Source organism: Perca flavescens, chromosome 6 (genome assembly GCF_004354835.1).
Source record: "Perca flavescens isolate YP-PL-M2 chromosome 6, PFLA_1.0, whole genome shotgun sequence".
Lineage (NCBI taxonomy): Eukaryota > Metazoa > Chordata > Actinopteri > Perciformes > Percidae > Perca > Perca flavescens.
The window spans coordinates 25,020,215-25,092,303 of NC_041336.1; the positions used below are offsets into that span (position 1 = coordinate 25,020,215).

At 40.2% G+C, this 72,089-nt stretch overlaps 1 protein-coding gene across 1 annotated transcript; it reads left to right on the forward strand.

The window, feature by feature from the left end:
- The first annotated feature begins 26,443 nt into the window (after window positions 1–26,443).
- LOC114557367 (uncharacterized) lies at window positions 26,444–51,369 on the forward strand. Its single transcript, XM_028580798.1, has 13 exons — window positions 26,444–26,523; window positions 32,763–32,972; window positions 33,059–33,200; window positions 33,330–33,614; window positions 33,772–33,955; window positions 46,308–46,590; window positions 46,816–46,979; window positions 47,161–47,443; window positions 48,064–48,227; window positions 48,406–48,688; window positions 49,309–49,472; window positions 49,654–49,936; window positions 50,814–51,369. Exons 1-13 carry the CDS (start codon window positions 26,444–26,446, stop codon window positions 50,986–50,988), a joined length of 2,700 nt encoding a protein of 899 aa, XP_028436599.1. The 3' UTR covers window positions 50,989–51,369.
- The last annotated feature ends 20,720 nt before the right edge of the window (window positions 51,370–72,089 follow it).

A 72,089-nucleotide genomic window follows, 5' to 3' on the forward strand; every position in this document is an offset into this window, starting at 1 on the left:
TGGAACATTGTAAAGCCCGCTCACCTTGTACTCAGGTATGAGAGCCCATCACAGGGGACGTATAGTATGGTGTCTTGTAGAATATATTGGGATGTACTACGGGACTATAGGAACTAAATTGAGAATTCAATAAACATAACATTACGGATTACAGGTAACAGGTCTTACAGTGCTAGTTATGAGCTTGGCTTTTCAAAAACTAGTTTCACAAAGGAAGGGTTTGTAACAAATGAAAAAGGAGATGTAAACATCAACATAGCATGTGCAGTGTATGTAATTCAAGATGAAACTGGTGGGAACTCTAAATGGTTGTGTTGATCTGAGCCTCGGCAGTAATCATGAAAAGAATGCAATAGAGTAAATGGGCAAAAGCATTCAAAACACTGGTGCAGTCCTTTCAATATGGATAAGAACTTGTAGCAGGTGATTCTGACAGGCTTGTCTAAAGGATAACTCAAACAAAGGGAAAAATCAGTGCAGGCTTTTGACTTAATGCTAAAGTATGACAAAACGTATAGCAAAAAGAAGGTTCTGTTTTAAAGTGATGTGTACACTATTGTTTATTGTTATATCACGTGACATCGTCTGATGTGTAAAGGAAAGCACTGATGTTCTCACTATGCATCTCCCTCATCATCCAGCCCTCTCGTCATCCTTCACTCTTTGCATTCATCTCCACATCCTCCTCTTTCATCTTTCTCTCATAAACACACTTCAGTCACACGCCATATGCACCAGCAAAAGTTCCTGCCATATTGTATACAGTCATAAATCTCCTCACAGCAGGAGGGACAACTGTACTGTATGTTTATTAGTGAGCGCACCTCAATAATAAATTCAGTATTTACTCAGTGCTTTCTAAACTATTTGCTCCAGCAGTGCCACTTTCAGGGTTTTGAGAAACTCTTTGTACAATGTTGTGCAGAAAGTATGTATAATTAGTAGTAATCGTTTTTTTCTTCTCTCACCTTGCTGATTGTGATCACTGACAGAAAGCATCAGCTTTTTGGGTATGCACATGTGCTGGAGACCACCTGCCGAGAGAGCTGCTGCTGACAGCTTCACACACATCTTAGAATGCCTGTGATGTAACCTCTACCCCTTCCTTGTCAAGGGAAAGTATTTTATATAAATGTTTATGCAGGACAGAGAGGGTTACCGCCAGCTCCTGTTTTCTCTTCTCTTTCAACAGAAAACAAAATCCAGGACATTTAGGGTAAATCAAACTGCTTCAGATGTTTATTTCGGTCCTCCGTGCTCTCATGGGTATTTGGTAGACTTTCAAAATTGTCTTTGATTAATTTAAATTAAAAAGGCTACATTTGTCACAATTGACAGATTCACTTATTATTATTTAAAAAATGTAACCTAATTGCATTCCTAATAGGGTTAGCTAGTGGTTTATCACACAAGCTTGTGTCATAGTTGTCCAAGACTATCGTGACATCTTGGCAGGTTTACAGTTGCCTACACTGCAGTTCACTCAACCCAACAAGAGGCACCTGCAGGCTGCATGAGGAGCTTGTCCTGACAGCTGGTCATGCCTAAGACAATCTGAAACTCCATGGACACTTCCAAACTACCCTCCAGTTTGATCATACCAAGCAACTGGAGCTCAACAATGGGGCCTTCAACCTTCAGCATACTGTAGGGTTCAAAGGGTGTTGAGTATGACTTTCAAATACTTCTTTTCTGTTTCTCCAGAAGCGTCATACTTTGTTGAGAATATAGGCAGTACAATAGTTATTACAATTGAATTGTATGGAAATTAAGAAATGTTCACTTTTCTGTCTCTGTATAGTCTTGCACTGCCAGACCTATCTCCACATCACTGTGGAATATAGTCTTGCTACACCACAGATACATTCTGGGATAGGAGAAGAAAACGTTCTGGGTTGTTTGCATTTCTTTAAACCAATCACAATTGTCTTGGGTGGCTCTAAATTCCGGCCACAGCGACGGTTCCCCAGCAAAAAAGCCTAGGGAAGGAACTTGTTTTAGTGGAACATGTGCACCCTGCAAGAGAAACCTCCACTCAATACAGTAACATGAGTTATTTAAATTAGCTGGAAACATGGTTAAACATAATGCCAGCTGTTGACTGCTTGAGTGACATGCGAGCGTGCGCTCCAAACCTCTTTCAAATAATCTACTCCACCCCTGCACCACTTACTGTATGCAATAAGAAGCTTCTCTTTTTATGTCTGTGTCCTAATCAGATGCATTTTTTCATACAAAAGAGCTTCACACACAACCTTATCACAGCAGAATATTTCATCACTGTAATCAGCCCCCCCACATGATTTGATGATCAGTCGTCGATAGGCAAGACTTGACGATTCTGATTTGACGACACCCCTACTTCCTAGCATCTTCCATGACTACCTGCTCTATCCAGTAGGGTGCTATCCTGAGTGCATCCAAATTTGCAGAGGGACACTGTGTGGCAGGGCTGGACTAGGGTAAAAAAATCAGCCCTGGACTTTTGAGACCCAGAATGGCCCACCACAATCAGCCGGACTCCACCTGTCCTTGCTCTCCCCTTCAACACATATACATACCAACAGGATTCAAAATTAGCACCATTTATCATCCAAATACTGGTAAAATATGTAAGTGGCTGGTAGATTTGCTTGACTCACCAGCCAAAAAAAAGGTACAATTTTAACAGTCACTACCCAATAAGCTGGTGGACAAAAAGTTAATTTTGAACCCTGCATAACAGCCCCGACTACTGTCACATAGCTGAGTGGTAAGTAAGAGCATGATAATGTACTCACTGAGTCAAAAAGGCTGCCTGGCTCTTGATGGCAGGTTGAGGGTGGAGCATGGCTAGTTAACAAGTGGTAAGTCTGTAAGTTGAGCTAAAGCTGCATTTTGTACACAGTATATAACTTGTGTTATTGTGGAATGTGGATAAATCAGAAAGCTATAGTACTATGTTTGCAAATGCCTTAGCTTGCTAATACATCACTAACATTAACTTACTAACAGCTAGCATGTCCTCTCTGGTAGACAAGGGTGCTAAAATAATCGTTTGACATGCTTAAATCTTGTGTTTTTAGCTAGCTACCGGCACATTGTGGAGTTTGCCCTAGGCGGGGGCGGGACTTAAATGCGCTCTCTCTATGGTAGGATGGAAGTGGGCCATAGTAAGATGTGACTGGCCAGGGTTCAGATGAGAGACAAACCACTGGGACAATCATGTGATCTCTCTTCTCTCTATGGGCCGATAAAAATATAAAATAAAGTTTTCGACCGGAGTGCAATAAGTGCAGCCCATTCAGCCAACACAAATAGACCGGCCCACCGGGAAATCTCCCGGTACTCCCGATGGCCAATCCATGCCTGCTGTGTGGGCATGTAGCCTGTGAGAAGATGAACATATAAACTAGAGATGGCCCGATACCATTTTTTGCTTCCCGATATCGATACCTGAACTTGCGTATCGGCCGATACCGAGTACCGATCCGATACCAGTGTCATATATTTTATTATGTTTTAACACAAAATTGTATACTACTATCCCTGTATGGATGTGATATTATTTCTATCTTTGTTGTCAGTCTGGCTCAGGTTAAACTCTTTGTGAAACATGAACAAATACAAACAATGAATGCCACAGAACTTTCTGTTATTATGAAGTTTGACAGTCAGTTATAACAGAAAAAGAACAAAAATAAACTACTTAAACGTAGATTTTCTTTAGGGCTTTATTAAGTGGTATCAGATCGGTGCATAAACTCCAGTACTTCCCGATAGGTATAGGAACATCTCTAATAGACACTATGGGTCTGTCACCAAGAGTCATCCATTGCAGCAGGATTCTCTCAGGAGACTCACTGTAAATTATGATGAAAAAGACTGTGAGAGCGTTCTTCCGCGTTACACTCTGAGAAGTTATGATTTCATCAGAGAACGGGTAACCTAATGTTGGCCAAGAGTATATACTGTATGTATTATTTTTAAGTTTTTCTCAATAAGCCTAACCATTTCTATCACCATTTAAACATTGTCAAAGCGAGCCTGATGCCCACATCTGACAGCAACACATTACGGTCAATTAAAAGTCACACCCAATAACATTACAAATTTCAGCCTTATACAAGAGAGTACTTGCTTGAAATCCAACCATGAATGCAACCATGATTCTATGAACCATATTCTGTTCAACCTCTTCAGAAAGAAGCAGTTGAACACAATCACTCTGTCAATGTGTTTGTTGTAAAACTATTTTACCTAAAGTTTTTATTTGTATTACAACAAAGAAATTGCCGGATTCAGTACAGGGAAAGGCATGCATTTTCTTTTAAGCCATGGTACCCACGTTTGTTAAAGACATGTGGCCCGTGATGAAAATGAGGCAAAAATTAATAAATGAATGAATCAAGATAAAACATCCCTCTTTGCTCTGGGCATATTTTAAATAAGTAATCCTTAATTGTGTACAGTACATGTCTTTCATTTTCTTGACATTTAGCCAACCTTCTCAAGCTTGATGGGGCATGAAGACAGAGTAACAAGCACAATAATGTCCCTATTTTCCTTCTCTCCCCCCCCCTCCTTCCTCTTTCTTTCTCATTCTTTATTTGTGGCGTACATTTTCACTGTTAAATGGAATAATGATCAAAGAGTTTGTGGCTGCGTATTGTGTGTCCTAACGTTAGTCACACATCAGTGAGTTGAATTTTGATCTGCCTGGAGCGCAGCAGACTAAAAAGCAAGGCAGACGGAGGGAGCAGCGAGGACGTGGAGGAGGAGGGGGTTGGGTGTAAAGAAAGCGAAAATAGGAAACATGGCAAAGAGCAAAAACAATGTACTCTGGTGCCAGGATCTTTTTTTGTATATCACTGCCTTGCTCTACCTCTCTCTCTTTCTCTCTCTCTTACCATCTATTTTTCTCTGTCTCCCTTGAAGCTTGTCAGTTAAAGCCTTGGCTGCCACCAAGGGAATTGAAGGGTCTAGGATGTGTGTGGAGCATTGGAGGGAGGGTAACAGACACAGGGAAATTGAGATGAAGAGAAAGACAGAGCAGAAGAGTCACGGGTGGGTGAATAATGAGGTAATGTAATAATGCTTGTCTTCGCTTTGTGATGACACTACTAAAACATCTCCCTACAAATGCTAAAATTTGCAAATTATCTTACATGTGAAAATATCACAAAAAAATGCCATTTTGTCTACCTTAAGTAAATTCATAAATACAGTATAATACTGTATATGCAGCCTTAGATGCAGTCCTGAAAATGTGTTCACAAAATGCAAAAGCTTGACATAATTATATATCTTCCTACCCTGTTATTGCTATACACAAAATGCTATATTCAGTTTCATAAGCACCCAATATTTAAGAATTTTCAATGTATCGTTTTCTAGTTAATTGACAAATTGCATTGTCTCCCACACTCTCATAGTGATATGGAGATGATGACAAACAACACATCCACTAAATGCAAAGATGGGAAACTGAAGCTATTTTTTCCTGAATTTCCATCAAGCTCACTCTTTTGAAGATATGAGATTTCTGCAGGGGCACTGACGATATTCAAATCAACAGTTTCTATGTGTGTTCGATGAAAGAAAAAAAAAACATGGCGTGTTTTCTGTACACAAAAGTTACACTTTTAGTGGAGTCACAAACGATCCTGTCACTGGCCCTTTGGCCCTCCAGTCTAATTATTATTAGCCTTGCCTCTGGTTTTGAAGCCACAGTGCTGCTGCTCGGTGCTCAGTTTATAAAGTGAGCAAGATATACTGTATCCATTAAACTGCCGTATATTAATATTGCTACTGTATTGAATATGAGGTTCCATTCTGTAAAGCAAGTCTTTTTGATCCATTGCCTGTTTCGTGATTTGTTTCTGTTGTCTTTACTCTTGACAACTTTCCTTACTCACTGACACAGCAGATACTCCAAGTGCTCAGTTCCTCTCAAGCTCTTGTCTTTTGAGAGACTCAAGGGCTGATGTGTTACATCAGAAAGCCCACAGCTGTCAGAGAGCTTGTGCTTGTAGAATAAAGGCTTACTTAAAAAAAGAAGTTATTTGCAGTAGTTGTGATGAACAACAATAACCATTTGTTTTCATATCAGATTACTGTAACAAATGCACATACCTTGCATACGCAAGTTCTCACGCACACTCACACACACTCACACACACACACACACACACACACAACCTCTGCTTAACTCCCCTGAGGTTTACAGGTAGCCCCCAAAGGTTTGATGTTGAACCCCATGTGAACTCATTAGTTTGCAAATGCCTGTGCAGTACGCCTGTGTTTGTGCATGAATTTGCATGTGTGTGTGTGTGTGTGTGTGTCTGTGTGTGTGGACATAACTCGGCTGAGTGATGGAAATATTTTTGATGGATGGGAATGATGACAGGCTGTGTGTGCTTGCTTGTGTGTGTGTGTGTGTGTGTGTTTTTTTTATTTCAGTAAAAGCATCTTTGCTATGGCAAGTACATCTTGCAAAGACCATGACCCTCCCCAGGACCAGAGGTGTATAAAGTACTAGAGACCCATACTTGAGTAAAAGTACAAGTACTCTATCAAAAAAGTGACTTGAGTAGAAGTAGAAGTGCTCTTTAAGTGGAAGTACTAAAGTATTCAACATTTTTTGTACTTTAGTATTGCAAGTAGTTTATTTTAACATTTACTACTCAAGTACTAAAAGTAAAAGTACAAGTTGTGTTATGTAGTTATTAAAGAAAGCAGTCAAATTTTGAATATTATATTGTTGGAGTTCAACTATTTACTTTACAAGCTGTACATTGCTGGATATGAAGGAAGTCTAATCTGAAATAAACCCCAAAAGGTACATTAATGTCACAGCTGTTATAACTATTATTATCTGAAATAACGGTGGGTTATTAATCACTTATTAACAAATACTGAAATAAAATGTGTGATGTAGTGGAAAGTTAGCAAGCTAGCAAAATACAGATAAACTAGCAGCTTCACATCACAGGGTGAAACGGTTAACACTCAGGACTCACTGCAGACTGAAACAACTCAGGAATAGATTAATCTGTTGCAACAATAGATAAATAGAAAGAGTACAAACTTACATCGTCTCTGACTTCTGAACAGGCGATCGCTGTAATGAAAAGAAACACGACGCGATCTCCGGGATTTCTTACGTAACTTACGTAGCCGTGACTACACAGTCTCCGTAGAGTGAGGAATTCACAACAGTAACGAGTAACTATGCAGCACATAAAAAATGTATTGGAGTAAAAGTATTAAACTCATCGAAAATATGTACTCAAGTAAAAGTGGTTTTTAGTACTTAAGTACAGTAGTGAAGTAGTTCTACTTCGTTACTATACAGCTCTGCCCAGGACCACTCCTCCATCTCTCTTCTCAAGAGGGTCTTGGCCTGGGGAAGATAATTGGGAGCCGTAAGACGCAGGCAGGCAAAGACAGAAATACCAAGGCAGTTAGCTGTAGTTTATCATGGCTCACAAAGGCCATATCACACACTCACAGCAAACCCCAACAAAAAAATAAATAAGCATGGATTAAATCAATTCCCGGTCAGTTCACATCATCAAACATGTACAAAAATGTCCTTCTCTTCCAGGTGGGGTAAGCTACCAACCATAGGCATACAATAATGTTTCTGCTGTAGATGGCTATTCATACAACTCTTTTGAACAGCCCAACCTAGCCACAAGCAGGCAGATATTTCCTGCCTCATTGAAGCAGTACTGACCGGGACAACCTTCAGTGACACAACTACAGCACACATGGGATCTACACGTCTGTCCTAGAAGAAGAGAGTTCAGGGGTCTTGGCTCGGGAAAAATAATTGGGTAGCAGACAGACAGGCCACAGTCAAGCCAGGCCACATTTATCCAAGTAGCAGACAGACATAAACTAGGCAGTTAGTGAGTCCAGTGAGGCCAGAGCAGCACTGACCAGGGCAACCAATATGTTGACATGTTTTCACACCCAGAACACACCAGGGGATATAGGGCTTCTGCTGCGAGCTAGAGATGTGGAAGCGCTCTGAGGAGAGATGGTCTTTCAATCTGCGGGCTGTCACTGATCAAAAGGGATGCTTTTTATAAAAACAAATTAATTAAACCTTTTTACTTTTGTATTCTTGATGACTGAAAATCACAACAATTTGTTTGTTTGAAAGGCCATCACATACTTTCATTATGTCAGCTTCCAGTTCAGTGAAATAAACTATCATCTTGTATGGCAAAAATAAAGGGAAGCCTGCTCTTCTGTCCTGAGCAGACTGAGGAATACGACTCAGAAGAAAATACATTTTCAACAAAATTGTGAGGCAATTTTTAATAATGGCCACGAGACATACCGGCAGTGTTTTCATGGAAATAAGTGCAGCAGTATTTATGAATAGCTTAAAGAAACCCTATAAAGTTGGAAGACAGTATTAAATTGAATTCTCAGGCAGGTAATGGTTTGCAAGATATTTTAATTTCATCAAATCTTTTTTTTCTTCTTTTGGCACAAAAAGGGGTAATATATTTGAAACTGCCTATTGCCCTTTTTAAAAATAGTCAGCCAGAGGATTAATGAAAGTCATTACGAGTCCCCTTATTTAGATTCTGTGGCCCAAAGTCAATGTGCATGCATCCTGGCCAAAGCTGCAGTAACTGACCAAGCCAGCCTGCCAGATGACATGCCCTCACAATGCCTTCACATCCACCACAACACACTGGGGATCTATGGGGACAGCCAGGGCAGACAAGGTGAGAGCCTCATTTCTCAGTGCTGAGAGAGATACAGTAATTGGCCAACGGACAGAGACAGACTGTATTCTCACTGCAGTCACAAAGCTCTAAAAATACAATAACTTTTGTTATTATTATTTTAATTGTGTGTCAAATGTGTGATATTAAAACCCAAGGCAGATATACAGTATATTACCTCACCTAGTCACGTTAAGCTGGATAATAGAAGATCATTTTAAGGGCGTTTTCACACCTATACTGTAGTTTGTTTGCTTTGGTTCGAATCAGTTAAGTTCATAAACTTGGAGCAATTTCCCCTTGGTTCGGTTTCGTTTCACACCTGGAAAAATCCAAGCATACCAAAATGCGTCATTACAAATCAAATTCACTCCTCTTATTGGTCCAATGTGTCTGGGGCGGGAGCAAGAGAGTAAATACAGGAAAAAGCTCCTGTGTTCTGGACTAGTGTATATTTCTTGCATGTCCATGGTCAAACCATCTCATTTCATTTAAATAATAATCAGACATTGTTTCGCGAGCGACCTTACTACGTCTGCTCTGGTCACCGAGTCTTCGCACTGCTCTGACGGTGTCTGTCACCAACCACGGAGATGCGATTGAAACACTGCAAGCTTGACCTCTTTCTATTACTGGGAGAGAAACACTGCATGATGCTACAGTTTGCATGTTGTGCCGCATCGCAGATTGCATAGCACACCTGATTACAGGAGACATTAGCTCAGAGGTCGGCTCACGTTCTCACCACAAACGAACCGAGAACACCTCATCCAGCAGGTCTTGGTACGTGTGTTTGGTCCGCTTTTGGTGCGCACCCGAGTGCGATTGACGCATTCTCACCCGTCCAAATGAATTGCCCCAGCGGGGCAAACAAATTCTAGTTCAATCGATCTAAACGAGGCACCCTAAGGACGTTTTCACACCTGTAGTTTGTTTGCTTTGGTCCGAATCAGTTGGTGAGTTAGTAAACTTGGAGCGATTTGCCCTCGGTCGGTTTGGTTTGGTTTCACACCTGGAAAAATCCAAGCGTACCAAAATGCGTCATTACAAATCAGGCAAGAGCGTCCAGCCCTCTTATTGGTCGGATATTTCTGGGGGAGGGAGCAAGAAAGTAAATACAGGAAGAAGGTCCTGACTCCTCCTTCGCTCTGCTCTGCTGGCGTCTGTCTCCAACTTTAGCTGCAGCTGGTTTGACCACGGAGATACGAGTGACGGACGGCAAGCTTGACCGCAGTTTATTTCTGTGATAGAAACACTGCAAGCTGCTACAGTTTGCTGCTCTGCTCTGCTCATCGCAGATTGCTAAACACACCTGACTACAGGAGACATTAGCTCAGATTTGCGGAGTACATATTAGTTGGTGCGGTTCGAGTACGGATCACGTTCTCACCACAAACGAACCACTCCAGAGTGTGATTGAAAGCGTACCGAGACCACCTCTTCAAGCAGGTCTCGGTACGCTTGTTTGGTCCGCTTTTGGTGCGCACCCGAGTTCGACTCCCGCGTTCTCACCTGCCCAAACGAACCGCACCAGCGGGGCAAACAAACTCTAGTTCGATTCAAACGAACTAAAGGCTGTTGGTGTGAAAACGAAGAAAAAGAGTGTGTTGTTTTCAACTGACAAATGCATGAAGTGCCGGAAATGTGTTCCACTGAACCTTTCAAATAGTTTTTTTTTTCTTCAGATTTGGACCCCTTGCTCTGTTGTAAGAACACTTGACACTGTTGCATGTGTTTCTTCTTAATGTCCTTTTGAAGAGCATGTCCAAATATAGAGTAGCTAAGGGGATTTGGGCCAGGTTTGAGACAGTGCATGTGCATGTGAGTGCGTACAAACGTGTGAGTGTGTGTATGTGTGTGTTGGGTTAGTGTACAGTATGTGTGTTGTTGGCCCCAGGGAGTCCGACTCAGACCAAATTACCTGTCAGGGGTTGACATCACCTACCCCACAGCCAACCATACACAGAGGACAACTGGGCCCTGCTCCAAGGCTCCTGCAATCTGTCAGCTCAACTAGCCTCTCCTTCTTTCTCTTCTCATCTATCTGAATATATGTTCTTTCTTTCCTTTAACTGTTTTCAGTATAATAGTATAGGTCAGAAAAGTCAGGATGGCCTCTAAAAAAAGTGCCCAATGTCTCCCTCTGGTGCTGGTTATTACTGCAGCCTATTGGCACTACAGCATAAGCACATGCCCCCATACACACACCACATAGGGCTGCTAGACACATATAAATGCTGGTGTCTCTCTCTGTCACACACACCTGGAGGTAGATGTGTCAGGGGTCTTTGCATCCTTGGGTCCTAAGGCCCCTGGCTGTTTCTCATCATGACACTATCACCACTTGTGAATGGATGTCCCCAACACACAGATACTCCTTCCGACACTGAGACACACCACAAATTGCCCCCAAACGAGCCCACACACATACATACACGTAATTGAAAATGAATGTCCCCTATAAGCAAAATACCCACACAGGACAATATGCAGTTCCCCCCAGTTCTTATATATATATATATATTCATGTCTGTATCTTTTTCTAACACATACGCACAAACACACATACGCACAAACACACATACACACGCACACAAGCGCACGCACACGCACACACACACACACACCCTATGACCCCCCACAGTCACCAGAGAGTGAGAAAATGGAGCCTGAACTAACATGTCTGATTGGGCTGCACTTGTCAAAACAGCAGTAGGAGGCAGTGAATGAAGCTGAATGTTCTCAGAACTGTTCTCTCAAGGTCACCGATTTTTCAACTAGATTTCCTAAAGGGAAAAAACTTGACTACTGATTGCGCACATACAATATGTGATATGTATAATGTATTTTTAACACTACGGGCCAAAGCTAATGGTGGTGAATGCAACAGTGTTTTGCAGTAGATGCATCCCTGAGCCATGGGTGCCCAAGAGTTGAATATATTCACCCCAACCACAAACTACAGAAACTCATTTCAAGCACTACTAGTAAAACTAATTACTGTATGGTTGCTATAAATGTAAGCTACATGGAGTGTCTCTATGGTTCCTTAAGAAATGTACTGTAAGCATGGTTACTGGCCACGTGTGCCACTCGTTGGCATTTTATTTGGACGTTAACCATCCTTGTGGCCCTGTGGTCTAAGATGCATTCAAACAAGTTCTGCGTTTATGTCTGGCTGGAGACCACCCGACTGTGTCACATTCCTCCTTCTCTATGTATTTCATATCACTCTCTCTAAACCAAAATGATTTAAAATAGCAAAAGGTTGTGTCATTACATGTTTTAAATGAAGGCTAGGAAATCTTCAATGATATTTTTGACAAATTGAAGCCAACTGCAAAGTACTGAAATATCACCAAATGAGTTTGTATGTAAAAGTAATAACTATGCAGAACATATATGAAAACAGAAAATCACATATTTGTGAAATGCTAAAATTGTTCACACTCACAATAAACATTGCATATGATGCACATGAGCACAATACAACAAGTCTGCAAGGAAGAGCATAATAAAGGCATTTGCTACAGTAATTATATATATTTTTTTATCAAACCTTTTTTTATAAAATAAAACTCTGCCAGAAGTTAAACACATGAAACTTGTTATGTGAAACCGTTTAAAAGGGAGGGAGATACCTTTTCAAGGCAGTAGACCAAAGGATAACAAACACCTAAGCTTAATAGGGGATTTGTTGCAACCCCACTGATATTGCCTGATAAATCAACTCCTGCATGCACACAGAAATGCATCATCTGATTTATCCAACCACCGTGAAAGACTGAAATTGCTTTTTTCCTGTGTAACAACACTCCTGCTACATGCAGAAGGGCTTCTTTTAAGACCTAGGATCTTCAAGCAGTTTTTCGATGTATCAGGATTTCTATTCATTTGGCGTCCAGGCATGTAAAACCACCACAGACTCACCCACATGCAAATGCTCTCAAGTACAAGTCGACGTAAACCCATTTCCTGTAAGGGACAGCTGGACTTAAAGTTATGTAGTGATGCTGTCAGGCGATTTATTCCTACTTGGTCCAATTTACATGGAGCTTTCACCGTCTTGAGCTATGCAGCTTTCTTGTTGAGATTGAATGTGTGTGAGGAAGATCCGTCCTTTTAAGCAGACTGGAGTTTCAACATTGAGTCTAAGATTGACTAGCTGTCACCAGATATTGATTTCTTCTCGCCTACTTAGTTCATAGCAATAAGCGAAGGGTAAATCCCGGGGTACCACACAATTCCTGCATGGACAGGAGCCTGCAATTCACTAATGCAGTGTTTTGGTGTTATTTGTATCCTGTGATGTAAAATCCATGTTACACTAAGTAACTTTGAAACATTGTCCCAGCACTCATAACACTCAAAACACCATCATTCTGCTTTTTATCGACATGCATTCTGTTCAACTCAGGAAGTTATCAGGATAAAACTAAGTTAGAAAACAACAAAGTTAGAAAACAATATGCATGTTTTTTTTTTTTCAAACATGCCAGCCAGAGACATAAAGAAGCTTTATAGCTCAAAGCAGGTTATACATTAACAATTAAAGGTTTACTATTAAAATGCCATCAAGACAAACGAGACTTACAAGTTCCTGAATTACGATGTTGTGGTTATTCACCAGCTGATTAGAGATCATGATTGTTACGATCGCAGTGGTTAATCAGCTCGCTAAAAGAATAATGAGAGGATGCCTGTTAGCAAGCCAAACACCTGCAAGGGGAAACACACTATAGATGTGTGTGTGTGTGTGTGTGTGTGTGTGTGTGTGTGTGTGTGTGTGTGTGTGTGTGTGTGTGTGTGTGTGTGTTTGGTTGGACGTTGTCCAAGTGGAGTACTTATACCTGCACTTGTTGCCACTCTAATAAGAGAATCTGGCACAGACACCGCTCCACAGCATCCCCCACAGAAAACAGTAGAATAACATATCTCTGGTGCTTTTTCTGCTACTTTGTTTGTACCGCTGCAACTTTCTCACATACTCACTCCACTCACTTTCTCTTCTAAGAAAACCAAAACAAAACTTTCTTCACTAAAATCAATACTACAGAACAGAAAGGTAAATGGGCAAGAAAGGAGTGTGATAACACTTATCTAACAGGCAAATCCATGAAGCTGCTATATATATATATTATAGTATATTATATATATATATATATATATATATATATATATATATATATATATATATATATATAGTATATTATATATATATATATATATATATATATATATATATATATATATATATATATATATAATATATTATATTATATTATATTATATATATATATATATACTATTATATCATTTTATTTCTAAAATGTTTCAGTATATGGCGCCACAAACTACAGCCTCCAAAACAAAAAAGAATCACATAGAAAGAGGGCGATAGGTACAGTAGATAGAAAAAATTGCAAACAGTGTTTCACTGTTGTGGCAGTTCTGCAGGGGGGTTCTGCTAGTGTGAGCCAAGATAACTAAATGCTACAAACAGTAGAGTGCGTGTGTGTGTGTGTGCAGCAGAGGGTGATTTGTGTGTTTGTGTGGTGGGGTGATAGTTATGTATGCAGGACCACTAAGTCATATCCAATAGATGTCTAGCCGCCTCCAGAGCTCCTCGGCCTAAGCGGAGTAGCCTCTATCTATGAATACCAGCCGCAGCCTATATGCATTGCCCAAGGAGAGACGCACAAGTCCCTCTTCACTTACAATTACATCTCGGCAACCGGGAATTCCCAAGATTTGCCACAACACACAGTCCACCCCAGTTAACCTTATTTTTTTTCCATCCGCACAGACAGGACAGAATGGAAAGGTTCACAGGAAGGCAGCACTGCAAAAATGGTAAAGTTAGGAAAAATATATATTCATCACTTTTGTAAGGTTTGCTAAGCTTCTGTCATAAAATAAGCCTATGTCCGATCAGACTTGCTAGCAAGAAGGGAATTAAATAAATAAATAATAAATTTTTGTCCATTTTTAGATGTTTTTCTTTCCCCCTCTGAATATGATTTCATCAAATGTTTTAAGATGACTACTTGAAATTACCTGCTTGAGGATGATTTAAATGAAAAGGAAATATTAAAAACTCAATTTAGTCAAACCTCCAACCTCCTATTTAACCACTTGCTATGTGTTTTCAATGTTGGTCATTAGATTGGAGCAGTGTTGGCAAAAAGATTCCTAAGGAAAACCCCTTTTCTGCATTGTTTCCCAGTGGATGTCACACCAGATTAGGGGCAATGCAGAAGGACAGTGGAGGGTGAAGGGGTGCGTTTGACGTGCATCATGGGCCGGGGCAGGCAGACCCCCTGCCGGGTGGCCTCGGCTGTCGTAACCTTTAATTATAGCTACATTGACAGGGTTGCAGATGGTCCAGCTGGAAATGGATTACAGACACAGGATATTACACAGTCTCTGTGCATCTATCTCTAGTTTTTTTTCTTCATGTGTGTGTGTGTGTGTGTGTCTCTCTGTCTCACTATCCTTTATCCTTGAATATAAGGGTATGTCGCCTTGCACAACATGCATTGGCAATTATAAGATAGCGTGTGATGTTCATATAGTGATTTTAAAAGCAAGGTGGCTTGGTGTTGCTTTCAACACTGACATTATGGTTTTGCATGGCATCTTATACTTGTTAATGTTAATTTTAACCCAATAATTCTCAAACTACTTCACCTGATAAAATAAGGGTTCAAAAAATCATATCCTTAATGAAGACACTTAAAGCTAAGATAAATAATGACCACAAGCTGAATGGATGTTGATTTCTTTATTCTCTAGTGTGTCATTTTTCTTCTTCCTGTAGTAATACAAACCCTTGCATCCATGCTCCTGAAAGCCCATCTTCCCTTTTTCATACAGACATTAGTTGTGCTTTTATTTTTGTGGGATGTTCGAAGAAAATGCTCTCAGTAATTGATGTCATTACTATGCATTGCAGACATTCACTTAAATGGCAGTGAGCAACAGTCTGGCTCAGTGAAGGTGGAACTAGAGTGCACTTGGATAATGGTATGCATTTGTGCCTTTGAGTCTCACAGACGAAAGAATGAATTACAGAAGGAAATAAAAGGGGAAAGAGAAAGACACAGGACAGAAATAGAGAGGAAATGCTAATGAGAGAGAAGAGAGCAATCATTTCTTCAAGTGATTGCATAGATGAGGTATAATTTATTATGAATGTGTGCCTAGCTTCCTTTGACTTAGATGCATTAGCTTTGCCCCACAAATGATTCTAAATAGATCTCTGGAATCGCAATTTAGTCCCCCAGTATCATGCAAATGGGTGACTGTTGGCCAGCTCCTAATTCATAGATTGCACTCAGCGGCCTCTCGCCAAACCATTGTCTCATAATTAATGACTCATTCCCAGTTCTTTTCTCTAGTAAGGTTATTGCTATTTACAGCTTAAACCTCTGAGGGGGGAAGAGAAGCGAAGGCATACACAAAGTGGATTTACAAGATCAATAAAACATTAAATAAGTAATCCAAAACTTTTTAACCTGTAAATAATATATAATAAAAAAGTAACATACAATGTACAGACTGTTATAGCAATTAGTAGTGTTATGTCACTTATCATCTACATATAATAAACACAGGATTCATTCAACACAAATGAATAAGCAGTTTATGAAATTATGCATCCAAGCAAATTGAATTATACCATCTGTGGTTTATGTGGTTTTAAGCCTCAAGGGACAGCTTAGATGGCTATTGCCATGTAGCCATTAGGGTAGCTACAGTATGTCTATATTGCTTTGTATTCATACATTTAAACACATTAACACATACAAGTCTGGCTTTAAATGATGGAAACGAGAATTTAGGGATTTGTTTTCATCGGTGTGATTCAACTTCATAAACATACAGGCACACATGTAGTGTAGGTCTACAATATGTACTTACAGTGCACTGCACACCCACGTATTGGTTGGCATATTGGTAAACCAGTATTTATGTATGCCACTACAAGTGTGACATGAAAGTCTCCCTTTTGCCATGTTTAAAACTTCACATTTTATTTTTTCCCCTATAAAAACACACCTTCTATATGCCTGTATGCATCACGTCTCACAAATTTGCAGAATCTCATGGGATGAGATTAAACAACATGGAGCCTACAGTAGGAAATGGTCCAGGCGGAAATCAAATCTGACCCTCTGAATTAATATCATCTTGCCATCTGAGGCACATCCCTGCAAGATAACCTGTCCGCTGAACGCAGCTGCTTGACACACGTAAAAACAAAAGTTGTTGCCTTTATAAAACACACACACACACACACACACACACACACACACACACACACACACACACACACACACACACACACACACACACACACACACACACACTGGGTGAGCTGGGTGAATCAGTTTTGGACATGACAGGAATGCAGACAGCCATGTGTTAAAATGCCCATCCATCCATCCATCCATTCCCCCATCCACTTATCCAACCATCCATTTGTTCATCCGTCCATCTGTCTGCCAATTCGGTCCATCGATCCCCCCATCCATCTGTCTGCTCATCCATCCATAAAATGTGGTTTAGACTTAAGGTCTGAGGCAGCAGCTCCAACCAAGAGGCCAGGATGACATGGAGGGCTTTTGAAATGATTTAAGAGATGTGAATAAGGTAAAGGTATTGACGATTTACAAGTATACTGTCATGTCAACTTAATTGTTGTAATAAATCTGGCTTGCTATGTTAATTCCACATTGTTAGCATCGGATGGCTCAGATGTTAAAAGGTGTGCCTTAGTAGAGAGCTGAATTACTATCAGCGCAGTCAAGGAAAGAGGAAGGAAAGCGAAGGAGAATACAAACAAATATTTTTGTTATTAGGGCCAGAGCCATGTTCCTTTTTGTACAACGTTATGAACCAGGGTCACCCATTAGGGGACCTAAAAAACCTGGACTGATGACCCTCCAGTTGCAGTGTTCAGATACAATGTGAAGTAATTTTTAACAGCCGCAGCAGCAATGCTGGTATTGTTTTTAACCTTGCAAGTCTTTGTGTGTGTCATCACGGCAACATGTGGTCCTGGAGACACCTACTGTAGCGGGAACTACCACAGAGATGGTTTTTAGTACTTTGCCAGTTGTTTAAATGTCTGTCTGTCTGAAGCCAGATCTGTTTACTGCGTAAGCGTCATAACTGTGCAAGATTCAGTCACAAAACTGTACAGGCGTTGAGGCTGAAGTAAGGCGGTAGGAAACTTTATGCACCTGACCCAATTTGCCATTAGAGATGGTGTGATCCTATCGCAAGATGGGTCTCTAAGTATGTTTTTTTTTTTTTTGCTGAAGTAATTTGGCAATCTTTATTTTTCAGCCACAAACAGTCAATGGACAAGTTGTCTATGACAGTATGGATATTTTATGTAATAACAACCGCCGATTGAGTGCACAGACATACTGATTTAAATGAATTTATCAGGAACTCATGCATCTCTGATTTTCCTCAAATTGTTTCTGTTGCCAGTCTTAAAATCACCACAATGTTTTGCACAGCCTAAAACATATTTAACTCAATAGGACACAGTTTCACCTCAGATATGTGTTTGTTCTCCTACAGTATTTTTGCATCTGAAAGAACAGATTTTGTCCTCCAACCAGCTAAATCACTGGACAACTTGATACAAAGTCAAAAACAGAGTGACACAATCAAACACACTCACACAGACAGCTGCAGACAAAACAAATAAAATATATCGATAGGCTACATATTTAAAAGTAGCGTTGGGTCCCGAGACCAGGTGCTAATACGGCACCAGTACCTTACGCCGCCTTCACACTGGCACTTGACCCTTGCACCCCCAGTGGACGTTGTACTACACTGCTGAAAGTGTTGGAAGTGAAACAAAATGGCGGAGAGACTAGAACGACTCATTCTGTCAGTGGCCCAATGTCCAATTCTCTATGACCGCTCATCTGAGGGCTATAGAGATATAAACAGAAAGGCTGCTGCGTGGTGAAAAGTTGCCCAGGATGTTGATAGGTCAGGTCGGTTAAATGTGATATAGTGGTATAATGTCAATAGTTAGATGGAACGGAAGAACTTTTCTCATACACCAAAATGAATGGATCTTCTACCCCTTTCTATAATTACACACTGATGTTGTTGAAAAAAAAAGTTAAGAATTCAGATCTGTTTATCAGTACCATAGCAACGCTAACTTCCACTCGGATTGTCGGATAGGAACTGCTCGTTGCCTGTCATACGAGTTCAACTGTTTTAACGCATCCGAATGACCAACAGACCCACATCGGTTTGGACCCATTCCCACGGTCTGCGAATCTTCATAGGAAATGTCTGAAAACGACCAGAATGAATTACTTCTGGTCGTTTCGCAGCCGTATCTACTGTGCCAACGTGAAGGTGGCGTTACCGACCGGTATCTACTGGACCGAATTGTAACGCGGATCTCAGTGCCTCAATACGGTGCCACTTAAATGCCTGCACTGCTCTCTGATGCTCCGAAACAGACGTGGCAATGGAAGCATTGCCGCATGGGATGCTAGTTAACATTACACTTGACAGCAGGTAACGTTAGCTTACCATTAGCTAGTAGCTGGATTAAACACGGTTAAATGCTGACAGCTAAACGGTGTAATGTGTGACTATATGTCACTGTAGAGGATTCCAAGAAAAAAAACACAGACGGTATGTTTACTTGCAACTCGCCTCGCCAGCCTCGTGGTGCATTTCTTCTTATTGTAAAATACCCTTTTCCCATCTAGTGGTTGTTTTTGTCGTTTAACAGTAATTTACTGGTGAAATAAGTTATCGTTATTACATTTTTAATAAATCACTAAATTTTGACCATACGGTCTTAGCAATAAACAAACCGTTCTTAAATGTTGCTGACTGTCGTTTTGTGCTCTTTTTTAAACTAAATATATACTGTATAGATTTTTAAAAGTATCGGTTCAGGCACCGTTTAGGCACCGGCACCATTTTAAAAAGGTATCGTTTTAGCACCGGTATCGGAAAAAATCAAAACAATACCCAACTCTATTTAAAAGCCCAATCATGCCAGATCACAGTCAGGGCGAGGGCAATGTCCTCGCTTATTCTGACAAGTCAATTTGGGCTATGCCACTAATGACCAAAGGCCACCTCAGAATATATTTTTTCTCCATTTATCTCAATTGAAAATGTTACTATGATTTATACACATTTCTGTTTATAGGCCTCTCTACATCATTAACCAAACTCTTTTGATAATTAATTTGGTGCCATCTCAGTTCCTTAGTGTGGCAATTTAGTTGTCCAGACAGTTTTGATTTGATTCCACAGAAGCCTAAATGCATGTCATAGCCACTTTAACAGCCCCAAACCAAAAACTGCACACCAACACAAAGGTTATAGCATTTCTGCTGAGACCGGACATTATTATTCTGTCTGATTTATTATACTGTAGGTCTCCTGTTAAGATAGCAAACACCTCCATGTGGATGGAGCCCAACACCTGCAGGTAAGCACCCAGGTACCATTAAGCGGGTAGCTAAGACTTGATGCATCTATTGCCAATATTATTAATCACTGATATTGAAAATGTGTCAGCGTTAACTAAACAGCCAATTCCACAACGTTTTTATTCACTCATATTTTTACAGGCCAGTGACTAAAATGACTGGGCACACATAATTGTTGTGTGTGTGTGTGTGTGTGTGTGTGTGTGTGTGTGTGTGTGTGTGTGTGTGTATGTATATATATATATATATATATATATATATATATATTATAATTATTAAGTTTACATCATCTGATACACATTTTTTAAATATTGACTAAAAAATATACACTCTTTAGCTAGAAAAGCATGTTTGTTTAACATCGAAGCGAGCTGCTGCAGTCAATCTCCATGGTAACCAAAACTATGATTATTTTGTGTTATGTTATTGATTGCAGTTTTTGAATGTAATGGCCTATTTGTAACCAATTATATTTGGAATGTGACCTCCCCAATTCAGTTTGCAGCATGTTGACAGTTTGAAAGACTATATTTATGCTGACATTAACTATGCCTGTGGTGCCTACACCATTCATAGACAGACCAGCATTTTCACCGATGACAGGAGCTATTAAGAATCAGACAAGTTCAGCCATGGCCCACCTACACACACCCACAAATACTAATTTATTCAGCACACATGGAATATGTTCATAATCATTGTGTATACATGTATGTGTCTGCAATAAAACATTTGTACACTTGAACATCTTGTATACTCACTCACACACATCGACACAGACACAGACACAGACACAAACACACACACACACACACACACACACTAACCTGCCCACAGCCAAGGTCAAAGGACTGTAATATAGATGAGCATATTTGATCAAACTAGGAGAGGTTATGCAAATCGGATCCCCACAATTAAACCAAATTCATGAATAATAGATAAAGCCTCTGCACTGGTCTGTGTATATGTGTGTGTGTGTGTGTGTGTGTGTGTGTGTGTGTGTGTGTGTGTGTGTGTGTGTGTGTGTAAAAATGTCTGCCTGCCTGTAGTTTTATATCCTTGGGCAACATGACATCATGACTTCGCGCAAACATACACGCCCACTTTTTTAAGCCAAGTGGTGTGTTATCTGTACGCATTTTGAGCTATCCACGTGTACGTCTACGCTGTACACAGCAGACGCAAAATACACGCCACTTTCTAAAGCCAAGTGACGTGTTATCGCGTAAACATACACGCCACTTTCTAAAGCCAAGTGGCATGTTATCTGTACGCATTTTGAGCGCCATATACAGCGGACGGGTTGGGTTTAAGAAAAGAAGAAAAACTAAATTGAAAATATTTACTGTAGCAATTTTTTCCATCAGTTCATCCACTTCTTTTTATACATTTACCTTTATCTTATCATCATAATCATCAAGCATAAACCCAAATATTCTGAACATTCAGAAAATCTTGCAATTAATTTTTGTTTATGTACCCTTTTAAAGTACACTATTATTTCTTCTATTACTATTTCTTCATTGCTTTTTGAAATAGATTTTGTATTAATTATAAACCTTAAACAGACAATAATAAGAGTAACTATAATCATATTAATAATGTCAGCAGCCTTTAATTTTTTAATAATATTTATTAACATAAACCAAAGGGGGATTAATTAACATCAGGGTCAAAATATTCCCATGGCCAGCATAGTACAATATCACAAAAAGATGTAGAAAGTGATTTACCACTTACAACTGGGGTCTCATTTATAAAACTGTGCGTAGGATCCTTACTGAAAGTGTATGTACGCCAAAAATGGCGTATGCCAAAAAACATGTGAAACATAAAGCCTATGTAAATCATGGTGGGATTTTATATTTGAAATGATTGTCAGAGTTTAATAAATAAGAAATATTTGTCAGCCACTGTAACAAGATTGCCAAGCAGGATTTTACTATGGTTTTATAAAACTCAAAAGCACAAACAGCCAGTACCCTGAACAACCACAGTTTGTAACATTATATAACAGACATGATACCCAAAACCTGATTCAGGAGGAAGAATAACTGCAGTGAAATAAGTCTTCACTTGAAAGGGAGTAAAAGGGAGTCATCAAGGCTCAACGCTAACTTTTTAAAGTGGTTGCCGGCTTGGCATCCAACCAGGCATCAGCTTTTGGTTGCCGAAATTGAAAATACGGTTGCGATATTTTAGGAGCAATTAATTTCTCATGTAACCACACCACACATTTTAATAATGAAACAATGAGATAATGGCTTACAATATGATTCCCCATCCCTCTCAAATAGGGGTGCAACTAGAGATGTTCCGATACCGATACCAGTATCGGTATCGGCTCCGATACTTCCTAAAACGCTGGTATCGGTATCGGGAAGTACTGGAGTTTATGCACCGATCCGATACCACGTAATAAAGCCCTAAAGAAAATCTACATTAAAGTAGTTTATTTATGTTCTTTTTCCGTTATAACTGACTGTCAAACTGGAGAATAAAAGAAAGTTCTACGGCATTCATTGTTTGTGTTTGTTCATGTTTCACAAAGAGTTTAACTTGAGCCAGACCGACAACAGAGATAGAAATAATATCACATCCATACAAGGATAGTAGTATACAGCTGTTAAAACATAATAAAATATATGACACACTGGTATCGGATCGGTACTCGGTATCGGCCGATACGCAAGTTCAAGTATCGGAATCGGTATCGGGAAGCAAAAAAGTGGTATCGGGCCATCTCTAGGTGCAACAGATCACAAAACTCACAGTTCGGATCACGGTTTTGAGTCACAGATCAGGTCAATTTTTTGATCAGCACAAAAAAGGGGGGAATTTAAATGATTATTCAAAATGTTATAACCATAATTTAATAATAATTACTTATTTCACCAGTAAATTGCTGTTAAAAGACAAAAACAAATATTGAACAGGTGGTTGCCAAAGGGGGGCAACCGGGCAACCGTTACTGTCGAGCCCTGGTCATATGCTTGTCAGAACAAGTTGAGGCAGCCAAAATAAAGCTTTGACTTCCCAGACAAAATAGACAATCTGAGACAGTGAGACTGCTGCTCTAGGTGCTGACTGCAAAATCAGGCAGAGCTTGGGGGGCATGAGCAGGTCAGGTGATGAGACCAAGGGGGTAAGCGAGCATCTGCAAAAGCGTACCTCCTATGGAGACATTTTGATGATAACAAGCCATCACCTATCGTTAGCTTTCCATTGACTGCCATTCATTTTGGCGTCACTTTGACAGCGAATAACTTTACGTCTGAAGCGTTTAAAGAATCTATTTTTCCATTGTTTATTTCTAAAGAAACACGACAATGTATAAAAGGCTTTATTACCTTGTATCCTACGTTATGGTTTTTGTAAAACTAGGCTAACGATTGTGTCATAACCACGCAACTTTCTGTCACATAGTAGACAAATTACCGTATAGTCAGGAGAAGCTCGCAGGTCGTTTTGACTTAAATTAGTTGTTTAAGTTTAATTACTAATGTTAACAAGCATTTTAGCTTGCAATAATTAGCCTGTGCCTATGTTATCTCCTTACATATACCTACGCTCTCCGTCTCTGTAAGATTGGGAATGATTGAGATTTCTCTTGGCACAGCTACCAGAAGACTTACAACTTTCAGATTGCTCACATCACATCTTCGTCGTCAAGCTCAGTTTGAGGGTGCGTAGTAACACCGGAAAAGTGCTTCTAATATTCTTCACTGGTCTCCATGGAAGTTTACGGCGTCGCTTTGTCCATTAATTTTACGGTCTATGGATGATGCAAGATGGATACCCCACCAGTGACGGCTAGTGGACAGGTGCGAAACAGCAGGTCTGGAAAGACGAGAAGTTGTATTCATCAGGTCGACTACATGTAGAGGAGGGCAGATGGAGTGACAATGATAGAAACTGTGATGATGACAGAAATCATTTTTATTTGGATTATTATTATTTAGGTAATTTTGGGTAAGGAATGCCCCCTTCAATGTCCTGCCTGTGTACAGATACAGAGATTAATTAGATCAGGGAAAAAAAGACAAGTGTGCATTCCAGAGGGATGATTTCGAGCATTTCATGGTTTTGATTAGGTAGATTTATAAACACACAGTATGATTCTGATATTAATGCTCAATTATTTCATTCCCTTTTGTTTACAAGGATAAATAATGTAAAGAGACATGGGTGTAGCGTGTTTTTCTACTGAAAACCAATTCCAAATCAAACAGATGGGATGGACAAAGATGGTTAGGTTATTTCAACAGAAAAGTAATCGGTTATCATTGTCTTATATGCATTTTGTTTTAAAATACTCAAACATATATTCTACCTTGGGTGAGTGCTCACAGCAGGCCATATGCTGCGCTTAATCAGCTGAAAATCCATTTTATTGCACTGAACACAGCACAAGACGAAAACACTTTTTAGCTCTTTTTTTGCAGGTCTTTTTAACCTTGATAGATACAGTAGATAGATAGATAGATAGATAGATAGATAGATAGATAGATAGATAGATAGATAGATACTTTATTCATCCAGAGGGAAACTGTAGGCATCCAGTAGCTTAGACAACCATAACACAACAAACACACATATGCACATATATCTGACATACATAAAAATCACTCACAGAAATTTAAAGAGTTATAGAAAGTTATACAAATCTAAAAGTTTTTGTAAAATATGTGAACCCAGTGACAACTTTGGATGCCACACTGAAAAAAAACAGTTAACATATGACTAAAATATGACTAAAATACAGGAATTTTAGAAAAATGTTTCCTAGATTACATATATAAAATATAGTTCATAACATGCTATACAACAAAAAATAGATTTTCAGTGGGTATAAACTATGTTTCAGGCATTAAATTCTAGACAGACTGTTAACAGTATCTGTCTGGCTGGGACACTTGCTTACAGACCTCACCATTCCCTGCCTGTCTATCTCACTGTAATTATGCTTATCCTCTTTTGGGGTGACCCCCACTCTCCCAAACCCATTTGCCCCTGAAATCTTTATAGATCCTGAGGCGGTAGTCATGGAAACAAGGAGTACACCAGGCACATGCCCCCCCACACTCTTTTGAATACAATTAATACGCAGCCTGATTTATTCCTCTTTCTTAGGAGGGGTGCAGGAACGGGGTCTGGTAATTGGGGTAAGAAAAAAAAGGAGGGACAAGGGAAATGAAATTAGCAGTTTTTAAATGCATCTGAATTTTAGGGTGTGAGGCAGTATGAGGACGGGAGGATGGATGGACTGATGGGTAGGGATAAAAGAGGATAAGGAAGTGGAATGAGATGATTTAAAATCAATCTTTAGCTTAGCTGCAAAACAGTTTTTTCCCCTTTCATTTTGGAATTGTGACAGTTGGGACAATGTAAGGATGGGTGGGCCGATGTGTTGTCAACCATCTGTATAGCTTCTGCAAAATGTGATATTTTATCCATGGCTTGAAATCTTTATGTGTAGCCACAGAAATAACAAGACACATGCAAATTAAGGAGGATAAAAAGATTCGTCAGTCAGCTTTTTAAGAAGGCAGAGAGAGAAAATGAGGTATGCTCATCTTTGCTATGGTTAGGTTGAAATAGGGCATATGGGAATTGTAACCTTGAAATCATTTTTGTTATGTACAGTATGTGTCTACGTATGTATTGTATGTAAGTATTTCTATTTTTCTGTCCATCTATGTCTCTCCTCTGTCTCCTCTTATAGGCTATATCCATCAACTACAACAGCACACATTATCCTCCCTCATTAGACACAATGTGAGTCCTTCAGCTGCAGCAGAGGGCTTGATCTTACAAGGGGGCCACGACACAGAGAGAGAGAGAAAGAGACAGTGGAAGGAGAAGAAAAAGGGAACATAAGGATGAGTGTGAATGAGTGAAAAGGAGAGATGGGGAGAGAGAGGAGGGAGGGGTAAAAGAAAGACAGAGAGAGATAGAGGAGGGAGGGTTGAGAGAGAGAGAGAGAGAGAGAAGCGGGAGCGAGATCCAGGTGACAGGCACACAGAAGCAGTCGGGTGGAAAGGGCCAAATGCTGGAGCCAATTAATTCCCTCCACATGTTTTGAGACAAAAGCCTGTGCACTTGACCCTCCTGTGAGCTGAGAGAAGAGAGGGATGGGTGTAGACATTGGGGGACACAGAGGGGTTACAAACTGAAGAAGGAGTAAGAGGATCAAGGGGCTAGAAGAGAACGATGGAAGAGGGGGACAAACAAATGGAGAAGGGAGTAAAAAAGAGGCAGTGTGGTGGTGAAGTGGGTAGGGGTGAGAGAAGGTGAGGGAGAGGGGGAGAAAACATGAGCATGGAAGAAGATAAGAAAGGCAGAAATAAAATAGGGTATAGAGTGAGCGAGACAGAGGACAGCAATAGATAAAGTTAGGAAATCAGGTGCAAATTGTACCAGGATTTAGAAAATGTCTTTGTAATAAATAAATAAATCTTTTTTTTTTCTTTTGTTGTAAATGTTAAAGCTTGGTACGGTATTTGACACACTTATTCTTCTTCTGTGTCCCTCAATGGGATGTACTATTAGGGCGGTGTGTGGGCATAACAGTTGCACGGCAATGTGGCTGTATTGTGTGCCAACTAAATCCTTGGAACTTTAACACTGTGTTATTTTCTGGCTGCTAGACAGTGGGCAGCCTAGGTGTGGACTCTTGAGGGTGTTTTAAAGAAGTATATGTAAATAACTGTAACGGCACAGTAGTTTATATAGCACTGTTTGTAAAAGGGGATGGAGGCCTTGTTCACACAGCCAATGGCATTGCAAATATAGACCGGTCCCTTTGGTGTGGCCATGTTGCTACAGGTATCAGTGAGAGGATCAAATTTGAACCAGGACATGGCACAGCAGTTTAAACACTCATTTAAAGCACAATTTTACAAATTGGTCTTGATGCTACAAACTACACATGGCAACGTTTACAGTATATGTAGGACGTGAAAGAGGAAGCTACTTTTTTTTTCGAGACAGTGCTATTGTTGAATGTGACCTTGATGTGGGCTGAACCTTTTGAAAGACATGGGATAATCCAATGCTATTTACAATAACAACTCCGTCCTTCATGTTCAAGCAAAAAGCATAATCAATGAACCTTCCGAGTTGCATGTGCAAGGTTGACCATAGTAGTGGATTATGAGCCATCAGAATGAAAAGTAAACACTATTACTTACTTGTAGCCCAGCAGCACAGTCATATCTGAGCAACTACCTTTACTTTTGTATGCATAGTTTTACACGTTGCCACATACTATTTATTATTGCTTGCAGCTAGCTTACCAAAACTATGTGAGCTGTACCATTAGATTATAACACATAGGCTATGATCTTCATATTATTTAAAAAAAAAGTCAAATCACATAGTTATGAAATTACTTGATTTAAAATCAAATAATACTTTTAGTCCAAGTCTAACTAAAGCAAGTCCTCCAAATGTTTGTTCATATCTCCAGAACTACAGTTATATTTTCTGATGTCACGCACCAATCTGTAGTACACAACATCATTAGTTTGTGCCTTCCAAAACCACTACATATCGCTTTTGGAAAAACATGAATCAATTTTATGATGTGTTATTTGTGTTAAGGTTTGGTTAGGCACAAACCTACTTGGTTAAGGTTAGGGAAAGAGCATTTCTGAGGGGTGGTAGATAAGACTTGCTTCGGTTCAGATAACCATTGATAACTGGCCAGTTTATCGACCATATGACTTTATCGCCACACTTACTACCCAGTCTTCAATTAAATGAGTGTATCAAGTTGTGTGCTTATGGTCACGTAGGAACTAATCAATCTGCAGCACATTGATTTGGTTTAGTTAAGTTGAATTTATTTGAACTGGAGTAAAATCTGTGCTAATTGCTACCTGGCAATAGGTCAAGCATTCGGACTAGGTGTAGAGATGTGGTTTGGCGAGGGTGGGCCCTATCAGTGCTAAAATGGCATTCAACACCTCTAAAATATCTTACTTAAAAAAAATCAGTTTAGCATGATAATATTTAATATGTAGATTTATTTGCTTAATTCAACCCACCTGTTTGGGATGAACATGACATTTATGAGTTTTTAACATACAGGAAAATGTTTTTTTAAGCACACATGTTATCAGCCAGCATTATTATACCATGGAAAGAGAGGAATTAGGCTCTTGATTTGGATGACTGATTGCTGCCACCAGGCTTGTGTTTGTGGAACAGCAGCCAGTGACAAGGAGAGCAAATGAGAGAGAGCGAGAGAGAGAGAGAGAGAGAGAGAGAGAGAGAGAGAGAGAGAGAGAGAGAGAGAGACTGAGATAAACCTGAAGAGGTAAAAAAGAGATTTGAGGATGAGGGAAAAAAGAAAAGACAGATAGTCTGATAGTTTAAGTCTCTTTTTGGTCACAAATAGTGTTGCTTTGTTCGGTCAACTCATAGCTGCAGAACAACAGTATATATATATATATATATATATATATATATATATATATATATATATATATATCTCCTACATTCAGGGATTTGAGTTTTTACTATTTAAAGTATTTATTTATTCTTGAGTTTTTTTTGGATTTAAAGCTTGTGGATCTTTACATTGTTAGTTAATTTCCTTTACGGTTTGATAAACTTATTGGACTTTAACTTATCATTGCACTTACAATAACGAGCGTAGCTGTCCTCAATTTAGGTCATTGTGTACGTCTCATGATCGGTTTTTCCTGTATCCACCGTGTGTGTGTGTGTGCGTGCACGTCAGTTGCGGGGGGAACTGAGCAACAGCCCCACCCGCTACAGAGAGCCGACATGGTTGAAACAGCAGCAGCTTTCAGCGACTTTAGAGTGAAAAAACATCAAAGGGGTGATAGAATGATTATATAATGTATTTCACACCGTTCCTTAAGGTCTCCTAATAGGGTATGTAACATTGGTTGGGCTGAAAATGATCTGGTTGACATTTTATTTACCCTTATACATCCCTGTGTTTTGGCCCTATTTGTAACAAGAGCTTTTCTTCCAAATATGGTATGCTCATGAATATTTAGATGAGCTGCGCGCTGATTGGTTGAGCGAATCCCCATACACACACATTAGAGACGAGACAGCAGGTCTCATATTCCAGACACTGCAATGTTTCGTTACCAAATTCACTTCTGAGACTTTTTTTATGTGAGAAATCAACTATATAAAGCTAAAAAATGGGCCGTTTTACGAAAATGTATGGCTAATTGCAAATTTGGTAAGACATGTCAGACTTTAGGAGCTCCACACAGTCTGACGAGAAAGCGGCAGCTTGCTGGGCTCCATACCCAGGGCAAAGTCACCCTTTGTGGATTACTGCACTACCGGGGCTCACAAAGCGGAGGTCTTACAAAGCTAACCGTTGTGAATTTCGTCACGGCACTTATATTACAGGTTCCCCAATGTCTTATAAAGCTAACAGTTGTGTCCGATTTCAAATTAAGGCATTTTTGTGAACGTCAGGGGTCTTTTTAGGAGGAACAGCTAGCTAGCTATGTGTCCCATTCAATACAATGGGGAAAGATCGCGGCTAGCTAGCTAGCTACACTTTTGGCATTACTATAGTATATTTACAGTTTGAATTTCGTCACGGCACTTATATTACAGGTTCCCCGATGTCTTATAAAGCTTAGCTAACACTTGTCCGATTTCAATTTAATGCATTTTTGTGAATTTCAGAGGTCTCGTTAGGAGGAGGCTAGCTAGCTCTCATTGATGGACTCCAGCTCACCGGCTATATCAATGAGACTTGCGGACATGAGGTGTTTATTTCCCCCGATCGTTTGTTTAAATAACTCAACACATTATAATTACACACATTATAAAATCAACTGGAACCTGCGGTAAGAGATTGCGGGCGTAACAAGCTTGCTGACCGCGCTCTCACTCACACACCGGCCATTTAGCAGGAAGAGGGGAGGGAGAACAGCGAGCTGCAGGCCCTGGGGCTCTGTCAGGGCAGCGCCGTTTGGTAGTCCAGTCACCCAGAAAGGGGGAGTTTGCGCGGGTATTGAGCACCGCGGGCTGCCGGCCATGACAGAGCTCAATCTAGCTCACAGCAGGCTGGGGTCTGTGAAGGAGGACAGGCAGGGCGGCGATGTAGCAACCCAGGCAGCACCGGCCGCTGAACTCCGACACACAGTTAGACAAAATTTGCAATAAACCATCAATTTTCGTAAAACGGCCCATATTTGAGCTTTACGTAGTTGAATAGCAGAGATCTGCACGACCTAGATTCAGAAGACTATCTGGTCTCAGGTCAGTTGTGTGGCCTATGTAAATGTTGGGGCGTAACAAAGAGAGAGACTAGAGCCAAATGAGGAGGAGCCGCCAAGTTGACGTCAACTAGGCGGCTCGTTGAGATTTGCCCGTTTAAGTTTCAAATTGTGAGATTTGCAGAGGAAAGAGGTGTCATTGGGATTTTGAGGTTCCATGTATGTCCTATTTACCCACCAAACTGTCATTTCTCAAGGTAAAATCGGTTTTGCATTCAATCACCCCTTTAAAGTGTACATTGATGTTAAAATGTATACAGGTTGGCAGGACTGAAATGTCTTTCGCTGTACGTTTTGTTGGTAAATGTGAGATGTTCGAGGTACACATCGTCTTCATATCAGAAACAAGGAAATTAATTTGGCCACGTATATGTGTTATGTCAACCTGTTCTCACTCCCGCTTGGTCAGTGGCTCTCAGAGTCACATACTGACACAAAGTCTGGCACGTGGGACTGCTGTGATTGGTTGAAGTTGCGGAAAACTCCGGTTATTGCAGTAAAGTTGTGGTGATTGGTCAAAATTGCGAGTCGCTCTGAATTCACTGTGATTGGTTGAATTTGCGTGAATTGTTGCATTGTAAAATCCTGGAGGGACTGACTATGTCAGACCTGCCAACCTTGAAAAACTTTTTTGAGTAGCAACTTACTGATTTATTGTCGAAGTTCTGGTTCATGAACACGGCGGCACGCACACGGAAAAAAATTTGCCATTAAATGTCAAACCTGTATATATTTTAAACCCTAGAAAATAATTATGTTCAAGTAGGCTACTTGAATTAAATAAAACATTTTATTTAAATTATCGGTCATATTTAATACAATTAATTGGATCATAATATAATCCAATAAAATAAATATATTACACTGCATAATGAGCACTTTTACTTTTGGTACTTTAAGTATATTTTGATAATACTTTCGTACTATTACATAGGGAAGATGTTGAATGCAGGACATGTAACTGACAAGTAATTTGTAACTCTACAACACAGTTTTTTCTACTTTTACTGCAATACATGATCTGAGTAAGTCTTCCTACGTACCTGTAAGTTGACAGGTAGGCTACGTAAATTAATTCATTTCACCTTTCTACATCAAATCCGTTTACCTTTGCAAGCACAGTCCTCCCTTGGGGAAAACCATAGATATATGGGGGAAACCAACCAAACTAAACGGGAATGAGGGAGGAATGAATAACACTATCAGTAGCCGATATCCCATTGACATATAAGCGATATCCCCACTTGACATTAGAGGAAGTGACCCGACGGTGTGATTGGTCCAACTCTTCTTTAGTTTTTTTTTTCCAGCATGCTCCTGGGTGCTACGCTGTTTTAGCTTATATATATGTCAATGTGTTTTAGCCATAAGTTTTGCTGCCTACTATCATCAAGAGTAAGACTGAGACGGTTACTGCACGTCAATGAGTGAACTCAAAACAGTCACCTGATTTTCGCGTAGTTTAAAGTGACAAATCGTATCACCGTATTTTGATGTCAAAATGCGTATCTACCACGCAAAATGCATACAGGTTGGCAGGTCTGCTATGTATTGTTGTATGTTGTGTCTGAATGTGCCTGACAAAAAAAATAAAGATCTTTTGATTTGACTTTTTTTGTTTACACTTCATCAAAGTTGATTGATACATTATGGTCACCTACAAATGTCTTGTTTAGAATTCAGTAGCACCTTGCCAACCAAAGCTAGCTAGCACTAGCGTTAGCTGTGAACTTAAGGAAAAGTCTGCCGAGTTTAGCGCCATTGCATCCACAGATGACACTGGCTCAGCCGCGTCATCCTCCACAGCTCTACCCTCTCGTCCAAAAATGGTCAAGTCTGGTTTATAAAAAAAAAAAACAAGACAGCAATAGCATAAAACAGAGTATAAAAATACTCAAGATGTAGGCCTACAGTTCAGTTTACCTCTTTTACCTTCTTCCCTTTCATTATTTTATCATGGCTTGTGTTGTCGATGCAACCAGTGGGAACTGAAAATGCCTACCACATACAGTACATCCTGGAGAAGTTGTTGCTGACAGGAAATCAGACTTTAGTCAGAGTTTTTTTTGTGTGGCATAGCGTCAGCTGAAATAATAGGCGAAAGTGCTAGTTGATGATATATAACAGGAATGGCTACATTCTGCCACATTTTTTAGGCAGCATCACTTTTACTGCACTATTAGAGAGTAGGGAGCAGCAACTATGCTCAGGAGTGGGATCCCTCTCTCTCACCATTTTGTGTTCAGTATTTTTCTGCTGGTTACTAAACATCCGGAACACATCAGATCTGCCAGCCAGCTTGCCTCCATCTTCACCAGGATCTTCAACCTCTCCCTGGCCCAGGCAGTCATCCCGCCCTGCCTAAAATCAGCCACAATCATCCCAGTGCCGAAGAAGTCTCCCACCACCAGCCTAAATGATTACCGTCCTGTGGCCCTCACCCCGGTAATCATGAAGTGCTTCGAGAGACTGGTTTTCAGCACATCAAGGACTATCCCCCCCAAGACTTTGACCCCTATTAGTTTGCATATCGCGCAAACAGATCCACAGAGGATGCCATCGCTGTAGCTCTCCACTCTGCGCTGAGCCACCTAGAGCAGCAGCAGAGCTACGTCCAGATACTCTTTGTGGCTTACAGCTCAGCTTTCAATACCATCATTCTGGACAGTCTCATCACCCAACTGGTCTCTCTCGGCCTCCCCCCTCTCACATGTGCCTTTGAATAAAAGGACTTTCTCACCAACCAGCCCCAGTCGGTGTGACTCGGCCCCCATCCCTCCTCCATTCGCACGCTGAGCACCGGCTCCCCACAGGGCTGTGTGCTGAGTCCCGGCCTGTACTGTCTCTACACCCACGAGTGCAGTCCGGCCCATAACAACAACCTCATCGTCAAGTTTGCTGACGATACCACAGTGGTCGGACTCATCTCAAAGGGAGACGAGGCAGCCGACAGAGAGGAGGTCCTGAACTTGGCAGCCTGGCGTTCAGAGAACAACCTGGCTCTGAACACCAAGAAAACCAAGGAGATCATTGTCGACTTCAGGAAGAACAGCACCGACCTAGCCCAACGAGTGTGTGGAGAGGGTCCACACCTTCCGGTTTCTCGGCGTCCTTATCCCCGCTGACATCTCCTGGACAGACAACATCACAGCGGTCATCTAGAAGGCTCAACAGCGGCTACACTTCCTGAGGGTACTCAGGAAGCACAACCTGGACTCCAACCTGCTGCTGACCTTCTACCGCTCGTCTATCTAGAGCCTGCTGACACAGGTAGTACAGCAGGTGCACCGTGGCAGACAGGGAGAGGCTTCAGAGAGTAGTAAAGGCAGCACAGAGGATCATCGGCTGCCCTCTCTCCTCCTTGATGGAGCTACATCTCCTGCTGCCTCAGCAGAGCAGAAAACCTCACCAAGGACAGCTCCCACCCTGGCTTTGATCGGTTTGACCTGTTGCCCTCAGGCAGGCGCTACAGGTGCATCAGAACAAGGACTAACCGATTCAAGAACAGTTTCTTTCCAAAAGCCATAATCACTTGTGTGTGGACTAGGGATGCACCGAACCCAGAGTTCGGTTCGGAATTCGGCAGAACTTTGGGCTTTTTGACGGAGTTCGGGTACTGCCGAACGTTAGAATTTGTTTCGACCGAACGGTACCAAAGAGAAGTAACGAGAGGCGAAACTCGAGAAAAAGAGGCGAACGTTGTGGTGAGTTTCTGCTCTTGCCAAAGAGTAGGCAATAGAAGTAACAAGAGGCGAAACTCAATAGAACGTTCCATTGCAAACAAACACACCCATGACAGAGCTGCAGCTCCGCCATCTTGGACTGAACTATCTTGTTACTTCACTACTCTTTGTAGAGTTACGTGGTCGACGTAATGACGTAGTTGGAGCTAGACGGAATGCAGTAGCAACCTAGCAACGGCAGTAGGCTGTGAGAAAGTGAAAATGGAACTTGTGAGCAGAAAAAGTGTTGTTTGGCAGTACTTTCAGTCAAAAGAAGGCGATTCAAGTCGAGCTACATGTTCAATTTATAAATGCCGATTGGTCTCGTGGTGACGAGGACCCTAAACAATACACAACATCGGCGCTGTTAAGACATTTGCGTATGAAACATCCAAAAGAATACGAGTTGTGCATGAAGGAATCTCCAGACAGCAGCCAAAATGCAGCAACTTTAGATACGGCAAAGGAAGGACAGTCACAGCTAAAAACTTGTGTTAACCAGACCGTGCCTCTCCCAGGCTGTCAGCGTTCTCTCTGGAAATGAGTCTTCCTACAGCGGGAGCGGAGCGACCGAACGGCCGGCTGCTGCTCGTTAGCTAATGGTAGCTTTCTAATTTCACCCACCCAACATGTCTTCATCATACCCTGGACAGCGAAAGTTTGCCAAACTACATTGTCACCCATCTGGCGATAGCGATGTACTTTCCTACGATGTGAATAGAGCGTGGGGGTAGTCTACTTTATGGGATTCTAAATCTAAAAGGCTAATATTTTGGATATTGGTTGGATCTTGAGATAGGGTAAACATAGGCCTTGTCAAAAACAGTTTTTCCCACTTGTGTGCCAGGCATAATGTTGGCTATTCTTTTTTATTTTTTACAGTTAAAATACAATGAAAAATGCACTGCTGTGGACGTTGTTTACTTCATTAATGTGTTTACTGTGTCAAGGTGCATCCCTAGTGTGGACTGCTCGGTTTTATACCGATTCGCTCTTCTTTGTTTGGGAGGGGAAAGGGAGACAAACCTGGAGGAGATCTGCACTGTACTGAGTGCACTTTTTTAGTTAATCCTGTCTCAGCAAGTGAATACACCATCTTATTGCAAGAAATTTGATTGAAATATTATCACCATATTAACTGTTACTATATGATCCATCATCTTTATCATGATAATTACACAGTTAAGATTTAATACTTTTTATACAGCCTTATAAAGTTTTTTGTATCTTGCCATTAAGTCAGTGCAGTATACCATTACAATCATTATCATCCTTAACTGAAGTTTAAAATACATGTCCAAATACATACATCACTATCAATTTCCAATGCCATATGATAATTCCTGTGTGATAATGTCTCCAAATTATCACTGAGCATTTGACCAAGGACCAGATGGTGTGTACATCAACCATATCACACATTTTATTACTGTCCGCTCTTCTAACAAGAGGTTAAGTACTTAGAGAGAGCAGTCACTGCACACTCTGGAGTGTGTCCCATATGGGGGACTGTCAGCCAGTCAGTGGCCAGAATAATGTCTGGCTGATTTGACTGCTCTCTAACAAGGCAATATGTCAATGTGTCACCAGGAGATTGAGGCTCTTATTATTACAGTATGTAGCTGGGAAAACACTCACAATATGAACAGGAATCACATTATATTTTAATTGCAGGCAAACACAACAAAAGATCTGTTAGAAACTAATGCAAGCATTAAAAAACACACATCAGACCTAAGATAAACCAAGTCAGGTCAGCAGACCATGGCATCATTAGAAAAGCAGGACTGACCTATGTGGCTATGTGGCTTGTCACATGCAAACACACCAATACACACAAACCCACACCCACACATCAAACCACACACACACACTATACACACATTATATAGAGAATATAATGCAAGGAGGGGTTTAAACAGAAAACAGGAAAACTAGGATAGGGATTGAATTGCAGGTTAGAGGTTGGAAATTACAGGAAAGAGGAATGGTGTTACTTCTTATTTCCACCCCATTAATATCAATGAGGGTTGGCTAACATTGGGCCATTATTTGAACAGGCAGGGTGTGCCCTCTTAAGAAATGAAGATGAATAGGGTACAAAAACAACAGTTGTAACAACAAGCAGTTGCAAAAAAAAGTATAAAAAGGAATTGCTCTCTATGCACGCATGCAAATCACAGGTGCTTCCAGGACGCGCGATAGCTTCCAGGTAGGTGGTTAGTAGAATACTGATCAACTTTATTCTAACTTTTTTTTTCCCATTTTCCATAACGTAACTGTAAAAAGTGAACTACATCAAATGCCACTTTACATTACAGCTTGGTAATGACAAGGTAATAATCATACATGTGTGAAAATAATCATTTTTAAAGGTCTGAGAGTGCATCAGAGCTAGGGTTAAGCTAGGTTAAGCTTCCAGAAGATTTGGCTTTGCACAATTTAGCAGGAAGAGTAAAAAGAAGAGTTTGATTTTGAACTGTAAAATAACAATATATAAATACAACATGACTAAAGTATATACTTATAACCAAGTGCTTCTAATGTTTATGTGCATTTTACTAATGTTGAAGTTATTACCCTTTATATTGTTGTGATCATGTCCCTTTTTTCTTTTTCATTACTCTTTATTCATATTTGGGACCTTGATCTCTGGACCAGGACAGATATCCTATAAGGGTAAGTTAGATCCAACAATGTGTTAGTTAAATGTTTTGTCTGAAACTGTTCTAGGGATGGAGATTATTTCAGAGGGAAAACATAGGATTCAATGTATTTAAAATAAAAGTTATTGCAATAAATAAAGAAACAAACAAGAAGAAACACCAGTTAATGTTGAACTGTCGGCAGGAGACATCATTTTGTGTACATTCCTATGTACAGTATGCTTATGCGTATTTCAATTTTGTGCCGTGTGGACCCCACCACCAACTATTGAAAGTAGCATGTAGACAAGCATAACTTTAACTCTGAGTAATTATTGAATATTTAGAACAATATTTAGAAGTGTGTTAGAGATAACGGATTATATAATGTGCTCTGAACCAATCCACAAATTTCTGCACCACCACAACACACAGTCCCATTCTCAATAACGTTTTGAATCAATTGTCCCCAGATTAGTTGTTAGATGTCTTCTTTTAATGGCTTGTGTTTTGTCAATGATTTTGTTCATTTTTTAATCATTGACAATTTAGACCAATTTTACATCCATCTGGTCCACCTACCTTCCAGTTTTAAAATAAAATCATATAAGGACTATTGTAATTCTGACTTGTATATTTCTCACTAACCTTCCAGTCTAATAACACTAGTGACTTCCACCCAAGACCATTAACAGATGCACTGCTTTAATTATGATTCACGGGGTTTAAATGAAGACTACAAAATGCCTTCCTGCAGAAAATGCGTGTTAATGCTGAATAGCTAAATTGCTAAAGCTAAACTGGATTAATAGCTTAAAAGGTGCACTATGAATTCCTGCATGGTTTCAGCGCATTTCCATTTTTGTCTCAAATGGTAGGCATCTATGGAGTTAGAATCATGCCAAAACCTCACACACACACACACACACAAAACATGTTTTACTCACGCCCAACGATTCACAAACAAACTCAGTGTGGTTTGCAAATACAAAACATCATTCACAAACTAATGCATTTTGTTCTGCAAATAAGAAACCTACCTATCAAACAAATACAGTATGTTTTACACATACAAAAACGTATTTCTTCAATGACAAAAAATATCCTGCAAGTACAAACTAAAATCTTTCAAGTACAAAAAAAAAATCCTTCAAGTACAAAAAAAAATCCCTCAAGTACAAAACAAATTCTATAAGTACGGAAAAAAAATCCTTCAAGTACAAAAAAAAATCCTACAAGTACAAAACAAATTCTACAAGTACGGAAAAAAAAAAAAAATCCTTCAAGTACAAAAAAATCCTTCAAGTACAAAACAAATCCTTCAAGTACAAAACAAATCCTTCAAGTACAAAACAAATTCTACAAGTACAAAACTGTCACGTGACTTTTGGCACTAACTTTCCGCCTTGCTGATCCACACACAAATGCCCTCAGATCCACACACAAATGCAGGTACATTTTCTAACAAATGTCCTGTAATTTGCACTCCACAACAGCAGGTGGCGCTGTTAAGTAAATGTAAGCCTACCAGGACCATAGATATATACACGCGGATTTTTTTAAATGTTATTATGGTGCATAACTTACTGGAACAAAACTGAGCAACGTGTTGTTGCTGATGACAAAACCACTGATTATATATATGTATATTGAAGCGATGCTGGCGTTAAAGACCCGCTGATCGTTGTCTGATTCTCTGAAATGAATGCCGGCATTGCATTGTGGGAAATCGGCTTTGCATGCACCCAACTCTGATCATATCGTGTTCTGTCTTACAGCCTACTGTAATATTTCACCAGTAATAAGACCAAAATAATATTATTAAAGTAAAGAAATGCATACTATGTTAATATCTACGTATATGTTGCTAGATGTAGTATTATAGTTTAAAAACTATCAAAACAACAAAGCAGCTTCCCTGGCCGAAATAGACCGAAATAATAACATTAAAAGAAATACAATTAAACCATGATAAGATCTGGTGAATAAATGTTGATTAAAACAGTGGTTATTGGGCTAAAAATACCAATAACAGCAAAGCTGTATACAGCTTCTCTGTACAGAAATAGACGTGCTGTGATCAGGGAATCTGTGCGTACACCACAGATGATGATGTCATTGACCTACATTGAAAAGGAGGTGTAGAGGGCTGTGGGTGGCTGGCGTGAGACCAGTGGAGGTGTCGGTAAGAACAGTTCTTGTCCAATCACTTTCAATTCCACAATTCTTTTATTCCAAGCATTATGAAGAAGACAGGTTACAGGTTTGTATGGTTACGTCTTTGGGTGTATGGTTTATAGAGCAATAACGCACACAAGGCAGGAAACACAGCATGTCCAGCATCAAAGATCCTCCATGTGGTTTTGAACAAACATACATGCATCGCATCCGTGGGCCCGTCACAGAATTTTCGGCGAATCTGTGAAACTGCCACAGTTTTTCATTTCACAGAATTCTGTGAGATCGGCAGCCTGTAGGTTACTACGAAGCAAGATCAACATGCTGGATTTCTTCAGTTACCCGGCTTTACCTAACCTAACAACCACAATACAGTCGCTGCTTCCTATAACAGGAAGGAAAGCTGGCAAAAAAAGAATAGCGGACGCTGTAGCCTAGATGCGTAGGCCTAAATCACATGGCTTATCAATATCACTTCCCCATCAGTCAGGCACAATATCTGACCATAATTACACTTGTGCTTTCCATTAACTGTCGTTGCTTTCGCCTATTATATGATCAGTTGCAACCCTGGCAGTGGAAGCGATCATGAGAGCAAATACAATATATGAAAACATAATTCAAACCGATGTGCGCATTGGCGACACACGGCTCAACAAGCGGATATGCAATTCTCTCTAAAGGTTTTAACTTTGATGAGCGCATCTCTCTCTCTCTCTCTCTCTCTCTCTCTCTCTCTCTCTCTCTCTCTCTCTCTCTCTCTCCACCGGGCTCCACCGGATCTTCTAAGAACAGTGACGGCGTTATCAATCGAGTAGTCTATTGACTGGTCAGTAGGCCTATGCGGTGCTTTTACATCGGTTGATCTCTGATCTCCAACTTAACGTGCTCCCGACCAGGTTAGGTGTTCAGAATAAGTTACCACGGTGATTGTACCCGGTAACAACTCATCCACCGTTACCATCACTGTGTCACTATAACCAGCGTCGTGACACAGGTTGAATCGTTGGGCGTGAGTAAAACACGTTTTGTGTGTGGTTTTGGCATGATTCTAACTCCATAGACATCTTGCTCTGTTTTGTTTGGTATTTACTTGGAATGTCAACAGAAATTTAGTTGACAGAACACTGAATGTGTTTTTTTGTAATTTTTAGGGCCAGAGCACCGACAGCGCGAAATTGGCGGTCGTATCAGGCCTGGTGAAAAATTCACACAAGGCACACAAAAATGGCTCGCTAGCACCCCCTACACAAAAATGGCTCGCTAAAGCCCCCTAAAAGACTTAAAAAATGGAGCCCCTGCAGTACGTTTAAAGTAGACTCACGAAACTTGGTACACATATGAAGAATGTCAAGACGTACAAAAAACGTCATTGGATCCATACCCTAAACCCAACAGGAAATCCGCCATTTTGAATTGAAAGTTCGAAATAAGTGCGATTTTGGCCATTTCTACGTCGTACTTTAACAAACTCCTCCTAGAGATTTCATCCGATCAACTTCAAATTTGGTCTGTGCCATCTTAAGACCTTACAGATGAAAAGTTATTAAAAGAAAAACTTTTCGTCATAGGGCATGGCCATGGCGGGGCGGCCATTTTGTGCGTTTCGCCATCGAAACAGGAAGTGGGTGTATCTTCAGTGTACATTGTCCAATTGGCTCAAAACTTTTCAGGATTCATAAGAGTCCAACCCTGACAAGTGTTTAGCGATGAACAAGAAAGTGGCTCTAACTACAGTGTACATTGTTATAGCTGCGTGACATTTCACACAATCAACAAGAGTCCAGGCCTGAGGACATCTACAGGCCAATATTGACTTTTGGTCATAGCGCCCCCCACTGGCAACAGGAAATAAGCCTAATATGACAAACATCATCCGATTTACATGAAACTTATAATGTGTGGTCTACATGTCATACTGAGCGGCCCCCTATACTTTAACCACGCCCACTTACTCAGGCCATGCCCCCTTTCATAACATTTGAACCGTTTAAGGCAAAGTCTTTTGTGAGGTGTCACTGAACTCAGCAAAGTTCTTTCTTCTTTGCTGATGGTTTGGCCCGCCCCCTATGCTTAAGCCAAGCCCCCTTTCATAACTGGTGACCCATTTGATGTAGACTATTGTGTGAGGTATCATTGAACTCAGCAAAGAGTTCCTTTTTAATTGGTGACGGTTTGCCCCACTCCATATGATCAAGCCACACCCTCTTTAATAACTAATGACCCGTTTCTTGTACATTATTGTGTGAGGTATCATTGATCACTGATGCGGTGTCTGAGTGCCGCGCAAATGCACGATTGCAAGGAGCGGCATCCGCCAGAAACCCCGAAGCGCGCAGAGGCGCGAGGGCCTGTCCAACGCTGCTCGCAGCTTTCATTTTTTATAAAACTCAACTTGTAACACGTTGCAGGTTTAATTGGTCGCGATGCGGCTAGGGCTGGGAGATAAATCGATTTTATTGATTAACTCGAATGTGTAGTCAACGTGGATTTGTTTAAATGAAAAATCGATTTTCTCCTTAACATCAGCCAACGCTCCCCTCTGGGCTCCCGTAGCTCCGAACGGGGCTCATCCTTCCCCACGCGCGTTTACCATAGAGATACCCAAACAACATGGAAGCGACAGGGACTACATTAATTATTTTCTTAACCAGTCGTTTCATTACTTACTTATCCGTAATCTCCGCCGAAATGACCGGCAGCTCGCGGTGCTGTGTCCACGGCTGACAGGCACCTAGTGTCTGATAACTGAACGACCAGCTACCGCTGACCTGACGGAGCTCCATGCAGGGCACCAGAGCCGGTGTTGAGGAACTCTTTTGCGGCTCAACACATCTCCTAAATGCTGCTGATACAACCGAGCTGTGACGGAGGTCTGTAGCGGCTTAAACAACTAGTAATCGCCGCTCTGTAGCACGGAGCTCCGCTTCGACGTTTGTTTATCACTACAAAAGGAGCTTGCTACAGGTATGCTACATTCAAGAGACCATCATGGGATGTTAACGTACGTTACTCAGCAACAGGTGAAAACAGGGGCAAGGTTGCGCAATAACGTTAAAATGATTTGAACTTTTAGCGATGAACGAGAAGTGAATTACCTGTATGTGTGAAAACAGCTATATCTCACGCATCCGTTTTGTTGTTGTTGAATATATATATATATATATATATATATATATATATATACTTTGCAAGACTAAAGGCACGGTTTTATTCACTCGCCTTTTTTGGCCCATTCATTTTTCAATCTGTTATGTATATTATGTGCTTTGTCCCATATCAGTTATTGTTGACAAATATAATATTGTGTGGTGTATAAATGAACTTAACTTGCACTTACTACAATGATGGTAATAATTTAATGAATAAGTGTGTGTGTGTGTGTGTGTGTGTGTGTGTGTGTGTGTCTGTCTTTCTGTCTGTCTGTCTGTCTGTGTGTCTTGTCTGTATCTGCTATTTGGGTTACTTACCTTTACACAACTATTAACTAAAACAATAAGTATGTATGTATTGAGTTTATGTAAATTAATGCTTTTTTTTATCCGATTCATCGATTAATCAAAAAAATAATCGACAGATTAATCGATTATTAAAATAATCGTTAGTTGCAGCCCTAGTAACAACCACAAACAAACAGGTCAGCGGAAATACTCATGCACACAAACAGTGAGTTTGAACATGCATTTCATTAAAAAAGCAAGACAGCAGCCGCTGCTGCAAAAGAGAGAATTGGTGTGGGAGAAACTTGCTGCTCGAGTCAATGCGTAAGCATTAACAGTGTATTAATTTCATATTTAATCACAGTTAACTTATAATATTACTGGTGAAAACTGGAATTGTATTACACCTATAATTTAATTTAGGTGCAATCTTGCGGACAAAAAAGTAAGCTATACTAATCCCATTATGAGGCTGCAGCACCATGATCATTAACAGAACTAGGCCTATAATGTATAATCATTTATTTCTTTTTAATGGCTCTCACTGGTTTGTGTCCAGGGAACACTACAAAAACATTTGAAAAACGTTTCAGAACGAGTCACGGCTTTGCATACAGTGGCTTTACTATAACAGTATGATCCGCTACATTGTTATAAAGAAAACTGCCGTTTGCAAAAAACGTAATGCGACACAAAGAATCTGCTGGGATGTTAAAGCCTGTCCACGATGGTTAATGTTAGTGATATGAGGACGGATACATATACATATCTAACGGACTTTGATAAAAAATAGGGCTGAACATTTGCAATATGTTAAAATGCGAATTTCTAATCGCAAAGGCTTTGATTTTGGTCAAGTGACTGCTCTCCGCAGAGAAAGCATCAACCCTAGCACGCTAACGCTACGCCGTATCTTGAGCTGATTTCAAAGTAAATATACAGAAGTTGTCATGAACACTTCTGCTCCTCTGACAGAGATCATGAAATGCAGCGTATGACAAAACGATAGACAGCTGATGCAGTGGTGCTGCTCGTTATATTTAATTGACATCGCTTTTAACGACGGCTCGGAGGCAGAGATGTCTCGTGTTTGTTAAATGGCTGTTGCCTCGACTCCTCTCTCCTCGCGGCTTTTCCTCGACTCCTCAGCTCGAATCTCCTGTGGGCGGGACTAAGACTCGAGGAGAGGAATCAAGGATGCACAAACTGGGAAATGGGAAAGGCCCATAGTAGCTTTGTGTTCCAACTCCAGACCAGACATTCACAAGACACTTAATGGCTGGACCCCTTAATGTTTTAGGAATGGGGAGAAGGAGCGGTGCAAAATACACAGAAACAGGTCGATTTGGGCAGGTTTCTATAAAGATGGCAATGGTATGTTAAGATGGAGTTCAGGTGTGGCTTCTTTACTGACCTTTAAATTAGTCAAGCAAATGTTCCTCTTTAAAATATTTGTGTGTGTATTATGTTTAGCATGCGTGTTTAAAAACAATAATGCATAGGTATTTTATTTGATGTTTAATAACATTTTATGAGTGTGAATGTCCTCCACAGGATGATGACTCCATCTGTGGTCTTTGTCTTGTTGGCTGTTCTAGGACAGACAAATGGCCATTTTGGTGAGATTATTCTTTAATTGGTTGAATCAAATTATTGATATTTCCCCAATACATTCACATTTTAATATTTAATGGATATATTTAGTATGTGTGCCCATCTATCTATTATCAATCTTATCATATTCCATAACTAAACACAGCCCCAACTGGTGATTTGTACCATATAAAGATGACTTTGAGCAGACAGACACGTTCAAAGATCAATCAAATACTGTATGCTCACTGCAGGGTTTCCCGCAGCACTTTGCAGCTAAGGCGGCCGTCTAAGCAACACACGCCTACCGCCTTAACTACGTCGTCGTCAAAAAAAGCTGGTTATTTATAATATTATATATTATTTAAATTTAATATTTAAAGTTTAATAAATAATTGTTAAATGTAGTACAGAGTCTATAGTCTATCGCACAAACAAGCCCCCCCTCCCTCCCCCGGTCTGACGGCAATGCCCACCCTACCACCTTAACTAACACATTTTCTGTGGGAAACCGTATCACTGCCTGTTCTTTGGTGGCAAATATGGTCAGATCAACACATGTAATTTGTCTGTGCCTTCCATATATATTTTAAAGGGGTGATAGAATGCAAAACCGATTTTACCCTGTCATAGTTGAATAACGACAGTTCAGTGGGTAAATAGGACATACATATGAGCTCAAAATCGCATAGACACCCTTTTACTATGAAAATCTCATATTTTGAAACTGCCGCTGAAAACGGGCGAATCTCAACAAAGCTAGTAGCTTATGTAAGCATCTCAAAATCCGGAACCTTTGTCACAGCCGTGGGTGTATTAAGAGAACGGTCACGCCCCAACATTTACATAGGCTACACAACTGACCTGAGATCAGGTAGTCTTCTGAATCTAGGTCACGCAGATCTCTGCTATTCCATTACAAAATTCACTTCTGAAACTTTTTTATGCGATGAATCAACTATGTAAAGCTCAAATATGGGCCGTTGTACAAAAATGTATGTCTAATTGCAAATTTTGTCTGACTGTGTGTCGGACTTCAGCGGCCAGTGCTGCCTGGGTTACTGCCTCACCGCCCGGCCTGCCTTCCTTCACAGACCCCGGCCTGCTGTGAGCTCGATTGAGCTCCGTTACGGCTGGCAACCCACGGCACTTCATACCCGCCCAAAGTCACCGTTTTGTGCGCTAATGGACTACTAAACGCCGGTGCTCTGACAGAGCTCCAGGGCCTGCAGTTCCCCTCTTCCTAATGCCAGGTGTGTGTGAGTGAGAGCGCAGTCAGCGAGCTTGTTACGCCAGCAATCTCTTACCACAGGTTCCAGTTAATCTTATAATGTGTGTAATTATAATGTGTTGAGTTATTTAAACAAACGATTGGTGAAATACACGCCTCTTGTCCGCGAGTCTCATTGATAGAGCCTGCGGCTGGATGTGATAGAGCCTGCGGCTGGATGGAGCTAGCTAGCCTCCTCTTAGAATTCCTCTGGAATTCACAAAAATTCATCAACTTGAAATCGGACACCGTTGTTAGCTTTAAAAGACATTTAGTTAGATGTTGTATACGTGGCGTGACGAAATTCAAACCGTAAATATACTCAAATTACGCCAAAAATGAAACTAACTATCCGTGATTTGTAGCTACACACAGCTATGAAGGGACAGTCGCAGCTGACGAAACACCTAAACACCACAATTATTGTTAGTCGGTTAAAAAAAAAAAAAGTGATCTCTAAATTAGGCAATTATAGATATTGGAATAAACGCTACTACAGTTAGCCATCTCATTCCAATATTTTTTTTTCTGTGAAGTGAAATGTGAGGTGGACCTGACGGGCCTAGGCCCACCCACTTTTCAACAGGCCCACCCAAAATGGAGGATGGAATATGAGATTCTGTCGCTTCTCTAATGTGTGTGTATTGGGGATTCGCTCAACCAATCAGCGCGCATCTCTAATGTCGGCGGATGGCAATTCGCTCAACCAATCAGCGCGCAGCTCATCTAAATATTCACGAGCATACCATATTTGGAAGAAAAGCTCTTGTTACAAATAGGGCCAAAACACAGGGATGCATAAGGGCCAATAAAATATCAAGCAGGCCATTTTCAGACCAACCAATGTTACATACCCCATTAGGAGACCATAAGGAACAGTGTGAAATACTCTATATAATCATCCTATCACCCCTTTAATTACACATGTTGTGAATTTTTACAGTTCCTAATATTGCTAAAGGTGGAAAGGTGATTCAGTCCTCCCTGGGGTGGAATGGCGTCCCTGAAAGGGCCATTGATGGAAACCGTGCTAGCAATTACGGACAGGACTCCTGTAGCCACACACAAAACGATTTAAAACCATGGTGGAGACTGGACCTCCTGAAGACGTATAAAATCAACACTGTCACCATCACCAACAGAGGAGATTGTTGCCACGAAAGAATCAATGGTGCCGAGATCCGCATTGGAAATTCTCTCAATGACAATGGCAATGATAATCCCAGGTAACAGAAATTTCTGTTTTATATTAGATTAGAACAATTAACATTGGTTGTGCAAGTGAGAGGGAATTAGTGCACTGGATATCTACATAATTCCCTAAGAGAAAGCCATATTTTTCACAGAATTAGCATAAGTATTTAAATAAAACTAGAGGTAAGATTTATGTATAGTTTGCGTCTGGTAAACCAGTTTTACTCATAATTCTGTTTTATTTTATTGTTTGTCAGATGTGCTGTTATCTCGTCTATCGCAGCTGGGAACTCCAAAACCTTTACGTGTAATGGAATGGAAGGTCGTTATGTAAACATTGTGATTCCTGGTAGAGCAGAATACCTGACACTGTGTGAGGTGGAAGTTACTGGTCAGCCTTCAGGAAACACTGCTCCAACTGGTGATTCATACTATATAATGTGACCAACAGATTACTTTGAGCAGACAGTCACATTCAAAGTTCAATCAAATATGCTCACTGCCTGTTCATTAGCGGCACGTTTGGTCAGATCGACACATGTTATATACGTCTGTGCCTTCCATAAACTATCTATAACAACATATTTTGTAACTTTGTTCAGATCCTAATATTGCTAAAGGTGGAAAGGTGATTCAGTCCTCCCTGGGGTGGAATGGCGTCCCTGAAAGGGCCATTGATGGAAACCGTGCTAGCAATTACGGACAGGACTCCTGTAGCCACACACAAAACGATTTAAAACCATGGTGGAGACTGGACCTCCTGAAGACGTATAAAATCAACACTGTCACCATCACCAACAGAGGAGATTGTTGCCACGAAAGAATCAATGGAGCCGAGATCCGCATTGGAAATTCTCTCAATGACAATGGCAATGATAATCCCAGGTAACAGAAATTTCTGTTTTATATTTAGATTTAAACATTTAACATTGGTTTTGCAAGTGAGAGTGAATTAGTAGGGGTGGGGGAAAAAATCAATACAGCATAGTATCGCAATATTTTCCGTTGCAATACTGTATCGATACACAGACGTCAAGTATCGATCTTTTATTATATACGTGTTGGTCAGTCTGTCTGCTTGACAATCCTATTTTGCAGCAATAAAACTGAAGTGAGATGAACAAACAGAGAAATGTATCTTTTTAGATCAAACAGATGTTGACAAAGTTTTCTTTTGGGTACATCATTTGAAATTGGGAAAAATTTGAAGCTGAAAAAAAGGTAATAAATTGCAATATATCGCAGAATATTGCAATATCTTTAAAATCTCAATAATATCGTATCGTGACATAAGTATCGTGATGATATCGTTTCGTGAGGCCTCTGGTGATTCCCACCCCTAGGAATTAGTGCACTGGATATCTACATAATTCCCTAAGAGAAAGCCATATTTTTCACAGATTTAGCATAAGTATTTAAATAAAACTAGAGGTAAGATTTATGTATAGTTTGCGTCTGGTAAACCAGTTTTACTCATAATTCTGTTTTATTTTATTGTTTGTCAGATGTGCTGTTATCTCGTCTATCGCAGCTGGGAACTCCAAAACCTTTACGTGTAATGGAATGGAAGGTCGTTATGTAAACATTGTGATTCCTGGTAGAGCAGAATACCTGACACTGTGTGAGGTGGAAGTTACTGGTCAGCCTTCAGGAAACACTGCTCCAACTGGTGATTCATACTATATAATGTGACCAACAGATTACTTTGAACAGACAGTCACATTCAAAGTTCAATCAAATATGCTCACTGCCTGTTCAATAGGGCACGTTTGGTCAGATCGACACGTTGTATATGTCTCTGCCTTCCATAAACTATCTATAACAACATATTTTGTAACTTTGTTCAGATCCTAATATTGCTAAAGGTGGAAAGGTGATTCAGTCCTCCCTGGGGTGGAATGGCATCCCTGAAAGGGCCATTGATGGAAATCGTGCTAGCAATTACGGACAGGACTCCTGTAGCCACACAAAAAACGATTTAAAACCATGGTGGAGACTGGACCTCCTGAAGACGTATAAAATCAACACTGTCACCATCACCAACAGAGGAGATTGTTGCCACGAAAGAATCAATGGTGCCGAGATCCGCATTGGAAATTCTCTCAATGACAATGGCAATGATAATCCCAGGTAACAGAAATTTCTGTTTTTGATTTAGATTTAAACATTTAACATTGGTTTTGTAAGTGAGAGGGAATTAGTAGGGGTGGGGGAAAAAATCGATACAGCATAGTATCGCAATATTTTCCGTTGCAATACTGTATCGATACACAGACGTCAAGTATCGATCTTTTATTATATACGTGTTGGTCAGTCTGTCTGCTTGACAATCCTATTTTGCAGCAATAAAACTGAAGTGAGATGAACAAACAGAGAAATGTATCTTTTTAGATCAAACAGATGTTGACAAAGTTTTCTTTTGGGTACATAATTTGAAATTGGGAAAAATTTGAAGCTGAAAAAAAGGTAATAAATTGCAATATATCGCAGACTATTGCAATATCTTTAAAATCTCAATAATATCGTATTGTGACATAAGTATCGTGATGATATCGTATCGTGAGGCCTCTGGTGATTCCCACCCCTAGGAATTAGTGCACTGGATATCTACATAATTCCCTAAGAGAAAGCCATATTTTGCACAGATTTAGCATAAGTATTTAAATAAAACTAGAGGTAAGATTTATGTATAGTTTGCGTCTGGTAAACCAGTTTTACTCATAATTCTGTTTTATTTTATTGTTTGTCAGATGTGCTGTTATCTCGTCTATCGCAGCTGGGAACTCCAAAACCTTTACGTGTAATGGAATGGAAGGTCGTTATGTAAACATTGTGATTCCTGGTAGAGCAGAATACCTGACACTGTGTGAGGTGGAAGTTACTGGTCAGCCTTCAGGAAACACTGCTCCAACTGGTGATTCATACTATATAATGTGACCAACAGATTACTTTGAACAGACAGTCACATTCAAAGTTCAATCAAATATGCTCACTGCTTGTTCATTAGCGGCACGTTTGGTCAGATCGACACATGTTATATACGTCTGTGCCTTCCATAAACTATCTATAACAACATATTTTGTAACTTTGTTCAGATCCTAATATTGCTAAAGGTGGAAAGGTGATTCAGTCCTCCCTGGGGTGGAATGGCGTCCCTGAAAGGGCCATTGATGGAAATCGTGCTAGCAATTACGGACAGGACTCCTGTAGCCACACACAAAACGATTTAAAACCATGGTGGAGACTGGACCTCCTGAAGACGTATAAAATCAACACTGTCACCATCACCAACAGAGGAGATTGTTGCCACGAAAGAATCAATGGTGCCGAGATCCGCATTGGAAATTCTCTCAATGACAATGGCAATGATAATCCCAGGTAACAGAAATTTCTGTTTTAGATTTAGATTTAAACATTAACATTGGTTTTGTAAGATACAGGAAATTAGAGCACTGGATATCTACATAATTCACTAACTAAAAAAAGTGGAAAAAAACGCTCGCGGTAGCAGAGGTTGTCTGGCTGTCTGCTTTGCTAGCGCGCCTGAAAGCTGTTACATACTGGATGCAGCCCAGCTGGCGCATACAAATGTGACATCATGAGATCGCTGTGACTATTTATACCTGCGCTGGTGCTCGCGACACTAGCTGCAGTCTTCTCCTGAACAGCGGTGGCGCTAATGAGCAAATGCTACCGACGCTGCCCTTTCTACGGACTAGAAGAAGAAGAAAAAGGTAAACAACGGCAGAACTGGCAGCAGCATTGCCATCAGTGCTTCGATTTGATTCACTGACCTACTTCGTCGGATCGAGCCTTTCATTCACCATAAAAGAGGTCATCTTAATCCAGTAAATTTACCAGAGAGACCTGCAGTCACTGAGAGTCCTGGAATCCGGTTGTCGGCGAACTCATTCAGGCCTCCTGTTTCCGCTTTGTCGCGCGCCGCTGAAAAAAAAAAGAGCGTGTGCAACCTCGGTTCGGCAGTATACTGCATCATTTTGACGTCACGATGTTGCGCGCCACCTTGGATGCATGCGCAACCAGATGTTCAAATAGTTCGAATATTCGGTGTTATTTTAGAGGAAATATTCGAACGTCATTTTTGAGCAATTTTGACAGCCCTAATAGAAAGACATATTTTTCACAGCAATGGCATGATCAGTATTTAAATACAACTAAGGGTAAGATTTATGCATAGGTTGTGTCTGTTAACCCAGTTTTACTTATAATTCTGTTTCATTTTATTGCTCATCAGATGTGCCGTTATCTCGTCTATCGCAGCTGGGAACTCCAAAACCTTTACGTGTAATGGAATGGAAGGTCGTTATGTAAACATTGTGATTCCTGGAAGACAAGAATACCTGACACTGTGTGAGGTGGAAGTCACTGAGATAGAATCAGATAATTCCATTGATTATGCCTGTGGCTGAGTCTGAAGTAATTCCTCAGTTCATGTTCACTTCATTTTATCGCTAATCTGCAAGTTTCTGCTTCTTTTGCTTCAATAGAATATTTAAACTTATGCTCAATGACATTATGGGCCCTATTTTAATCAATCTGAGCCAAACCCGACAGCTTAATGCCACTTTCCAAAGCACATGTGTAACCTTCTATTTGAAAAAGAAATAAATATAAAATTTGACATGTTTGCTGTCATGAAGTTAACACGTTTTGTATCTCATCATTCCCATTAATGGGAATTGTGAAATCAGTTGACCTTAGAAGAGCTCCTCAGTCTCTCGTAGATTCTGTTCCTGATCCTATGACACTGTTCCCATGGGAAAATGCAGCAAAATAGTTCTCTTGGCTGTGTCTGGCATTGTGTGTTGTAATTTTTCTTGGGCTGCACTTGCAAAATAAACATTACTTTACTCTCGCAGAACAAACTCTGTTTTTGTCAAGACATGATTGGTTCTCTTTTCAAATGGGTCATTTTTGGGTATAAAAACACAGCATACTGACAAAAACAACAGCATATAGCTGAGAGGCCTATTCATGTTTTAAATTGTCCCTACATCTTGAGAGAAAGCAGCAACATAGCTCTCTTGGATGCAAGTCATGCATCATATCAGTTTAATTTTGATGGAAATCTGTATGGATCTGTAATCACATTTCTACTGGGCTACAAACAGTATAATCTTTGGGGGGAGTGTCTCTCAAATGATGCAAAAGACATGGAGAATATTTCCATTTGATTAAATATTTGTTTTGAACATTTTACTCATTGTAAACAGCACTTAAATGAAGAACTTGAAACAGTTGACAAACAAAATGATATAATGTCAGACAAAGTGTTTATTTTCTCTCAAGGTGAAATGTGAGGGCAAAATCAGGGTTTACGCTGTTTAAAATATGTGAATAATAACTATTGATAGCTACATGGGTGGGAAAACCAGGAACTCAGTCTGGGAAACATAGCCTAATTAACAAAAAGTGGCCTTCACATTTGCTTCCTTAATACTAGATGGTTTCTAATGTTTTACTGAACAGGAACAGGATCCTGAGTGCTTAGCAGTTAATAGTGAATTGGCTAAATCTCCCTTTACCAGTAGATGTATTACAGGCATAAGTAACTATAAAGAAATGACCAAGGAATAATAGCATGGTGCCTCCACTGTGGAACTACATAACTCACACACTATGAGCTATGTTGGTATTGGTATCTTAATAGTCTACAAACCTTAGTAAAATGAAACGTTCTGGGGCCTCATTTATAAACGTGGCGTACGTACAAAAGAAGACAAAGCCAACTTGACAGGAAAATGCGCGGTCCTCCACGGACACTCTGACCCAGGTGTATTCACAGAAACGGGTGAAATGAGAAACGGCGACAACGACAGCAGATGGATGAAACACGTGAAACCGAGACCATTGTGTAAAATAAATTGAAATATTGCCTCTCATTGAGGATATGGTGCGCCTAACTTTTTTTATTTAGGTGCACCAGCACAAAATTTAGGTGCACCCAAATTTTTCCTCGCATCGCCGTAACGCTGAATGGCGATACATGATATATAGCTCTGTATTTTTTTACAAAGTGGAGTAAATGTTCAATTTTAAGTCAAAGCCACTTTTCACAAGCTCTTTTATTAAAACAGATTGTGATTAAAATAAAATGCAAAGACAGGGTTTCCTTTACCAGTTTGAAAATATACAGCTGCAACACATAAATGAAAGTTATCTAAAATAAATAGCCTAGGATATATAAAAAAATATATAGAAAGCTCCTTCATAAGCTTTCAACAACAATAACAGACTGATTAAAAGAGAAAGAGGACGCCCGGATAGCTCAGTTGGTAAATATAGAGGTTCGACTCCGACCTGCGGCCCTTTCCTACATGTCATCCCCCCCCCTCTCTCTCTCCCCTTTCATGTCTTCAGCTTTCCTATCAAAATAAAGGCTGAAATCTTTAGGCAAAAAAAAAAAAAGAACGACCGAAAGACCGAGGGAGTGCGATGGACTGAAGCATATGCTAGGCTACTCAGAGAGTGACGGCTGACTCATTAGCAGCGTTACACCCGTCTTGTGTAGGCTATGAAATGTCTGTATCGTCACTGCGCTGCATTTTTATGAACTATGATCCAGCAGGCTCCGTCTTACACACTATTACTCAACCAACTTAAGTTAGTTGCATTTAATAACTTCTAATGTGTTTTTCGCCGTGGCGGCCGCAGTAACAGAGAGTTACCAGCGGAAACACTGGTACCAATAGAGGTTTCCCTCTCATACTTAATATACAGCTGTGTTAATAACAATTAAAAATGTAGACAAATGTCAGCAGTTTGGACCAGCGGCGCTGTGTCTCTCCATGTTGCAGGTGAGCCGGCCGGTGTGTGAGTGAATGGGGGCGGGGCTGTGCGGAGCAGAGATCCAAACACAGGCGTGGCTTTACAGAAGGAATGGGTCATGTAACGCAACATTAAACCATATCGATATCAACGACATTGCTTCGTTAGTGGAGAGGCAGCGGATGCGAAGACGTTAGGTGCACCGGTGCGACCTAGGAAAAATCTTAGTCGCACCCTTACAAATTTTGGTCGCACTCTCGAGCCCTGCCTAGTTTTTGTTACGCGCCGATGCACGCAATACAATGCGTTGTCGGTGGGGGTGACATTGCAAGTATTTTACATTAATTCAACTATATTATGTTTACAGAAGAAGGTTTGAATACATTGGCGGGCGAAGAGGAAAAATGATGTGAGCTGATACGTATACATCCGCATTTATATGATAGTTCATCGCAATTACACTCCAATAAAATAGCGTTGGAAAATGCCTGGAGAGAGGTCGCAACCGCGATGGGAAAGACCGTAGATATGGTGAAAACGGACTGGAAAAGTGCCTGTGACAAATTTACTCCCCATCCTGATCTCTATTTCTGTTTAAAGGGCGAGCATACCACCGCCTATTAATGTGCTGCCTATTTTGTTGCTGCCGATGTAAAATTAGCAATAGGATGCACTCCTCTTCAGTTGCCATTTTGATCTGAATATGACCCGACTCTACTACCCCCTGTTGCGTGAGCGGTGTATTGCATTTCACGCGTCCGCTTGGGTCCACTGTTTAGACTATGAAAGGGAGCGCGTCGCTTGCGTTGACTCTGTAACGGCCCTTACATTTTTTTATAAAAAAAGAAACTCTCACAAGAACACAACAGAGTTAACCAAAGCCTAAGATGGTTTTAGCTTAGCAAATATTGAACAGTTAACACTTTAACATGAATTATATTTCAACACAATTAACAGTCAATTAAAGTATAGCCTACTTGTGGGTTTAACCAGTTCAACCTTTTTAAATACTTGGGTTTTTAACCGTTGGGGCCCCTTAAGTTTGTGCACATGAATCAAGCTGAGCTGAGACACACTTTATGTCTGATAGAAACATCTCTGTTACTCACGCAGGCCAGGTTTAGCAGGCAATCCGTCTGTGTGGCAACGTAGGAGTGGCTACAACGGCTAATTACACTCTGTCCTCCAGCGAATTCCTCGGTGATAGCTGCGGTTGGCGTTTACAGCTGATTGTCCCTCCCGACAGCGCTAGCTTAACGTTAATACAGTTAACGTTAACACTTAACACAAATATAGTGAAAACAACAAACGCGGCTAACCTGGTTGCACTTCATTTAAAACTGCGCGATAACAAGTTACCAAACTGCGAGTTGCACACGACTGTGTTAGCTGCAAAATGATACTTGTGCCAATATTTAAAAAAGTTTAGTCTACAAACATCAGTCACCTTAGACTTCCCTGTTTTTCCTACTTCCCAACATAGTGATCTCTGATTGGCTTGGATTGGATTACCCAGTCAGGAAATACATTACAATTCACGTCAAAACAAAGGATTATGGGAAATTTCTATTTCATTGAATTTACCTAGATTCAGAATCACAATACTTTATTGATCCCTTCAGGGAAATAATTTAGTTGCAGTTGCTCACAGTCAAATTCAAGGTAAAATAAGAAAAGAGCAAGTCAATAAGTGTATAAAGTAACATTAAATAAAAATGTTAAGTAGAAATAAACTGAGATTAGGTCACAAGTAAGATTAGGTTTAAATGATTGTTTCAAATGGATTGTACAAATTCTATTGTAGTGCAGTGTCAACATCAAGTACAGTGTCAACATAAATACAGTACGAACATAAATAAGTACAGTGTGAATATATGAAATGAAACACAATTTATTCATATATTTAGCTATATGAAATAAAAACCTTTGTATTTATTTAGCTGTATTTCTGTAGGTCCCTATATACTAAATAGAGAATGTCACTATTCTGGTCCCACAATCCCATTCTGCAGACTGGTATCACCACACACCTAGCGTAGGATTCCTGGCATGGTTTTAATCCACTGAGATATGTAGAGTTGTAACATTTTTATGAAAGTTCAATACAGAAAAACGCAACAAGGCACAGTGTTATTCCTACTGTGTACTAGTCCCAGTTGAGAAATAGTATTCCAGCTGTGGTGGGCACATTTCAGTCAAAACAATCTACTGGGTCATGTCATCCTCAGATGATTGACTACAGGAAGACTTTAAAATAGATGTAAAAAAGCATCAAGGATGTAATGAAACATGTCACAAACCTTAAAGGAACACGCCAACTTATTGGGAATTTAGCTTATTCACCGTAACCCCCAGAGTAAGACAAGTTGATACATACCCTTCTCATCCACGTGCGTGCTGTAACGCTGCCTGACGGCTCCAGCATTAGCTTAGCCCAGCACAGATCCTGCAGGTGACTGGTTCCAACTAGCCTACTGCTCCGAATTGTGACGAAAGTGACAAAATAACGCCAACATGTTCCTATTTACATGTTGTGATTTGTATAGTCACAGCGTGTACAAAAAACAACGTAACATGAGGCACAGCCATCTTCTAACAGTAAACAAACCGGGAACTATATTCTCAGACAGGCTTGCTGCGAGCATATCACTCCACCCAAGTACTATATTCTTCCGCCTGAGAATATAGTTCCCGGTTTGTTTACAGTTAGAAGACGGCTGTGTCTCATGTTATGTTGTTTTTTGTACACGCTGTGACTATAAATCACAACATGTAAATAGGAACATGTTGGCGTTATTTTGTCACTTATTCGGAGCCGTAGGATTGCTGGAACCATTCACCTGCATGTTCTGTGCTGGCCTGATGCCGCTGGAGCCGTCAGACAGCCTTACAGCACGCACGGAGATGAGAAGGGTATGTATCGACTTGTCTAACTCTGGGGGTTATGGTGAATAAGCTAAATTCCCAATAAGTCGGCGTGTTCCTTTAACTTTTATTTGAGCACAGAGTATATCCTCAAAATTATGTGGTCAGACAGGAACATTGAACTTTGAAGAGTATCCAAAACAACTCTTGTTATTTGACCAGGCCCCAGGGTATTTATTAATCCAACAGTTGTCAAGCATGCTCTACACAAATATAAATAAATGATTTACCTTTATGTAGGTCTTTGGTAGAATTACTGATCAACTTTATTCTTCCTTTTCCATAATTTCCATATGCAATTTTTTTCAGTAAAAATCAAATAAATCAGGTATCACCTTACATTACAGCTTTGTAATGAAAAGGTAATAATCATAACTATGTAAAAAAAAAAACATTTTCAAGATCTGCAGGTGTGGATGTGCATCAGACCTGGGGTAAAGAGGTTTGTGAAATGATTCTCGACATTCCTGATATTCATAAAAACAAACTTCCAGAAGATAGACATTTCTACACTACAGAAGAGGATTAAGGCCACATGTGAAAATTGTACTTGAGCTCTGAATTTGAAGACGGAATTCTGAGATTAAAGTCAAAAGTCAGAAAAAAGTCATAATTCTGAGATTAAAGTCATAATTCTGAGATTAAAGTCCTACAAAACTATGTGGCTGCTGGCTGATCATGTGAAGCTGGCTCCAGAGCTCCGACGGCGAGCCGCCGTTGCTGGTTGTTTTTAGCCGCTACAGAGCTCTGTGACAACGGCTTCAGAGCTCCATCACAGTTCTGTCCTATCAGCGGCAGTTGGTAGTTCAGTTAACCTGATAAAAAGTGACTGTGAGCGAGTTACAGGGAAGCGCGAGCTGCCGGTCGTTTCTAATAAAGAACTCCCAAAGAACATGTATTGCCTGGGTGAAAGTCTAGTTTTCCCTGGGAGGCAAACTCCACTCTGCAGCTTGAAAGCACTTTGTTTTATGACCCACCCATCCCCCCTAACCTCCTCCCTACGCGGTCCATAGCATTCTTATACAGCAGCAGTCAGTGTGGTGCAAACAGCAAAGAAAATCGTGGAATGCTTACAAATTACAGTGCGTAACTTCTCGGAGCTATATGTACGTATGGTTCATGAGAATAGGCTAAATTTGTTGCATTTAGAAATCTCAAAACAGGTTGGTTTACATTTTTTAATTTGCATTTATTGCATTATATTTAACCTGTAACAGATCTATCTCTTCTCATTTGTCTTGCACCATAACTCATATGTAGAACTGTATGTAGTTGGACATTGTCTCTACTTCCTGCCACAAACTTTGTCTTTTATTTGAACAAACACAGTGTCTGCCCTCAAAATCACGGGGTCAGACAGGAACATTGATCTTTGAATAGTATACAAAAACAACACCAGGATATTTGATCAGGATATGTATTAATCTAAAATTTGTCAATCACACTTGGCAAAAAAAGTATATAAAGACCTGCTCTCTTTGCAGACATGCATATAACAGCTGCTTCCAATGCGCTTGAGAGCTTTAAGGTAGGTCTTTGGTAGAATTACTGATCAACTTTATTCTTCCTTTTATTTTACATATGCAATTTTGTATGTAATGTAATGTAACCATTACTGATAATCAAGTGATACTAAAGTTAATCTATTAAGCTATTTTTCTCTTTGCAATTTAATGACTAAATATGATAGTGTCTCCAAACTTACCTCAAATATAAATTGTCTCCTGCTACAGCACTTAGTGCTACAGCACTTATTTACTAGCACTTATTTTTAAAAAAAGTAAGTAAGTATATTATTTTTGTTGTATCTATTTTCGGTGTTGTAATTTGTAGACTAAGCACTCGTCTTACTGCCGGTAGCAGTAGCAGCAGAGAGCAGAAGCCAACAGACAAGTGTTATTTAAATAAACTCCTGGTGTACAAACTTTCCAATCCATCGTTTTATGAGTGCATAACCTATTTGTACTACTGTAGAAGTTTGGTATCATTTCGGGCATTATTAGTGGGATCATTTATGAGATACACAGTTGGATCCATTAGCGCCTGCACTAAGCTATTCAGCTGATCACGCTAACTCGTCCAATGTTCGACCCAGCTGAAAAAATTGGAACAAAATGGATTGTTTGGCTCGAGGTCATGGTGCAAAGGACCCTAGGGTGAAATTACTCCGAACCATCACTTTAAGTAATTACAGCTATCCTTAGTAACCAGTTAGCCGGCTCTTGTGCCCTCTGCTGCCAATGCTTGTTTTCTTGATGCTGTGTCTCATTTCTAGATCCAGTCCCGTCCTACAACGCGTTGGCAGCTGAGTAGGAGGGAGTAGGGAAGTATTCCTTGACCCTGAACCCACATAGCACGATAGAGTGGAAAAATTAAGTACATACAATTTAAACATTAATTTATTTTAGAACTGACTTTTTCACTTTCTATAATCAAACTTTTTTTTTAATCATTTGGATACATGGGAGAAGGACAGCAATCTGTTTGACTCACGCTAAAAAAAAAAACAGTAATTTAAGTAAAACTGTCTTATATTCTAAGTCTCTTTTAAACCAGCCCAGTCTCATGGCAGTTCGTGAAATGGTTACGTTATTGAATCTATTGATCCATGAACTGGGCACGATTATGTTGTTTTTTTCGTGTGGTGATTACAAATTTTAATTTAATGTATTTAAATGGGAAGCATATTTCGTGATCACAGCACGACAACGGTAGGGAGTAGTATGAAAAGCAGAAAATCTGCGTAGGGAGGTTGGTCGGGGTGGTGGATGGGTCAAACAACACAGGACTTTCACCCCAGAGACCGGGGATCGTGTCCGGTGTGTTGCGGTTCCTTTCCGCGTTATTCTCTTCCTAACCTCAACCGTCTCGTTGTTGTCGGCGTGTCCTGTGTGTGACGGTTCCTTGCCCAGTACTTCTTTTCCTAACCTCAACCGTCCAGTTGTTGTGGCGTTTCATGTCCCCGTTGTTGTGTGCCACAGAGACTGCGGATCGTGTCCCTGCGGCCAGGGATCGTGTCCCCGTGTGGCGGTCCGTCCTGTTGTTTTCGCCGGCGTGTGGCGTTTAATTTCCCCGTTATGGCGTTTAATTTCCCTGTTGTTGCGTCCCCTAGAGCAGCCCAGTGTCATGGCAGTTCGTGAAATCACACAAGTCACATTCCAAAATTATAACCTGTACACGAAATAAACGAGAAAATCGTGACCTGTACACGAATCATTAAATAAAAATTACTTGACTATTTACGAACTGGCGTGAGACTGGGTTGTTTAAACTGATCGACTGAGTTATGTTTCAACGTGCTTTATCATAGAACAGTGGTACATGTAATTGGCTGCGTGGCTCCTCATAGCCCTCCATTGTAAAAGGTGACGCGTAGGTGATAGGCTGACTGTATGGTGGTACATGAAAAATAGCATTTGGTTGATGTAACCTTCTGTCACTTGTCTCTCTTTTTGATCAACTGAGTGTGAGGAAGAGGCATCAGGGGAAATGGGGACTGTCCATTTCTCCGACGCTCCATTGTTCCGACCTCTCAATAATCCAAAAAATTCCCTTTGGTCCTAAAGCCCACTAGTCCTGGTGGCCAAATTACGAATCCCATTATGGCCACGCCAAGACCTGCCCGAATCAGCTTGATTGGTTGGGGTTAGGTATTTGACTTTGAGTGGTTAAGTTTAGGATAGCTGATTGGTCACGGGATAGGACCTGTACAAATGGAGTTACGTTACCTTGCGTAAGCATGGACGCCTGGCCAATAAATGCTATTGAAGGGCGGGTCTTGGCGTGGCCATAGTGGGATTCGTAATATCGCTGGTGGACGTCGTGTGGGCTGTAGGACCAAAGGGAATTTTTTGGGTTATTGAGAGGTCGGAACAATGGAGCGTCAGAGAAATGACATGGCACCAGGGGAAATATCCCCTCTAACTACGAGTGCTTCATGCTCCATCTAGCACAGTGTTTCTCAACGGGGGCGGTACCGCCCCCCAAGGGGCGTTCAGAAGATGATGGGGGGCGTTGGAAGCAATATTTTGTAAAGGGGGGCGTTGAGGTGCACTTGGCGGGGCGTTTGTTTGAAAGCTAGTTTAAACCAAAGATTCACAATAATACATGTTTACACTTAAACTACTAAAAAAATAAGTGGTCTGCAACATTAAAACCTGCCAGTTTACAGCACTGCGACTGGACGAGACGGGTACCCTAACTTTTCTGTGCTTCTGTCAGCTTTGTTTGGCGCAGCGCCGTGCTGCCTTCATGGAAACGCGACGTAAGAGCATCATCTTAAATGAGCTCTGTAGCTACAAGTGAAGCTGCGTTCAGATAAGAAAAGAAAAAAAGCCATTGCCGCGACGTCCTGTCGTATTCTTTAATATTTAATATTTATTTAATTATTTCCATTCGGCAGTAGGTGTCGTTCTTCAAGTCGTTTGTCATCACCAAAATACTTTTCTGTGTGCGTGCGTGCGTGCGTCTTCTGCTTTTACCCTTTGATAAGTGCCAGCTTGTTTTCCGTTGAAACAATTTGATTTTAGATTTGAATTTTGCTGGCACAAAAAAGGTTGAGAACCACTGATCTAGCATTTAATCACTCCATGGAAGACTGGACACCAACACAATACATCTTGGTTTTGTGCATGTCTATGGCTGTGCATGGTTATTTTGGATGTTTGAATTTACACATTTTAATTTATTTTTCATGTTGATGACATGCATGTTTGTTTGTGTGTATTGTATTTATAAAGTGGCTATGGTCTGCTTGCGTGTGTTTGTGCTCTATTGTTTATTGTGGCTGCCAGTTGATTTGTGCTTGCCTGTACCATATATCTGCATGGTCTTATTGTGTGCTTGTGACCACTGATCACTTAAAGCGTAATTTTGGTATTTTCAACCTAGATCCTATGTTTTAATGCATTTGTGTCTAAGACTGATGTAAACAAACAGCTTTGAAATTGGTCGACTATTGTGCGAGAATGCTGTAACCGATAGTCATGAACCGAGCTGCAATGTAAATCTATAGGGCAAATGCGCATCCTCAATGCACATCCACTAAAAGTGGGTGTTTTTGCCACTGACAGGCTCAGATTGTTATTATAAGTGTCTGACAACATTATTGGAAGATGGAGACATTTCCATTATCCTGTCATGCTTTTGTGTGTAACTTACTGTTGCCAGGGCAACACAGAAACTTACCTCCGCTCTGTCTGCTGCTCTCCCCTCTTGGAACTGCATTTTTCTTAAGGAAAATCTACTTTGGTATAAAGTTTCTTCTTCTCTTTGGCTGGCAGTAGTCGTCCCTGGTCAAAATGGTCACTGCAGACCCAATAGTCTGCAAGGCGATGTGCATGGAGTGTTAGGATCCAATTGTAGCTGTATGCTAGTATAACTAGCTTCAACTTCAGCCTGTCCAAAGAAAACGTCAGAATTTGGATATGTGTAATTACAAATCTTTTAGATAACACAAAACTATGCTGCATGCCAAAAAACTTTCTGGAACTTCTATCCCTACTTGTGTTCCACACTAGAACTAGAAACATCCATGGTTCTACACCGCTGTCTTTCGGCAAGTTACCTTGGGAGATTTCAGAACGAGATGAGAAAAAGTATTATGCTCACGTTCTCATTGCACACAAAATACAAAAAGGAAACATGCACTCATAACATGCACACACACACACACACACACACACACACACACACACACACACACACACACACACACACACACACACACACACACATCATCATCAGAGCAAGGTCAAGCCTGACAGCTGGCAGATGAAGAGCCACTTAGGAGACCTGTCTCTTGTCTTTATCCTGTGCCTCCCGTCTGAGAGCTCGATGCTCAAAGAGTCTATTGATAGGAAATAAACGATGAAGTCATAGTTGTTCTCAGTGTCAAATGGAAGATAAATTAACAGAATAAGTGTTAAGGTAGAGTGAAAAAGTAGAACAAAATTGTGTAAAATTACAATTAATCCCATAATTAGTGGAGACTTAATCATGTTGGGTGTCTTTGGGGGATGCTCTCTCATCAAGGTGCCATAAACCAGCTTGAAGACTTAAGTAATGCAAGTATGAAGACATATAATCACATCTAATGGCATGCAGAAAGAATATAAACTGTAGAGTTTAATAGGCAATGACATATCATTGTATGTAAGATTGTATGCCAATGCATACAATACAGAAACCCCAGCACAATGGAGTACATAAATCTATATTAAATTGGATTAAGAGAATAAAACTGAAAAGAGAAGCAAGAATAAATAATGCTTGACCACAACATAAAACCAACCTTCCACCACACCCAAGGTACACAATGCCCCGAACAAACTAGAGTTGGAAATTAATGCTTCACATCATCAGAGCTTAGAGGAGGGATTGGAGAGTCTGTGTATGTTCAATATTGTTGATTTTGCTCCACCAAGCAGGCCTATCACCTCTGAAAACACAGGAGACCCACTATGCAGATTATAAATATGCATGGAAATCAATACATATTTGGCAGTGGGGGAGAGAAACAGTGCGAAAAACACAGGAAGAGAGCAGATGCCCTGGAATGTTCATCTTCAATTATTACAGTCATTTATTCTCTTTCTCTCTCTTCCCTCTGCGGCACATGTGCACATACTCACTTCCCTACCTTTGCACACACACACACACACACACACACACACACAGATAATCAGGCACAGACACACCTATGCATCCACAGCAGGAGAGGGAGAAAAAGAATATGTCCAGATCAGCAAATTATCCATTCTTTTCTCTTCGACTGTCCCTGTGGGGCTGTGCAGTGTGTAATAGCAAGTGCACTCCTCTGACGATTAGCCAGCCTGTATATTTGTCATTAAAGGTCCATAAGGGAGGCCAGGGAGCACTCTGAAACACAGGTTCATTCATCCATTGACTTCCATCCGACCTATATTATAAAGTTCACAGTTCAACACAATTTGGATTCTTTTTTAAATTTGGAAAAATACAAACTATAAAAGAGTGCTTACACAATTATTACAGGATCTTACAGTAAATAAAAATGTTTTACTTGCAGTGTATCATCTTGAGCTGCAGATTTAACAGGACCGTAGCCAGGAGCAATTTGTAACCGAGGTCCAGTGGCAGCAGTAGGGTTTGGGTAGTTTTTTTTTTTTTTAAATCAATTTCCTGCATTCCAGAGTAGTAGTTTCCATCTACTCCTAAACATCATCATACTCTGACTCATGTCTCTGCATCATCTTTTCCTTCTTTCAGTCTAAGATGACTCTGTAACACTAGTCTCGCATTGACAGACCTTCCTCCACCGCGCTTCGGAGGAGGGTCTGGCTAGTCCACACAACATTCTGGGATGGGAGAAAAACATGCTCTGGTTTATTGACATTTTTTTTTAACCAATCACAATCGTCTTGGTTGTCGCTAAGTGCAACACTCAATGATGGTGTTGCTGCAAAATTGCCTCAGTAAGGAACTTGTTTTGGTGGAACATGTTTACGTTCAAAAATTGTTTTAGTCGTGGAACAGAAAACTCAGATTGGACAGATAGTCTAGCTAGCTGTCTGGATTTACCCTGCAGAGATCTGAGGAGCAGCTAACTGGAAAGTCCTCATAAATCGACCAGAATTTAGAATGGCAACACAAAGAAAGTGGAAGGTAACGGACATCCGGCGGAATTTCCGGCAGCACCTGAACAATCCCGCAATTGAAACGTTGTCGATATAGACTATTGTGGCACTAATTTCTTTAGGCAGAGAAGGTGATTTTTCTACACCCTAAATTGCGTTAATAAAATTGTTTTTGTGTTCAAAACATTTTAAAATTAAGTTTTAACTTGAGATATTGCAGCTGTAGTCTTGGCCCAAAAGGATACATATCAGCTTTTGAAAATCAAACCATGTAAACCTATTCTGGTGCAACCTCTAAATACAATTATGAACCTGAAAATGAGCATCATATGAATACTTTAACATTGCTGTTATTTGCTGACATCGAAGTTGGAAAGGAGAGTTAAACACAAGTTTACCTGATTGCTGTTCCCGCAATTCACTCTCATGTTGTGTTTTTTATTTATTTTTTTTTTCGTGACGAGAAGGATAGTTCTGCTTCATTTTCTCATCAAAGTTGTTTACCCCCACTATGAGGGGGAAGCGAGGCCCTTGCATAATTTGCAGTGGCTACGCACTTTTGTAGTGAGTGTATGGTCTGCCTGGCTTTGTTTCAAGCTCTCTTGTGGAATATTTGAAGAGTTCTTGGGGGTCCTCTGCTGGCTACAGGGCCTAAGCAGGCATTTAATTACCTTATTGGCTGGCTTTGTATACATCACCACATCGAACCATTTACCTCTGAACATAGTGATACTGCTAAGCCAAGCCTCACCAAAAAAACATGCTTCATCACATCTTTCAAATAATACAAACATCTCACCAAAAGAAAGACATGTCACCCTTAAAAAAATAAGCACAACTACAAACACTATCAGCAGTACATGTCTGCACCACTGCAAACACTACCACCAATACAACAGACAACACCAGATGCAAGCTACATAAACAGTATAGAATATTAATGCCATAATAATAAGCATTGATATTAAACATTACCCTTTGAAGTGTCTACTCCTGATTATTTCTTGGCAGCAAAACTCCTGACTAACCCCTTGAATTCCAGCTCCTGAAGAATGTCACTTACAATGGACATCAGCGTTAGATGGCTCAGTCTCTCCTAATGTACGTTTTTTGGTATTTTTTTTATTGGCGCTCTGACGTGGACAGGTCAGCATCTCTTGACAAGTCAAGTAAGCATGAACAGTGTCATCAATGGAATCTCCACATTTGCAGGGTCAGTCTTGTACGGATCATCTGGTCTTGTGCTTTCAGCAACTACCGTACCCTCAGTGTCACCTTCTGCAGGCTCTCCACTTTGCTGGTGCAGGGGCGGAAGCTGCCCTTCGGCGTACAGATGTACTTGTTTAACTCAGAAACTCTTCACAACTGGCATTTGCAATACGGAGATCTGCTTGTCGGCTTCTTGGCTAACACCACTCTATTGACACACAATGCTAGCGTTAGCGCTAGCTGCCGCAGAGTTGTCGGGTAGCTAAGTCACTTTGGGATTTTATAAGTAACTCCTGGTCTTGTTTTTCTTTTCTTTTTCTGGACATTTCACTTTTGAGCACCAGAGCTCTCATGTCTCTGCATTGGCATTGAATGTCCCCCAACCCCCCCTCCCCCCATTTATTATTGTTTTGTTATAATAGTATGATATTATTTATAGACATTTAGAGGCTCTTTGAAATCCAGGGCCACTGGTCTTCAGCCCAGGAAAGCCTTTGCATTAAATCATCACTGCCTATAATAAACAGCTGCCTTTTGCCAAGAGGAGCAGTGGTTAGGACATTTACTCACTTTGTGTCCTGTTAAAATTAATATAAACACTACCACTAGTTAACAAGAGAAACTACTGTCTCTGTTAATGGCAATGGCTGTAAGGACATCTTGTCATTATGGGAGATAAATGTGTCCCCCATATTATGCTTCTTTATTGTCTTTATTGTGAACCCTGCTCTGTAATGGACATTCATTTATAGTAAACCCAACACAATGGCCTATGTGATAATAATATACACATTGTGGCATCTATGTACATGTATCTGATTAATTTAGTATGCTTTCTGGGAGCACTTGGTCTAATAATAATAATAATATGTTTATTTGATTTTTGGAATTACTGAAATTGTTGGGTTTTTGTAAATTATAGAGTGTGGTCTAGACCTACTTTATCTGTAAAGTATCCTGAGATAACTGTTGTTATGATTTGATACTATAAATACAATTGAATTGAACAGAATGGAACTGAATTGAATTGAATAGCACCTTTTACAGACAAAATCACAAAGTTCTTCACATGATAATCATTTGTAAAAATACAGTAGGATCCAACAGAAGATAAGCAAGGAAAAACAATTGAAAGACCAATGAAAATCATTTAAAAAAATGAACTATTCACTTTCTCACACTCCGTCTCTCTTTTCCCATTTGGTCTTTTATCTATTTCTTCCTCCTGCTGTATTCTTCCCTTTCTTTTTTTCTTTTCTTTCACTCTTACACTTTTTTCTTCTTCATTTTCTCTCTCATGTCCTCTTTTAATTTCCATCTCCCATGAACCACTCTCCTTCTCTCCATCGCTGGCCTCTTAATAAGCTCCAATACATGCAAGCCATTGGCTTTTAATGTGTACTCCATATAGACCAAACAGGTGCATCATTAATCTAAGCTCTTTGCAGTGCTAGGTCTTTGAAATGGTAACTGGATAATACATTGTTTCTTGTGTGAGCCAGGGTATCCATATTATCTACCATCACTCCTTAATAAATTACACCTGGAGAATGTCTCTGTGTGCCAAAGCATTGTGTTGCTGGACTTCCCTGGTAGATGAATGAATATAATACAAGTGTGTTCTCTAATTACCCCTTGTTCTCTCTTGCTAACACCCACACATACTTTCCGTCTCTTTCGCTAAGGTTTTCACCAGGTTACACATGCATAATAGACTTGATGAAATTACCTAAATAGTTTAGAAAACAGTACACTGTACTTAGACAGTTACCTATTAGAGCAAACTGGCAGACTTTAAAAATGTTAAACTGGCTTCTTACAGTATTTTGTGTGTTATATGGGCAGCAACTTGTATTCCTGTAGTAATGTTGTTTGTGAAAAGGGTTAAAGTATGCCAGTGGACAATATTTATCTACAAAAACTGAATCTTGGAAAAGGAAAAAAAAACATTTTGGGAAATGCATAACCAAATCTCGCATCTACCTAGATTTGCGGCGATTGCTAGGGTTGGGTTATATGGTAACTGGTTACATGTTGGATTCATTAGATTCAGGTCCTGGTTGGCAAAATACAGATTTTTTGCTAAGCTCTGATGCTAAAAAATATATCAAACTTTTTAGCATGTGTCTCTACACCAGAGAATCAATTAAGTGCCACTAGTACTCACCAGCACTTTTAGTACCGGCACTTTTAAATTCTTGTACACATCAGTACCCTTAATTGTTATAGTATTATATATATAATGTGCTGATATTTATAAAAAAATAGGTTATACATCATGATTTATTATAATGTAAAATCTGAAATTCAGCACCCTCATATAGCCCAATGGAATGATCCTTTGTTTCATACACTGCAAAGATTCGACTCAGTTCCCATAGAGTGAGGACTGGCTCCCATGAAAGCACCAAAGTAAAAAGGAGGGGGTCTCTCATATCTGAAGGTGTCTGCCATATGTGGCATTGTAATTTAATCTTAATCAACGCTCATTATCCATCCCTGTGCGATCTCTTACCATTAAAGACGTTAAATAAAAATATAGGCTACTACGGACGTAGACCTGAGCCTACCCTACGCTCATGAACGCAGCATGACTGCACTTCACCACACCAAATGGGGCGGCGCTGCGGTGCAAATTCAACTCATGTTTAGTACATGTTAACTCAAAGATTCGCAGAAAAAATATAAACGTTGGATGCCATTAATCGGCGTGCAAAGTCCTTGAAATCCATTCTGCAGTAAGCATCATATAGCCATGGCAAAAAGAAAAGGCAGTTTAATTAATTTTGGTTTTACTAAGAAATTGTGTAGCGATGATGTTATTAGCACGACTAATTCCCTTACTGCAAGCCCCGTTAGCACACCTCCCACCGGGTTGACAACGCAAGAAGAATCTGAAGAAATAATGTCCTCTCTGGCTGAAGCTGTTCCTAACCCCTCTTGCTCCTCTCTCTCCCGTTAAATTGGAACAGCCAGCAGTGGAGAGACTGGAAGAGCCGATATACATAGCTGTTTGTTAAAGGTACAGTGGAGGATTTTCTTTTTCCGGGTGGATCATCAAGTCTATTGGTCCTCCTAGTTGTCAATCATTCTGGTGATATGTTTACGTAAGCTTTCAGGTGTATATGTGTGGTGAGCTTGAGCTACGGTTTCAGCCATTCATTGAAGCATTGAAGCTTTTGGGAGAATATTTCACACGCTGACGTGCGCTAAAAGCACAGGTTGGGCTTCCCACTGATGCCTCAGTTGTGAAGTTTCTACTCCACAGGTAAAGTTTGGCATGCTATTTGGAGAAATCCATTTAAAATCACTGCTAATAAAAGTTGATGTAAGCTATGATTAGCGATGCTAGCCCTGGCACAAGTCACGCACCGCGCACACACGGTAAACATCTCAATTTGTGAAAAACTTTTGGAAAGTAGGCTTGTATGAGCCATGACGACAGCAACTTGTAAACAGTGCACTCTCGTGCACACGTTTAATAAGCGTTCCCTCTCGGGAGCAGGCAGAGTGTTGCGCATGTGCATTTTTTCAAAAAGTATAGAGGGCGGTTCTTTTCTAAAATTCGGGAAAATCCTCCACAATACCTTTAAGGATGGAAGCTTGGGGTGCATCGCTAAGGTCTAATTGAGCAGAGGAACTATGGTATTCTTCGGTAGCCTGAGTAACTTTAACCGTTGTTCATGTGAAATCTCAAAAACAACCTGATGCTTTGTTTATAGACTATTTGTGGCTGGCTGTTTGACCTATCTATTCCTGTCGATAAAGTATGATATGATAGGGTAAATCCTGTAGTGCATACACTTGTAGCTGTTATGTATTTTTGTAAGTCGCAAGCGCACAACTCCCCCCACGAAGGCCACGGTATAGTTCGAACACTGATTCGACTGTGAGATAGGCAGTCTGGTCAGGATCCCTTGAATCAAATAATTGAATATACTTGTATACTTATACTACATATCATGCAACTGCTGGGAAAGCCAAAGACAAGCAGGGAGACAGAGGCCAAAGAGAGATGAATAGCTAGATTATTTGCTAAAGCCTTTTAGAGATTGGCATTCTGAAAATCAATGCATTAAATGAACTGGTTTGTCTGTGTCATTACGTTTTTGGGTGTGTATATAATATAAACTGTTTTTCAATGTCTATTTCTAACTGAATAATTATATTCAGATGGTACCTGTTTCAATAACTTGTAAGGTATAGAAGCTCTAAAAAGACATGAACGAAACGTGTATCTTTTATTATAACATTTATTCAAACATTACTATATACTGTACACAAGTATATTCAACATGAAGCGGCGATCAGACTCAGCTGCTGATGATGGTGTTTCCAGACTGCAGATAGAAGGAGAAAGCTTTAGGTTAGTCCAGTAGTTATCCAACCCGTCCTGGTAAGATTAGAATTGTATCACAAATATATGTAAGCATACTGTAACATTAAGGTACTTAATGTAACTGTGTAGTGGTCTCCATTATAGTCTTAACTGACAACTGTTGACCATTTAACACACTTACACCTAGCTCCTTTACTGTGTTAGTGGGTGTTTATCAATGGTGTTGTTATGACTTTTCATATGTTGGTTGTAGCCTAGTTGCTTGTGTGTCTATAGTACTATTTAACCTTTCTCACTTGCAGTTTACTGCATATCATACTGCCTGTGGTAGCTCATTAGATGGTAGTGTTTACCTTGTAGTTGCTGATCATATTTTGCACTGCATTTATTTGAAAGCTAGAAGCTACTGGACAATGAGCTAATGTTACATGCAGTAAACTACAAGCTATTGTAAACAACTAGTGTAAGCTTAATGTAATTAAGATTTATTAATGCAATTCTCCTTACCAGTTAAGTGTTATGACAACTACAAATATGAACTCCCACGAATTTTTTATTTTATTGACATGGGATAAATAAGAGAAAACGACTATTGCTTACATTAAAGCCTATCAGTGTCGGTAACGTTACCTACCTTGGCACGTTGCCGACAGAATATTCTCTTCCTGCAAGCAGACTGACGCTGATTCACCTTCTCAACAAAAAAATTTAACTTCACAGTTCCACATCCATTTCGCATTGACATTTTGTCCAGTGTTTTGAAATGCAGCGCGGAAGTGAAGGCGGCGAAACATTTTCAATGACGCAAGCACACAATGACGTGCACTTGCTAGCCTGTTCCAATGTACATGCTCTCCGAATGCTCAGGAGGAGCCTGGCCTAGCCTCTGAAGGATCCTTCCTTGGAAGGACTAGTCCTACCAAGGAAGGATCCTTGACATTGAGAAACGGCTAGAAAATCAGACCGTCAAAATAAAACAGGAAACAGGAAATACAGACACACGGGAAAACCAGACAGGAACTACAGCTAGACAAAACAAGGGAGAAAACACGGGCTACAACAGAAAACAGAACAAATACACAACAAAAACAGGAAACAAGAACAGAACCTCAAAACCAACAGAACTCAAACCCAAAACCATGACACAATGCCAGAAGGCATGGAGTGTTTTTTGCAGGTGTGCTTGGAGTGGAAGGTATACTAGCTTAATAAAGATATGATTATTCTTTCAAGCTCTTGTAGAGACAATAAAATCTGCTAGTCGGGCAGGCAAGACGCTCCGATTCTGAGATGCTCCCAGTGATATGGCACATGACAGAGAACAGAGCAAAACTGCAGCCCAGCTGGAACGTGGCACCGATGCACCTGGTGGAAAATCCAGGTAAGACAGCAAGTCTATTTTTCAAAATGAGAATTCCTTTAAAAGACACAGAGAAGGGCCTTATGTTAAAACCGGCAGTGCTTACTGTGATCTAAGCAAATTGTGTAATAGGCTCTTTAACCTTGCACTCTTTATGGCGTTTCATTTGTCCCAGGGCGCATCACAGAAACATTCTCATCAGCCATGTCATTTAACTACATCACTCCCTAGAAATAAATAAAAAATGATAACACCATCTGGAAGCGAGTGCAGTGAAATTTGAAAAACTCCTTTTTTTTTTTTTCTTCCGTCTGCCTGTCTATTTCTTTCTTACTGTCTTTGACAAAAAAATCTTTTCTTTCTTTTCTCTCAAATCTCTACCAGTGATTCATTTTCCAGTATGCCAGTGATGTGTAAAGAACCTTTTGTCTTTACAAGCAAATGGCACCCTGTGGTTTTATTTATGTGGGGTTTAGTAAAATATAGGGTTACAGCCTTATGGTAGTCCTAAAATGGGGTTACTGCTTATTAATCTCTGTCAAAGGCACAGTTAGACGTCTGGAGAACAGACAAACATACATGCACGCCTCAATGAGCACCCACACGTGGACACGGACACACACATTCTACATAAGAGTGTATTCAAAATTTCGTAATTAGACACACACACACCTGGACAGAGACAATCAGTAGGCTTCAGTTATTGACAGAAATGACATTATGGTTTTAAATGTGACTCATTTTAAAGTCAAAATGATTGGGTCATTATGAACTAATTTTCAAAGATTATATACATAAAATTGTGTACACAATATTTTATTGTAGTTTATAAAATTGTATTGAATAAAATTATGAAAAAGTCAGTGGCCACGTGTTTGACTCTGACCTGCGGCCCTTTGCTGCATGTCATTCCCCTTTCAAATCTAAGCTGTCCTATAAAAATTAAGGCCTAAAATGCCCCAAAAATTATCTTAAAAAAATGGCCCTTCACAAAGTCCTCAGAGCCCTCGATGATGTATTTAAATTGCATGTTTTGTCCAATTAACAGTGTCAACCCCAGATTTACAAAAGCATTGGTTGTTTTCTGCTTGATAAATTACTCAAGAAATTAGCCATTCATCAAAATTGTATGTTAATTTTCTGTCCATCGACTAACTAATTAATGAATTGCTTCAGCATTAATATAGTGTGACCTGACATTGATCCACTGGCAACCACATGATGTCTGAACACATGAAGAGATTAGATGCAATGTCATTTCTCTATACACCCATGGGAAACCCCTAGAGCCCT

Excerpts from the sequence above, each read along its gene's own strand:
- LOC114557367 (XM_028580798.1), top strand. The coding sequence starts at position 26,444 with ATGGAAGAGGGGGACAAACAAATGGAGAAGGGAGTAAAAAAGAGGCAG. Across the intron at positions 48,228-48,405 it reads AGGAAACACTGCTCCAACTG|ATCCTAATATTGCTAAAGGT; the intron begins GTGATTCATACT and ends AACTTTGTTCAG. Across the intron at positions 48,689-49,308 it reads AATGGCAATGATAATCCCAG|ATGTGCTGTTATCTCGTCTA; the intron begins GTAACAGAAATT and ends ATTGTTTGTCAG.